The following is a 72,089-nucleotide window of genomic DNA, read 5'->3' as shown; positions in this document are numbered from 1 at the left end:
AACCAGTTGTTAAATATTTTTAAAAATACAAAACAGGTCTATAAAATTAAAAAACATGCTTAGGACTAAAGCATATGCTTCTCTGAGCATTAAATAACAAGAGCTAGCACTGACTCTAATAAATACTATACCTTCAATGTAGTGATGAACCCCAAGCAGTATTTAAAAGTTTGTGAAGCTGTTTGACTTCTTGACTCTACACTGGAACTCCACATTCTGGAACAATGCCGCTATTTTAAACAAATTATCCCACTTTGGCTCAAGAAAAGAAGATCCCTGTGCATGTAGAATCCAGGACTAAGGAAGAGTTCAGCTGTGACAGTGTGGTACAGTGACAAAGGTACCTGCTGATGGTGGCATTAAGAGACCCCTCCTGCAGAATACTGAAGCTGAGTCTCCAAGGTCACGCAACGGGGTAAGGGGCAAAGCAGGTAGAATGGGTAGGCACAACCCCAAAAGCAAAAATAATACCACTTTAGCCCTTGGGACACAACAACTGCTCCAAGTTGCTGGGTAGAAACTGGAGGCTGGAAATGTCATTCTTATGTTCCTAGACCAATGCAATGGGGAAAACAGTGCATCAGCCTGAAAGGTAATGGACCCATCCCCTGAAGGAAACAGGATTCTGTGATGCACACTTGACCAGGTGTGCTTTGTCTTCATGGACGGTTCATCCCCTGGAGACATTCTTAGTGCTCCAGGCTGATTCCCTGGCAAAGCACTTACATTCTATTTCCAAGTTTACTGGACATTGTCCGTGTGACTTCAGAAAAGTCTAAAATGAAAATAGTAGGTTTCATTTATTCAGCATTCATTTTGTGTCTTTCACTTAGCTACATTTTGACATATATTCTTTCATTTAATTTCACAATAATTGAAGATATAATTGTTTTGCAAATGATGAAACAGATTTTAAAAAGGGTAAAATACATGCTCAAAGTCCCAGGGCTAATAATCCATTGATCTGAGCCCAGGTTTGTCCCTTCTGACTCTTGGATATGTCACCCCTGTCCCAAACAATATATTAGTTCAAACACAGGTTCTGTCTGATATAACCAGCCCATAAACAAGAATCTCATAAAATGTATGATGGGGAGGGCAATTTAGGGGGCCTATATAAGGAGTTCTGCAAACACTTGAAGATAATACTCATTAGTGTCATTATGTCACAAACAAGCAGTTAGAGATTTATAATTTTTTTTTCACTTGATTGAAGAAAGCAGTCTCAAGTTTAATCCATGTACCATATAAATTTCTCTTTAGGTCAGTATATCTGCATGAGGGTGGTACAGGCCATCCAAAGCATGTTTTCATAAAATACAAACATAGAATATATTTGTGGGGTTGGAGTTGTATATCCTTCTTCATAAGCAAAATTTAGAATATTTTTTCTCTTTAGTGCTTGAAAGAAGCTTGAAACACAAGTTAATAGGAACGAAAGTATCTCTGTGTCAGGTTATTAAAGGCAATCTTCTCTAATTATCATAATCAGAGGAAAATAATATACTTTGGAGGCCAAAAAAAGGCATATCTTAGATCAAAGTTTTTTCCTAGTGATTGTGTTTGATTATCTTTTTAAAACATGCATCATAGGAGTTTCTAGAATGTAATCATTTGATTTGGGCTTTATTTACTTTGCATGCTACTAATTCTGACTTTGAAAGAGGATGACAATTGGTGTGTCTTCTTACAATGTTTATAATGTTTGGTAATCTAGAGAAGAAAATTGTATATTTTTAAGATTTTTAATGAATTCAATTATTTCTAGAGGTAATTGCTTTAAAAAAAAAATATGTTCACTGAGAGCAGAGCATGCTACTGGCTGGTTCCCCTTATTTCTGATATGTTCCTAGACTATCTGACAGAATAAAATGAAAAGTCCTAGGTGTCTAAGCACACATTGCTTGTATGTATATATTTTGTGGAACAATAAAAGCCCACAAAGACTTTGCACACCATATGTTGGAGATGTGTTGAGTGACAGTTTCGTATAGGTGGTTCAGAGCAGATGCCCGTTAAAACATACTCGCCAGTGATCAGCATAAGCCCAGCCTGTGATCACCTAGTAATTGATGCTACTGCTGCTAACAGAGCACCCACATTTACCTATGTCCACTTCTCATGGAAACCATCTCTCATCTATAAGAGCATGGACCTTGAAAGAAGACAAGATGGAAGAGTTGAGACATGTTTCAGGTCCTGGCTGGGGGTTCAGGAGAAGTGAGGTCTGAAGAATGGTCAATAGGATGGTATAAAAGGTTTTATGTTTGGGGCCGGGGATTGCCTAGAAGACAAACTAATGAACTAATAAGTTCAGCAAGGTTGTTCCACGACCTGCAATGATTTGCTTGATTGTAAGCCAGGAAAACAGGGGGCTGCCCTAACAAAATATCATAGGCCAGGTGGTTAGCAAAAACTGTCCTCTCACCATTCTGGAGGCCAGAGCTCAAGGTAAAGGTGTTTGTAGGTTGGTTTCTGGGTTTCAGATGGCCACCTTCTCCAGGTATACTCACATGGCATGAAGATCCTTCTCTTCCTATTAGGACAGACGTCCTATCAAGTTAGGACCCCACTCTCTTTTAAAATTCCATCTCCAGCCAGGGGTGGTGGCAAATGCCTGTAATCCCAGAGGCTCAGGAGACTGAGGCAGGAGGATCTCAAGTTCAAAGCCAGCCTCAGCAAAAGCCAGGCACTAAGCAACTCAGTGAAACCCTGTCTTTAAATAAAATCCAAAATAGGGCTAGGGATATGCCTCAGGAGTTGAGTGCCCCCGAGTCCAATCCCTGGTATCCAAAACAAACAACAACAACAAAAAAAAAACCCTCATCTCCAAATACAGACACATTGATGCTGGGGCATCAGCATATGATTCTGGAGGGCCACAATTCAGTTCATGACTGGGAGCCAGGAGTTACAGCCACTTACACGCTAAATGCATTGCTCTCCAGCTCTCTTCTTACTCCCCAGGCTTAGGGAGTAGGGAGATGAACTTAAGACACCTTCTATCCCTCCTATCACCTTGAATCTCATAGAAAACCAATCCATAAAACACTGTTCATACTAAATGATAGCTCTTTTTAAATGAGAGAATGATTGGCTCTTTCTACATCTAAATATGTGAAGTAAACACATCTAAATATGTGAAGGGCTCAGACGGAACAGACGAGAGTCTTAGCATCTTGTGCATCTGTGCCCTGAATTGTCACTCAGTCTTCAACCAGCTCATCAGAGTTGGGAAGCAACTTCAGAAAGATGATAAATAATCTCGCCTTTGACACTGAATTTTAGGGAGCAAATCTGTCAAATGCTGCTCTATAGCAGCAAAACCTGTAAAGTGCAGAGGTTGTTCAGATACTGATCTTGTACACAGAGACTACTTAATTATTAATAAAGTAAAATAAAAACAGGAGATCCTAAAGATAAACAACTAGGAAAATCATGCAGTCACAGACCATTGACCTTGGAGGGTCTCAGGACAACCTTCATGAAGCAGGTGCCCTGAGAAAAGAAGTTAGCTTATCCATGGCACCCACTTCATCACTGTGGGCAAGGACCACTGTCCAAGTCATGGACTCCTTCTAGGTCAAGTGGGAAACCAGAGTGAGCTTCAGAACAATCCATGGAATTCCTGCACCTTTCATCTCAGGGAACAGCAGATCAGCAGGGACCAAAAGTGAAGTGATCAAGAAGAGACAGACTTGCAGAGACCAGAGATTAGGGTTAGGACATCCCAGTCTGAAAGAATGGAATGATGAAAAAGCACTTAAATGAACACCTTGAATGGGTCAGAGTGTAAATTTGGTGAGACAGGGAGTTTTAGATTTAAAAACTGGTTGGGAGAATACATTTCAATGCCATAGAAAAAATGTCAACATTCATTATTCCAGACATAATGCAAGCTAAAAATACAGATGTTTTTAAAGCATGTTTGTGTATAATAATGAAAGATTACTCCATAACAGTTTATTATGATGATGTAGTGGATTTGGAGAATGGAGCAGAAAGCAACCATAATGTACAGTGGGTTAGACTGTCTCTTGATTTGTTGCCCCTTTAGGATCACAGCAGAGAACAAGCCAGTTTAATCACAGCGTTGTATCTAATAACACAGTAAGAGGTGGGCAAAGAGTGGCACGTTAAATGCATAATCACCCACGCAGGGCAGATGTAAAGAATGGCTTCCAAATCTGACCCGATGCACATGACAATCCCACAGATGTGGACTTATGACTGATTTGGAATTTATTGAGTACTTCTTCCACAGTATTTTTTTTCCTTCTTCCTCAATTAGCCTCTCTCAGTATCTTCATTCATTTTTGCCTTGGACTTTTCCATCTTCTTTCAAAGATGGTCTAATATTTCCTTTTCCATTTTTATAATATTTTTAATAGAACAAGAACACAGACTTGAAGGCAAGCCATTTGACCCTCTTCTGGGAAAAATATGGACCTATACACACATGTGAAAAATTTGAGGCTGATTTTTTTTTTTTTGTACCTGGGATTGAATGGAGGAGCCCATCCTCACCCCTTTTTATTTTTAATTTTGAGACAGGGTCTTGCTAAATTGCTTAACGCTTTGCTAAGTTGTTGAGGCTGGCTTTGAACTTGGAGTCCTCCTGCCTCAGCCTCCTGAGTCACTGGGATTATAAGTGTGAGCCACTACGCCTGGATGCAGTTAATTTTAAAAGGTTTCAAGTCCATTGAAGTTGGGTCAGTTCTTGAGATTTCCACTTTGAAATAAATTTCCATACCCCACAAAAATCTTGTGAAAATTTTTTTCTAAGTTTTTTTTTTTTTGAGGACTAAGAGTTGGATGCAAGAAACTGATTTCTACCCAGTAATGTACCCTCAGTCCCAACACTGTCTAGGAGGTGGAAGAGCCAGGTCACTGCTAAGAATCATGTCTGTGAGCCACAACAAATATTGAAACATGGACTGTGTTCACTGGAGCATATGGCAAGCTGCTCACAGCCCTCGAGACATATTGGATGACATTGCTGTCCCAGGAAAGCAGGTGTTCTGTTTCTTACCCCAAATCTCATGGCTACAGAAGCAAATCTTCTATTTATGCCTTTACAATATACTTAAGTTGGGAGAAAAAAAAATCACTGGAGAGAAATTGTCATGAAGTAGCTGGGGTTTTGAAAGCTGCTGTCCTGAGAAGTCTTGACCATGAATAATATCCTAATCTAATTTACTTGCCAGGATCCTGATAGAGATTAGGACTCTGTATTTTTAAGACCATAGCTTTATTTAATAATACATTTGTTTTTAATAAAACTCAATAAAATATATCTATCCCAGCATCTCCCTAGGATGTTACTTCATAATTTGCTACATTTAGTTTCTTTGTGTTCTTTTTAGGAACTAGAGGGACAGGGGAAAATCATTTAAAAGCAGAGAGAAAATCAGACATCCAATTACCTCCTTCCTGGAGGATTTGTCTGTCTGTCCCATTCCTCACTCTCTGTGTCCTTGTCCTTGAGCACTGCTCTGGGATTCAGGCCTGACCTTGGTCGTGACACGTGTGGTTGTATCTTCTCAAGGTTTTCACTGTGGTCGGAGATTCCCCATCCTCTATTGCTAATACCCAAAAGAAAATTCCCATTGTCACATCTAACTTGGAACCCAGAAAAAAATGAAGAATTTTTAGAAAAGCAGAAATCTAGGAGTTATTCAGTTTTTAATCATTTTGCTTTGCAAAGTTTTTAGTGGCCATTCTGGGAAGTGGACTCTACCAGGAGACAGGAATTCAAGGGGGGAAAAAAAAAAAAACTTAAGAGAAGGAAATAAGGCATCTTGGGCAAGGAGAGTGTGATTGCCCGGGGATTCAATGATGCCTTGCGATGTTCCTCAACAGATCCTTGCTGAGAGCCATAGCAGAGTCCAAATGACGCATGGCATTTTTGCCAGAACGGAGTGGTTGAGAGGTGACGCCAGCAAGCCATTGAGATGATAATGGTTATGTTAAGCTGTGTATATTAGACCCCTGCTGTCCGCCTTGGCCTGCTACTTTGGAGTTCTTGCAGGGATTCCCGCAGAGTTCCCATTGGTTGGGGAAGTGCCAGAGGAGGTATTTTTGGTTCCTGGAGGAGCCGCGTGGTTGGCATTCGGGAGAGTTCCCGGGGAGCATGTGTGGAGTGTGCTGGTGGAGTTCAGAAATAAAGTTTGTTCCTGCTTCAGTGGCTCGTGATTTGTGCCCAGCCAGACTGCGGCAGATCCTGCATCCTCCTGTCTCTGTGATTGTCTCCAAGTACTGAGGCGATCACTCCAGCTGCTTACTTGGGATCCTTCGAAAAATAAAGCATCATTGCATTTCAGATTTTGTGGCAAATATTTTCAAAACTAATGAATAGGTTCCCCTGTGCTAAAATATCAGATATTTTGTTCACACATAATAGCTGGAAAAGAATGACATGAAGAGCAGTGTGTCCAGGGTGCTTCAAAATCAGAGCAATGGCTACGCCCTGTACAGTCCTGTCTCTGACATTCTCTAACTGCAAGGCTGCCAGGTTCCTTCCAGGGAGCAGTGTAGATTGTGCCTCCTCTGGAAGTGTGTCTGGTGTATTCTGCACTGAATTACACTCATCTGCACAACCAGGCAGTTCCTTCTCATCCTCACCTTCCGCAGGAGTTTGCACTTGAAGCTCTCTATGCATGGGTGCCAGCCTCCTGTCGTTCCTATAGCACTTTACATATCCTCTGAAGTGGCGGCAGAATTTCCAAACTATTATCCCTTTTTGTAAGCACCTTTTCCTCTTCTGTTAGCTCCTGAGATACTTCAGAGCAGGAAATTAGTAGCTAATTCTTAGATCCTAGTACTTAGGCTGTTCCTATTCTATGCCCTAAATAAATATTCCCCGAAAGAATGAATAAATAAATTCAATGTAAATGTTTATTGTGTTTCAAAAATATACTGCCATGGGTGTGTTATTTAAGTTTTAGAGCTGGGAACTTTTATTAAGACAGTTTACATTTTCTTACTTATTGTAAAATGCGATTTAATTCATCAGACTTAAACTTGATATCTGCCCTTAAGGACTCATCACCCCACAAGGTGTCTGTTTGGCTTCCTTGCTTATTTATTTATTTGGATGTCTTTATGAAGCTGTGTTTCCCTTATGGCCCCTGCCCTCCTCCTCCCTCTCCTAGTCTGTGACCACTGACAGGCCCCAGCTGTGACTTGGGAGTCATGTTGGGAAAACTAAACAAACTCACTCACACTGAGCTGTTGACTGCTGGCTTTGACCTTCACAACAGAGTGATGCAAATATTCTCAACATGGTCAAAGGCTTCAGTTGACCATTGCCATTAACAGAAATGTCTGCAGCCTGCAATTCCACCCTCTCTCTGAATTCAGGTTTCAAATGCAATCACTCAGCACAAGCCCTTCAGAAATAAAGTCTCACTTGAAGGGACTATAGAGTAATAACAAAACCAAGATTCCCAAATCACAGCTTCTCCACTCAAACAGCTTCTCCAGTCCAACTTAGCATGGTTGAGCACACCCATGCTTCTTGGATCAGAGGACAACTCATCCTCATTTAGCTTCCCCTGTGCCTAAGTGCAGGGTTGAAACTGAAATTCCATAGCCTAAGGGCCCATCCTAATATCTTCATCTTAATCGCTTCACACACATCGTTCCCTTGATTAGAATTCTTTGAACCGTTTCTTTCATTCTTCATCAAATATATGCCAAAATTGTCTTTTATGTGCTCAGTACTATAAGAAGCAGTCACAATACAAGTTTTAGTCAGCTTTTTTGCTGCTGTGACAAAAAAGACCTGACCAGAACAATTTTAGGAGGGGAAAAGTTAATTAGGGGCTCATGGTTTCAGAGGTCTCAGTCCTTAGAAGTCCAGCTCCATTCCTTGGGGCTTCCGGTAAGGCAGAACATGATGGAAGAGTATGGTGGAGGGAAGCAGCTCACATGATAATCAGAAAGCAGAGAGAGAGCTGCCATTCACCAAAGGCACACCCCCAATGCCCTACCTCCTCCAGCCACACCCTACCTGCCTCCTGCTCCCACTCAGTTAATCCCATCAGGAGATCAATTCTCTGATTAATTCACTGATTCTCATAACCCAATCATTTCACCTCTAAGCCTTCCTCCCTTGTCTCACACATGAGATTTGGGGGGACACCTCACATCTATAACAATAGTTTCCCCCAAATTTCCAGGAAATTTCAATCTAATGAGAGAGAGAGAGCTCACCAGAAACTGGTACCTATGGCAGGCAGTGGCTGAGTGCTGACAAGGACTCTCCTCCCTGGTCAGGATCATCTGTGCTGAACAGAGCCAGCAGAGCCAGCTGCAGCTCAGGCCCTACCATGATCCAGGCCATTCTGCCTCCCATGGAAAGGAGGGTTTTATGCCTTAGCAATCCAGATGGGCCCACTGCACAGCCAACTATCTGGGACCCCTTCCTCCAAAAGATTAAAACTCTAATGATTGATAAGTGATGTCTTATTCACGCTTACACATGCAGCCCCTGAAAGACTCTCTGACATACAGTACGTACTCAGGGGATTTGGGTGGCATGGTGGCGGGAGGTTTTGTTCTATTATGTTTTTGTTTCTCAGATTTGAAAGCAACATTTAGTGATCAGATGGGACAGGACACCAAGCAATGGTCTCATTGGTGGGATGGCAACCTTGAGGCCAGTTGAGAATCTTCGGTGCTAAGCCCCAACAGCTGGGACCCTCCCTCCTGGAGGACTGGGATTTCCAGTTGGCCATTACACAGTGGTAGTACAAGCAAGAGATGAGCTGTAAAAGACACAAGTCCAGACTTTCCATCTGCTAGGAGCAGATCTCAAGGCTCCACAAGAATTAAACAGGGTGCAGAAGAGCCAAAGGGGCTCCAGCCTCCCCCACCCCACCACATCTCCACCTCTGCCCACACCGTCTCTCTGCTGCTTTGTCACAGAGGAGTCCATTCCTGCAGGTGGCTTAGTTTGCTCAAACTGTCCTGGCAAAGCACCACAGTGCAGGGAGCTTAAACAACAGAAACTATCCTGCAGTTGCAGGGGGCTGGAAGTCCCGGAACAGGGTATCAGCAGGACAAGTTTATCCTGAGGCCAACTCTCCTTGGCTTGTAAATGGCCATCATCTCACTGAGACCTCATATGGTCATTATTGTGTATGTTCATGTCCTAGACCCCTCTTCTGATAAGGAGGCCAGACCGGTTGGATTAGAGCCCATCCTAATGTCTTCATCTTAATCACTTCACTTAAAGACCCTGCCTCCAACCCCAGTTGCATTCTGAGCTCCTAGGTATTAGAATTTCAACATATAACTTGTGTGGAGACACAATATAGCTCACAACGTGACCCTTCTGTTCCCCTTTGGTCTGAAATAAATGTTTATGTCCCTCCCTCCTAATTTCACATGTCAAAATCCTGGTGTGATGATGTTTGGAGGTTGGGACCTTCAGGAGACCGTTAGGGTTAGATGAGGTCATGGGGTGAGGCCTTCATGAAGGGATTGGTGTTCTAATGAAGGAGGAAGATCTCTGTGTGCAGCATGTGAGGTCAAGGACACAGCAACAAGGCAGCCCTCTACAAACCAGGAAGCAGCCGTCAGCAGGAACTAAATCTGCTGTAGCCTTGATCTTGGGCTTCCCAGCTTCCAGAGCTGAGAGAAATTAATGTCTGTTGTTTAAGTCACCAGTCTGTGGTGTTTTGTAATTGCAGCCCAAGCTGATTGAGACAATCATTCTTCCTAAGGAATAATTTTCACAGATAAAATGGACACTTATTAAAGCCCAGCCTGGTCCTAAGCATATTTTGTCTGAAAATTTGTTAATCCATTCCCAAATAATAGAGAATAGACTGTACTTTAGATTGTACTTAAATGCCAAAGAATAAACAAAAGGAAATACAGTGTTCAAAAGGAAAGTCAGCATCATACTGATAACTCACATGTGTCCAATAGACTGAATTTCCACATATTCAAATAAATGTTTTACTGTATAAGCTCACAATGGAAACTGTCTTATTCCGGATTATTTCGAGAGAGTTGTACACAGCTGAAGACAATTTTATGAGGACTCTTTAACAACACTGGATTCAGAGTCTGTTTTACAATTAGGCAATTTAACACCTAAGTGCTGAGGCATAGTGTGAACAGCCTCCATCAAAACTACTTGAAAGTGAGCTAATTCTCAAAGCCATTTTACTGCCTATTTTTTTTGCCAGTGACAACAAAGCCCAGATCTTTGTCCCTAGTAACCTTGTTAGTCACGATGACTTAATTCGAAGAAATCCTCAAACAGAAGAATACCTCTTAAATTCATGTTTTAGAAGATCTCAACGAAAATTCCAAACCCCAGTTTCTCTGAGACTTAATGGAGTGTCTTTTCCAGAATTTTCTGAAGTAAGGAAGCGATGAGAGTCTAACCCTCCCTGGCAGGAGGAAAGCACCCTGGCTTTCCCTCTGGGTTAAAACAGAGTTCTGAGAAATTCCCAGGGTTTCCCTAGAGGGCCTAGCAGTCAACTGGACCTCTGCTGCCACCCAGTGTCTCATGGAAGGAAGGTCCCAGAGGTATCTATTGCTGAAGGCAAAGAATTACCAGGCCACTGCTAGTGAAGGAGCTGGGGCATCCCTAGGGTACAGAGGATGAAAGCAATCGACTTCACCTGTGAGTTTCCCTTCTCCCAACTCTTCTCCTCAGTAAAATCCACAGGGAATGGGCAGAAAGAGTATGCATTATCCCTTTGTTCTTCACTGTATGCCCCTTTCCTGCCCATGGACACCTCTGTGTGACCTTCTAGCCTGATAACACATCAAAGGGTGCTCTCATCTGAGGGTCCACAGCTGGTGTCCATATGCAGTTCCCAGCAGAGCTGGGATGATACAAGCACCAGTGGCCTAAGTATTCCTTAGGACAAAAGTGGTCTGACATTGGCTGGGATGTCTTTGGGAGACCACCAGAAATGTCACAGAGAGACCATGCTGAGATTGGAATCCTGTGCTCCCGTTTCACTAAACTGAGAAAAATGGAAGAAGGTGAAACAGAACCAAGAGCAACAGTTACACCTTCTTTAGATGTCACCCACTGGAAATCGAAACTCAGTCTGACCGAAGGGCAAACAATCCCGGAAGAAATTCAAGGTCCATCTCTGAAGGGAATAAAAGGTCAAGGGGAGGAGATCAGAGCTGAGCTCTCCCCCTGCCTTTCCCAGTCAAGGACACTCCAGCAGGCTTTAGACCCAGGACACCGAAGCTGGTTTCTTCCCCAAGGTGGAGGACCCTCACAAAGCCTGGCTGGTGGGATTTTGCACTACCTCCCAGGCCCAGCACAGAATGCCATCCATACACTTAAAAAGTGTGACCTTAAGACATAAAATATCAATACCAGGAAGTCTCACTACCCCCACAATTATGTGTCCACCTTACAATCTGGTTTTGGGTAAATTGGCATCAAAGAAACAATAAACCCATAAATTTACCAAATTGATTTTTGGCTAGCTGGGTACTCTAAAAAACAGTCATTCTGTGAAGCAGGCCAACTGCTAAAAACCTGTTCACATTGGGACTGGGGTGATAGCTCAGCAGTAGAGTGCTTGCCTAGGTCATGTGAAGCCTTGGGTTCGATCCTCAGCACTTCATACAAATGAATAGAATAAAAGTGTTATAAAATTTTTCTTCCTTTGTGTTTTTCTTTTACTTTCTTTTTTTTTTGAGAGTTTTTTTAATATTTATTTTTTAGTTTTTGGCGGACACAACATCTTTGTTTGTATGTGGTGCTGAGGATCGAACCCGGGCCGCACGCATGCCAGGCGAGCGCGCTACCGCTTGAGCCACATCCCCAGCCCAGAATCTTTGTGTTTTTCAAAGGAAAGAAATGACCTAATGGAAGTCAGTCACAATTTGATATCTACAGGGGTTGCAAGACAGACCCCAAAGACACCAAAATCCACAAATGTCAAGTCTCCCATGTAAAATGGCCTAGTATTGGCATATGACCTACACAAATTCTTCTGCATACTTTAGATCGTATCTAAATGACTTATAATACCTAATACAATATAAGTGATATGTAAATAGTTGACATACTGAATTGTTTAAGCACTAGATGAAGGGGGAAAATTTGTAATGTTCAATACAGACTAAATTTAAAAAATAATATTTTTGATCCAAGGTTGATTGAATCCCTGATGCAGACCCAGCTGGCTCACAGGGCTGACTGAGTGCCCAGATCTCCTGGCTCAGCCAGGCACCTCTCAGTAGCTGGTGTTAAATACAGATGTTCTCCTGGAGAGAATCCATGCAACACTAGCCATTAAATATGGCCCTGCATTTCTCTTCCATTTCCTCTGCCCCAGTTAGTAGTAAGTTATTACAGTCACCAGAGGTCTTTAGCCAGGCTCCTTGAACCTAAGAGAATTGTAACAGTTTATTACATGACAGGATCTCAAAGTACAGACTGCAAAACAAGTGGAGTTTGGTCCAGCTAGTCAGAACATGCTACCCAGCCTTCTGTCTGAACACATGGTCAGCCATCTTTGAACATTTTAGCCACAGTTTTATACTAATTTTTTTTTTTGGTACCAGGGATTGAACCCAGGGGTATTTAACCACTGAGCCATACCCCAAGTTCCTTTTTATTTTATTTTCTTATTTTGAGACAGGGTCTCAATAAGTTGCCTAGGGCCTCTCTAAATTGATGAAGCTGGCCTTGAATTTGTAATCCTCCCGCCTCAGCCTCCTGAGCCACTGGGATTACAGGTATGTGCCACAGTGCCCCACTGCAGTCTTATACTTTTTAAACAAACGTTTCCCTAAACCTTCAGTTAAAGTCTCTTTTCAAATGTGTTTACCTGAGTTTCAAATGAGTTACCTGTTGCTTTTTATTGTCAGTATTACTGTTGCCTTTCTTTTTCTTTCTTTCTTTCTTTCTTACTTTCTTTCTTTCTTTTTTTTTTTTTTTTTTTTGGTGTGTGTGTGTATGTGTCACTAATCCTTGAATTAGGCAATGTTTCATTTAGAAAAACAGGAAATGGGTGGAAAGGATGCAATACTGGTCTTCCCAGATGTTATCGTTTAGCTAGATAAACTTAAAGCATTCCATAGATATTTATAGAAAATCTACTACATGCACAGAACTGTACACAATGTTAGACAGGATCTTACTAGAGTAGAAGCTCATTAAATAATTGTCAAATTGGTTTGAGTCTGAGCCCAACAAATGTCCCTACATTTGTATAGGAAAAATGTGGTCACTTTAGATATTAAAAAAACTATAAACTAATGAATAACATAAAGTATAAACTAATAAATTAATTCCTATCTGGAAAAAGCAAATTGAATATTTTTGTTCCTGAATATTCCATGTTCTGAGGTACCTGGAATAAAATTTGGTTTAGAAATAGAGGTCATGTAATAATGAATCTCTGTGGATTTTAGTGGAAAGGGTGGTCTTGTGATAAGGGAGTTGATTTAAAAATAAATATAATTGAGGAGAAATGAGACAATAGTAGTAAGGGGATAATAGAAATGGAAAGAGTTGTTAGAGATTCCATTTTCCATTATAATAATGACAAAAACCTGAAAAATGGAAATTACCAAGCTGCTTTCATTAATAGAAAACACTTTAATATGAAAATATTGACTCTATTGAAATTTAATTACCTAATATTCACTTCTAGTTATAGTCTTTCTCCAAACAAATCTCCCACGATGGGTTTTCTACCTTTGGCTTCTTGTAAAGCCGTTCACAATTTACCAAAATATCCAACACAAAATCCAAGCTCATATTAATGTAAGTGCCTGAGTTGGATTACCCAGGACAGATGGGGAAATGACCAGAGAAATGATCCCACTTTCCTGATCCACAGAACAGAACGGTTTGGGCTGCCAGCCACTTGCACCAGGGAGAAGAACCAGGGCAAGTGGCAGGGTACCACTTCTGTCTGCAGGCGTGTCCAGCTGGTGACGAAAGTCCACTCCCTGTATGATTCCCTGTCAGAACAGTTTCTCCCCAAACTGATTGCAATTTGAGGTACTCTTTCCTAAAAGGAAATATATTTTTAAAAGCCACCAACTTAGGGCTGTCTTAAATATTCAGTCATCCTCTGAAGATCTGAATGAAGGTATCCTAAGAGAAGAACTGGTATACAGGAGTCTTTGCATGGTGAGAACAGAAAGCAGAGGCTGGGTTAGAAGGGGGAAAGTTTGATTATAGGCTGGAGTGTTGTGCTGACATTAAAAATTAGGATTTTGAAGAATATATAAAAGTTCAGAAACACTAGCAGAAAATACAATGCATAAAATACAGATCTGCAAAGATATTATGTATAACCATGTCTTTATAAACATTTGCATAGAATTAGTACATAAGTGTGAACATTAGACATTGGCAGGGGCTGTCTCTGGATGTCAAGAAAATAGAGGGATTGTGGGTACCATAGGCCCTCCACCACAAAAGTACTAGAAATGGGCTCTCATTGCTGTGTCTGGCATCACTGTTCATCTCTTAACCAGTTCCCAAAGAGGAATGAAATGCTCTTATTTGCCAGGTCTAAAGTGGAGATGAGTCACCTGCTCCAAATCCCATGATTGGAAGTGTGTGTGTGAGGGGGGAGGGGAGGCATCACACCCAGAGTGTGGGTGGGTCAGCGCCATCATGGCAAAGTCAACCCCTGTCCCCTCCAGACTCTGCACACCCGGCGTTCCCACCAGCACCATGCCTGGACATCCAGACTGTCAAAGACCAAGCAATAAAGCCCCACACAAGGCCCAGGTCACTGGAGAACTCTCCATGCCTTTCCACTTATCTACAACATCACTGGCTTTGTTTCATTTATCCCTTTTTTTAAAAAAGGCCAGCCTACTAGAATACCGCGGTTGTAAGTTTGAATAATTGTCAGAAAAGCAATTTTAGTAAAATAAATAAGCCACATATAAAGGCCATGTTTACTCAAAAGCAGAATCCTTGCCAAGGAAATTATAAAAGCAGCCATCTAGTGATATATCCTTTTATATTGTTGCTAAGAGTAAGTTAATGGGTTTGGGAATACAATTTTATTTGTGTGAAAATCATTTTATCAGTGAGAGGAAATCAAATAACTTAAGAATTATTTATTTATTAAGAATACATTATTTGCTCCTTTAATAAAAGACAAGACTTACCTGGAAATTCATGGATGGGATAATAATGCAGAAACATTTTCATTTCCTCTCTTAGGCCTGTGTTGGACTCAACCCTGCTCCTGGCTCACTACCTCACCCTGTAATTTCTATATATCAGTGGCAACATTTTATACTACTGGATTTCACTAATTTTAGTATGTGTACTTATTCACATTGCAGTGACCCAATAATACCACTACTAGTCTTCATCCAACCAAGTGAATACATGTTAGTTATGGAATATTAAGTGCAAAAAGCACCTTCCAATAATTTGTTTCCCATATTATATTGTTTAATCAACTAAAGGTTAAATCAACTAAAATAAAAAATATGTATGCTTTAATGTGATGCACACATGTAATAAACATATGTGAAATGTGAAGCAAGAGAAGTTATCTTGGATCAGAGAAGGAGGGGTATGGTTTTGGGGAACAAATATGCCATTGTCCAGATTTCAAAATAAGACAAAATGTATAAATATATAAAATATACTTACCATGTATTAGTTTAGATACAGAAATTTGTATTCCATCATCAAGTGCATTTCCAGCAGAATTTTTGTCATATCTGATGTTTAAACAGCAGCAGGAGAGAACCCGGCCCAGAGGGGCAGGGCAGGAAGATAGGGTTATGGGGCATTTATTCCCTGATAATGCTTACAAGTTTCAAAGAAAAGAATTGGTGTTTATAAGTTGCTGTTGTTTGCTGGTATATCCATTACTGTATAATTAATTCATGGAATAACAGAATTGTTAGAACAGAAAGGGATTTTAGAAGTATGCTTGGAACTCTTTATTTTTTGCAGAAAAGGAAACAGCAAAGAGTAGTGACACACACCTAAAATCAAAGTGACTTGGGAGATTGAGTCAGCAGATCTCAAATTCCAGGCCAGACTCAACAATTTAGCAAGACTTTGTCTCAAAATAAATAATAAAAAGGACTGGGATAATAGCTCAGTTGATAATGCATCCCTGGGTTCAATCTCCAGTACCTAAATAAATAAATAAATAAATAAACAAGCAAGCAAATAAATGGAAAAGGAAAACAAAATGAAAAGGAAATGGAATTCAAGAGAAATTTTGTGAATTTCCAAAGTCACACAGCTTGGTCAGAAGAGCACATAGAGTTGAACTCACAGCTCAATGGGCATTGAAATGAATGCTATTGCAACCTTTCAACAATTATTTAGGACTGGAATTATGTCCATGGCCTTGTTGGTATTGCTTTGTCAACATTCAAATGACATATGCAAAATGCCTGCTAAAATTCTAAGAAGAGTTTATTTCTGAAATCACAGATGAGACAGATGCTATTTGTAATACAAATTTTTTTCTATTATTTTCTGAAACTAAAAGGAATTTATGGCTCATCATCAAACTGTTATGCTTGAATTCGGGACCCCCAAAAGACCACCAGAGACCCAAGATCGATGTAAGCAGCAAAGAGGTATTTATTTCGAGCTAGCTCAGTCCTCCGCGCACACACACAGCAACTGGTGACGCTGAGAGTCCAGGGTTTGCAGCAGTTTTATACATTCTTTGGAGAAGGCAGGGACTTCACATACATCATAGCATCTCTTAGCAAATCATCACACACCGCGGGAAAATCATAAAACAACTCTAAAACATGATTAGCACATTCACTGGCAGGAACGAGTTGGATAGGGGTGATTGGTCAGTACAAAAGGGGTATTCATTTGAACTGATTGGTTTAAGCCAAGAGGGGTGTATGTGCTGAACCACATAGTTTCCCAACATGTTATCAACCACCATAAACTACTGGGAGGGTCATCTGGCATCCCAGGTATTTCCTTGTCTCATGCTGATTGGTGGCTGCTAGGGGGTTGCTATGGATCCCCACCTAGCCTGACTGAGTCAGGGATACCCTGCGCAGCAGATCTCTCCTGTTATTTGTAGATAAACAACTTAGCAGGGTGGGAATGTGCCTAGGAGTGCTCTGTGGGTTTTTCCAAGGACAAAGGTGATGTCCCTTCCTTGGACAGGCTTTGCTCTGAGGTAGAGGCTGGTTTTTCAAGACTAATTTTTCATATTAAATTTTTCATCAAAATATTCCCACATGCAGATGTATTAATGTTAGATTGTTAGATTTTTACATAAGTTCTTATTTATTAACAATAAAATAATATGATAAATATTCATTATTAAACATCAGCAAAAATATCTCTTCAGAAAAAAGATGAATCAGCCTATCAAACTTAGTATTCATAGGAAATAAAATAATATCACCCTGAACATAAGAGACCGTGCAATATGTGATCGATATCAATATAGACCTGTCCTTTACATTTTTAAAAGACATTGAAATGAATATTTTTGCTATAAAAGGAATGTAAGGATTTCATAAGGCAGAAAGCATAGATGACATTCCTTGCCTTTGTCTGGAAAATCCTCAACACCTTTCACTCAAAATGATGATTTAAGCTCTGTGTGCCACCCTCATTCAGCACAGGCCTTGGATAGTTGGTTCCATTTTTCTAAGCAGAATTCAAGGAGTGGAAAGCCATTCAGCCCTATAGCTGATGGACAAGGGGTCCATCAGAAGCTAGTGTGTGAAGGAATGAAGAGAGTGAATCTTAGCAACATTTTTAACAATCACAGGAGGGCCACCACCCTGTGCTTCCACTGTGGCCCTCAGGGTCCATAAAGAGGGACCAAAGGTCTCTGCTATTAATGGAATGCAGGTTCTGTATAGTGCAACACCAGTTTCCTCATTTCCTGTGCTTAGTCTTTGATTTCTATTAGAAATTACTGGAGAGGATTTCTGATTGGCTCAGCTAGTAAATATTGATTAAGATTGTTTGGGCAGAGTCTGTGGCATCAAGTTATATATATATTCTTGCCCTCAGTTATCAGACGTCAGTGACTCAGGTGCACATTTCTAAATCAGTTGGAGTCACTTCCTCTGTCACATTTTGTTGCTGCCTCACATTGGCTGCCCCAGAAGGGACTGACGGATGGGCATATTGCAGGGGAGATGCTGTGGATACCTTAGATGAAATGACTCATTTGTCCAATATATGCAGTACTTTAAGAAAATATATTTTGTAGGCTTTTTGTAAATGTAAAATAAGCTTTGTTAAGTAGCATCCGGGAAAGAGCATTGCTGCTCTGATCTTTTCGCTCTGAGCAATGGTAGAGTAGTTGTATTGTTTAATTAATATCTTTGAAGTTCAAAAGCACTTCTATCATAAGACTTTAAAGTATGTGCAGGAAAGAACTAAGGTAGCCTAAAGAGAGTTCTTGCCTTTGCCCTTACCTCCTGGGAGGCTATCTTCAAGGCTTAAACCCTTGGAAAGTCCTGATAGGAATACCCAGGGGTCATTCAGATTATCTAATGATGTAATTCAGGAAGAGCTTTTGCCGGGGTTTGAATGGCAGTGTCTCCTCCAAAATTCAAAATCATTAATTTTTTATCTATCAGTCTCTTTGTCTGCAGTTGACTAGGATGGTTAGCATGATTTTTAGGGGTGGCTGGAGCAGCTTATGCTGGGGTTCAAAAGCTACTTATCAAAAGCTACTATCAATATTTCTGCTTTCTGGAACTTCACTTGGTCACACTGGAAGTCACCTACAATGATAGCATTTACATCAAGGGAATCTGCAAATGCTACAGAGAGGGGATTCCCCTCCCCACCCCTTTGGAGGGCCCACTGTTAAACATTTACCTACTTAACACATGTTTTTTAAGAACACTATTTCCATATTCGCTGGCTGAATTTTGTCATGAACTCAAAATGTTTAGGTAAAATCGCCTCCTTGACCAGAATGCTTGTCCTTGTCCAAACATTTTCCAAAAGGTCTTAGTGTTTTTATGTTCCAAGTTGCACCTCTGGGATCACACTACGTGGGAAGGGATTAGTAGCCCCTGTCTAACAACTTCCTGAGTGGCAGACACCACGGAGTGGGGGATGGGGCAAGGAACACACTGAAAAAGAGTCCCTCATTGTACAAACAGCATGCCTCTAAATCAGGGCTTCTCAACGTATATGTGTGATGAAGCGACAGCTTGTTTTGTTTGAATTTCCAATCCCGGTGGTCTGATATTTCTAAAAATACAATGAAGATTAATTATTAGGAAAATAAAATAAATATAAAATCACAGGCACACACTTTAAATCTTGGATTTAAATTGATGACATTTTTGTTAAAGTATAATGAAAGTTTCTAAACTTCCTAAATTCAATTCAACTTTCTAAATTCTACCCTTGCTTTCTCCATTTCTAAACTCTTAGCTTTAGTATTTAAAATTTTCCTCAGTTCTCAGGTTTTGAATTTTCCTCATTTTATACCAGAAAACTATTGTGCAGCACAGATCTGCAGTACCTCTGTACAATGACACATGCAGGCTTCTTCAGTGTGAGATTTAATGTGTAACTCTGGCATGAAGGTTTCCCATTTGTATTCCATGTCACTAGACACCAGAGCTACTGAATGGAAATAAATTAAAATATTAAACCTGGTTTTATTTCACATAGTGACTGATCATGGACCAGCCTTCGAATCCTAACAAGGTTTTCCAATTAAGTAAACTTATCTATAAATCCACTGCATACTGATTTGGAAGCTAAATCTCTGACAAGCAATGGATGAACTCTGTTGGAATTACTTTAGAAGAACACTGTCCTTATGTGGCAATTAATCAACTCACCCACTAGATTGTTCAAATCAACTCTTATGACAACCCAGGCAGCACAACCAGACTCAATGATGACAGACATATTTTCTCTGAATATTAGGTTTAATGTTCCTCTTTATAACTTTCTTATAACTCAAATATTCAAAATGCCTCCAAAATACCAGGAGCCATGTTTAAAATAGTTTATGTATAATTTCTGCTAGGAAAGAAAAACCTGAATGAGATCTATCAATTCAATGAATAGATACAAGAACACAAGGGAATAAACAAGTGTACAAAACTGCGCACCGTGATTCATTTGTGAAAATTTGCTGGTGCTCATCACAATGGGCAGCATGTTTATTCCAAAAGGGACTTTTGAGAAATTATTCCTGGAATCTGGATAATATTGATACTGCAGTATCTTACAGGCTCATATGACCATCTTACCTAAAGTGGCAGAAAAGAAGCCAGAAACTTTGGTCACCTTAAAGAAGCTGAAGTGCTAGAGGGAAGGACCAGGGCAGTTAGCTCCAGGCAGCCTGAGGTCATAGTCATCTCAGGGGCTGACTGCACAGCCGCCGACCAGCACCTCCCATGTTATCTGCTCAATTTCAGCAACCCCCTATGAGATGAGCACTGGATTATTAGCCTCCATTTCATATTACAAGCAAGAGTCATTTCACAGGATGTGGATTAAAGGTTGAAAGCTGTATTCTAAAAAGTGTATAAAAGTCTACTATTGGGGTTAATTGAAACTACCACAAAACTATTAATTTCGAATTTAGCATTTCCAAGGGAAAAATATTTTAATCATGTATTAATACTGTGAAGAGAGGACAGATTATAAATTGATATGTGCTGTTCACATGCGTTTTAAGGTGACTTTTTTTTTTCGTTTTTTTAACGAAGAAGTAAACCTGTTAAGTCTCTTGGTCAAAGTAACTCCATTTTGAATATCAAAACCTGCTCACCCAGGCATGACCTTTCCATTAGGCTAGTCCCAGAAGAGTCCATAGCTACCTAAACCACAACAAAGATGTCAAATAACAACTACAGGACCAGATGGGTTATTCTTTAACTATTCCATTGGACATAACTATATAGTTAAGAAGTTTTCACCAGATGCTGCTGTGCCTTCTAGAAGGGCAGCCTGGTAGATATTCTCTATCAATAAACCTTGGCTTGAACTCACAGCTGGATATTTGCACCAGCTACCCTAACAAAACTAAGAAGCCTGTTTGAAGTGGGAAGATTGTTGAAATAATTATTATAATGCTTAAGATCATAATGAGACAGGGGCAAAGAACAGGTAGCTGATTATCAAAGAAAAGGAAATGGGTAGATAGCTCTTCCTCATCAACTGGTTGTTAACACCTCTGGGGGAGGGGATGGATAGGATTTTCCAACACAACCCCCCTGAGCTACTGTTCTCTGCCTTTTGGGCAAGTTCCCAGAGAAGAAAGAGGTGGGGGTCCATAAAAATGCAAGACACCCCCACTCTTGGCACTACACCAGCTCTGGATCCCCAACTCCTCTCCAGAGGAGTCAATGTCTCTCCCTCTTCTTTGTTCTCTCTCTGTTTCCCTTCTCCTCCCCTCTCCCTCTCCCTCTCCAGTTTCTTAAATAAAATTTGCTTTCTGCCCTCACATCAGTGTTTCTCGGGTGTTTAATCTTCAGCTCTGGGGGAATAAAGGACCCGATCTTGATTTTCAAGACTGGTAACAATAATTGGTAATATTAGTTTTAATTCCTATTAGGTAAAGGATACTACACTAAATATTTTATATATTTTCTGAGATAGGTTATATTATCCCTATTTTAGAGATAAATAAAACTTAAAGAATTTAGGCAAAGTGTTTAAGGTTAAATAGCCCAAAAAGTGTTAAAATTGAAATCCAAACTCAAATCTTTCTGACTATAAAATTTCCTTTGATATAACTGCTTTGTCTCACTTTAGAGGAGAATCCTAAGCAATTTGATATAAATTATATTTTATGCTTATTGTATAAAAAGTAAGAGAGCAGATGAAGAAAATTTACAGGAATAAAGGCCAATTGAAAGATTTTAGTCAGGAGGATGCAGGACTTTCCCATAGCTTTTCTGTCTTGAAGGAAGGTAGAGGGGAGAAAAAAAGAAGAAAGAGAAAGGGAAGAAGAAGGATAGAGGAGGAAGAGAAGGAGGAGGAGAGGAAGAAAAATAAAGAAGTGGAGATGTAGAAGAATAATTATCTTTTCCAAGTGTATAAGGTGGGGGGGAGAGGGATTGATCTGAGCTCAAGTTATCTTTTCAGGAATTAACAAGCAGGGTCAACAGAAAAAGACACTAAATGCTTTCTGCACTTCAAAAGGATCTCGGAATGGAAGGCATGAATGTGAATGACAGGTGGCCCTACCTTCCAGGAATTCTCAAACAAATGTATGAATATTTATGAATATGGCTCCTTCCCAAGAAAATGAACAGCAAATCACAGAACCTGTGAACAGCACATCTTAATTTCACCCAAGAAAGGAGCTCTGTAGAGACCTAAGGGCTTTCTGTTTTCATGTTTCTATTAATCTATTGCAAAGCAGTATATAAAAGTCTACAGAAATTCCACTCATGCTTATTTTTGATATTCAAGTAATACATACCCGTGGGGGGGGGGGATAACCATTTCAAAAGACTGAAAGGTGAGAAGTCAATGCCTTCTATCTCCCCTATTTCATTTCTACTCTTTGAAAATAACGATTAGTAGTTTACATGCTCCCAGATATGCTACACTTTTATGATATCTATATCTATATCATACTTTAATTATTTTTTATTTAATAAAGCATTGCACATGTGGTTCTTTACAAATTTAAAGGTAGAATGACCAGATGATCTATCAAATCCACTTCCTAGGTTTATACCCAAAAGCAGGGTCTCAAAGGGATATTTTTATACTCATGTTCATAGGTGTAGTGTTCACAGAAAATCAAAGGTGGAAGTAACCTATGGGATCACCAATGAATGAGTGGATCTGCGAACTGTGATCTCTCCGTATGGTGGGATAGTGTTCAGCCTTTCTAACGAAAGAAGCTCTGGCACAGGCCACACATGCATGGACCTTGGGACATCATGTTGTATAAAATAAGCCAGTCACAAAGAGACAAATGCTGTACAATTCCACTTATATGAGGTACCTAGAGTAGTGATTTGCAGAGACAGAGAGTAGATTGGTGTTTGCCAAGGGCTGGAGGGAGGGAGGAATGGGGTGTTACTATTTAATAAGTATGAAATTTCAGCTTGGGTCAATGGGAAAAGTTCTGAAGAATGGGGACACAACAAAATGCATGGGCTTATATTGCAGAACATAAAAAAAATGGTTAAGACAGTAAAGTTTAAGTAATGTGGCACTTATTATCACAATTAGTTTTTTTTTTTTTAAAGAGAGAGGAGAATTTTTATTTTTTAGTTCTCGGCAGACACAACATCTTTGTTGGTATGTGGTGCTGAGGATCGAACCCGGGCCGCACGCATGCTAGGAGAGCGCGCTACCGCTTGAGCCACATCCCCAGCCCACAATTAGATTTTTTAAAATGTGTACAAGGATGCTATTTTCACTGATTGGGTTTTCCCACAAAATTATAGATTGGCCATTGGTAGGTACTATGGGCACTTGTGTTGTAGGGACAAACGAGGCAAGGCACCAAAGATAGCAGGAAACAGTTTATTTGGCTGCAGCCAGGTTCAGAGGGTACAGCCTTTGCTGTAATCAATCAATCCCCTGAACCCCAAGTTCAGGGAGTTTCAGAGTTTTATACTCAGCATGTAAGGGGAGGGGCTCAGAAGTTCACAGTCTACAGAAGTTCACATAAAAGCAGCTTTTTCTTTCACTGTTCTGGGCATGTTAACTCTTCAAGGACAACACCTGAGAAGTGGGGAGCTTCTTTCTATCCTCCCCCTGCCAGCTGTTACCATGGACCCATTTATAACTTATCTTAAAAATGTAGACATCTCTGTGAAGTCCCAGCTCAAGGCCAGAGGCCTTGTTTGCACATTTCTTCAAAGTACTATACTGGATATGTTTGTGAAAAACTAGTAAGGGGGTGTCCAGCACCTGGAGTGCTGGTATCTTCTCAGCTAGTGGCCAAGTAAACAGGGTGACATGAAAATAGGAAGTTTATCTACCTTGGACTCTTTTTCTGACAGTCCTCAAATCAGCCATGGTGAAGAGGGCTTTTCTGTGGAGAAAAGGGGTGCCACTTCAATTCCCCCCTTTAATGATGCTTCCCATAATTTAATCCTTTAAATTTAAGAGCATCATTACCATTATCTTGGCTTAAAGCCTTATATAATGCCAAAACCTTAGTTGATGTCATCCTTTCAACAGCAGCTTCTACAGTAGACCCAATAGTTTTAATGCACAGTGGAGCCAAACATGGGAGCAATGAACAGGTTAACAGCAGAATACCCATTAACACCAGTTAAGCTTTTAAATCTACCAAGAGTTGAAAACCATCTCCCAAAAGCATGATTGGGACCCAAACTTTAATGCCCTTTTAGGTATGAACTAACACATGCTAGTTCTCTTGTGTTTTTGCCTATACTCTTAACTGCTTGTCTATTGTCATCCATTCGGATGTAACAATCTGAGCTGTTGAACTCTCCACATATTTCTTTTACCTCAACGAGTAGATAATTTAATGCCAAGTGGTTTTGATAGTTAGCCACTCACATCTGGTCTGTTTTGTGGCTAGGAGGTCAAAGGCTGTGGCAATCTGATTAATAATAATTATTAGTACAGCTTGTAAGTGAATAATTCTGTTTAACATGTAAATAATAGTTCTATAATTTCAACTGCCATTTTGTGCCCAGGTAGCAGGAGCATAAGTGGCAATAATCCTCTGGGGTGGCCAGTTACCTTCACCCCAAGATTGGTGACCTCCTAAATCAAGTTTCTTTCCAATGGACCTCTGTTTCCTTTCCAAACAGTCATCCATCTGTAGCATTTCTCTGATAGGACAGGTCCTAAATATATGTTTCATCACCTCTTAGTTATAGTGGATTGTCTTGACACTGGTTCACATGATCTCCGTGGTTGGAATAGGAGTAGGGCAGAATCCCTTAAGGTTATCAAAGGAAACCAAACTAAATAATAGACTAAAGATTTTGATTAGCATAGGTTAAACAGCATGAATTAACAGAGCCAAACTAATAACACCACACAAATCCTAGAAAGCTTATATAAGCAAGATAAAAAGTATAAGTGATATTTTGTTACCCAGAGTCCAGTCAGTAGGAGTTACTGTTATCAAACCAGTAGAAAAAACCAAACAGAGAACTATGTATATATCTAGAAGCAAGAAGTGGCAATGCATTACAGTATAGGAATTATCTTAGAGGTTGAAAGAGTCCATTAATCTTCGTGAGAGGTTTATCTTTCACTGTGTATCCATCAGCCAGTCCCTCCTGTGTGGCTGAAACAGGGTAGTAGTTTCCTCAAGCTTCGGCCGTGCGTAGACCAGTCAGCTACCTGTGTGACTGGAGCAGGGCTGTTGTCCTTCCGATCCTCAAGCTTCTCCGATGCTCCTTTTTCTTCAGGATGGTCAGCTTCAAGGGCGTAGCAGCATCTGGCGAGCACTCCCTGTCGGCAGCTGCAGGCGTGAGTTTGGTGTAGTGAATCCAGGGACCTATTTCTGCAAACTTTACTGCAGTTGGGATGGATAAAATAACATTGAAAGGGCCTCTCCAAAGAAGTTTAGGGGCTGAATATTTCATTCTTTGACCCAGACTCAATCTCCAGGCTTGAAGGAGTGTGCACCTGGGTCAAATTCACTGACAATCTTTCTCTAACCCATTGGTTGAGAACCTGTAAAGTTTTCCCTAAAACCTGAAGCTGTCAACTCAGGGTTAATTTTCCTATCTCTCTTAAGTCTCCCTGTAGTCCCCTAAAAGGGGGGGGGGGCTCCTATATATTATCTCAAAAGAAAAGAATCCAGTCCTCCTAGTGGGAGTGGATCTAATCCACAACAGTGTGATAGGGAGAAGTTCATCACAATGTAAATCTCCTGACACAGCTTACCCAATTGAGCCTTAAAGTCCTGTTCATCCTTTGAACTTTACCAGAACTCTGCAGCCTATAGGCAGTTCATAACTTTCATCTGATATTTAAACTCTTGGTTAGTAATCATATCACTTCTGCCCCAAAGCTGGCCCATTGTCTAAGCCAATAATTATTGGGACACCTTAGCCTTTTCAGTGTGGGAGGGAAAGGCTTCCACCTAGTCAGAGTATGAACTCACAGAAAACAAAAGTTATTTATAGCCCCGTGAGCATGGTAGTTCAGTGAAGTTTACTTCCAAGTCTTCAAAAGGTGCTCTTCCTATAGTTTGGATTCCTGGTGAAAGCTTTGGCCCCTGACAAGAATTGTTGTGAGCACAAACCTCATATTGTTTGCAGATCATCCAGATGATGCTTGTGAGCTGGGGGTCAGAACTGTCTCAAGTGCTGTATGTCCAACATGTTTTCCTGCGAAACTGTATTGATAAAGGCTGGGCTAGAATTTCTGGGATGGCTATTCCGGTCATCAGAAAATCTCCACCATTCACTTGGGAGAAAAAAATTTTTTTTTCAGTCTTAAATCACTTACTTTCATGTTGGGAGTATGTTAGCTCCCATTCTGTTAGCTAGTCGGCCAGGCAGAAGGGCAGCATTTAAACCTGGGACTGAATTTTCTTCCCGTTTCCTGCAGACAGCTAACCTGGCCTTTCTGTCAGCTCTCCAGTTGCCCTGAAAAACCACAGTGTTTCCTTTTTGATGACCTTGGCGATATATAATCACAACTTTCCTGGGAGCCCACAGTGCATTTAAAAGTTCAAGAATTTCTTGCCCATACCTCATGCCTTTTTTTTTTTCTCCTGAGTTAATGAGCCCCTTTTCCTTACATAAGGCCCTATGAACATGAAGGTAGCGAACGCATATTTTGAGTTTGTAAATATCCATATAGACTCCTGCTGTCAACTGAGGTGCTTGAATCAAAGCAATAAGTTTTACTTTTGTGCTGAAGTTCCCTGAGGCAGACATTCTGCCTCGACAGTAGAGTCCAGAGTGACAATTGCATATCCAGCAAAACATACCTCATCTTTTATAAAACTGCTTCCATCTGTGAAGTACTCTGCATCAGCATTCTCGAGAGGCTGGTCTGTTAGGTCTGGTCTGCTGGAGAACACTTCATCCATGACCTCAACACATTTGTGCTCAGGTTTTCCAGGTCCAATGGGCAGCAAAGTTGCTGGGTTTAGAGTTCTGACAACCTCAATGCGGATACGTGGGTTTTCACGTAACATGCCCTGATATTTGACCATTCTTTTATTAGTCAACCAATAGTGTCCTTTTTAATCTTAACAATGTCAAAACTGAATGAGGAACTCTTGACAACCAGTTCTTGTCCCATGGCCAGTTTATTAGCTTCCAACACCAGAAGAGTTGTGGCTGCAAGGGCCCATAAACAAGGTGGCCAGCCCTGGGCTACAGAGTCCAGCTGTTTGGATAAATAGGCCACTGGACGGTGCCATGTCCCCAGCATTTGAGTCAAATCCCCCCAGTTACTCCAGACTGATCATGGACATACAGAAAGAAAGGCTTTGTGAGGTCAGGGAGCCATAATCCAGGTGCACTGGTGAGTGCTTGTTTAATGTCCTCAAAGGCCTTTTGCTTAGTTGACCCCCATATAAGAGGATCCCATTTTTCCTCCTTTGTGGCTTCATAGAGGGCTTTTGTCATAACTGAAATTTGGGGATCCATATATGTCTGAACCCAGTAGCCCCCAAGAATTCTCTAGTCAGATGGCAGGTTGAAGGGACTGGAATTGAGCAGATCTCCTGTTTCTTTTCAGGTCCAGTTGCTATTGTCTGTTCTGTTGCCGAGTCAGATGGTAACCAAAGAATTTGACCTTTTTCTTGATAGATATGGGCTTTTAAGTCAGAGTCCAGTGCTGTCCCAAGGATGGTGTACTCAAGCCCCTGGGAGGAACTGTCATTTAGAGAAGGGAGGCATACATAGATCGTCTGGAGCTTTAAGATGCAGGAATTTTTTTTTTTTGTTATCTCCCAGTGCAGGATGTTGGCTGCTAGGATTCTCCAACTCTTGAATCTAATGTAAATCTTAGCAGAGTCTGATGACCTGGGACATCATTTGTGTAAAAGGCACCTATGTCAATTTCTCCGTGGGCCATCTGCCAAGGTTGGAGGGCAGCAGTGCAGTTCCATGCAGTTCCAAGTGTGGCAGCCACATTGTGCCCAACTAGGTGTTTCTCCTTGTCTGTGTGGTTTTTCTCCTCTTGTCAGGTGGGAGCCTGCTCTGATTGTATATAGCGGCTGCCCCACCTGTGTTCTTGTTCAGTATGCCTGGGTACATGGGGCTCTGTGGCCCTTTCTGCTGGTGGCTCACAGCGTGTGGCTTGGAGCCAGGGTGGCATGTCCTTTTGGAGTAAGCACCCTATGGCCCACTACTGGCTGTTAACATGAACATATTCCTGGTTCATTTGGGGGCTTGCAGCAGCTGAGCCCTCCTGAGGTGCTGGGTCCCGTGCATCTGATGCAGTTGTGTGTGTGTCTATTGGACCCCTGTCATATTCATCAATCATTGACTTCTGAGCAACCGGGAAGAAACTGAAAGGAGTGGCTGGGGCCAAAACACTCATTCCTTCTCTTTTCAAGGCTTAGCATTTGAGCATGGCAGTGAGTGCTTACCCACCGGGGACACTGGAGGCGTCCCCTTTTGTCTGGCCACACTTTTTTTTTTCTTTTTTTCTTTCTTATAAACATTTGGACCATTGTCTTTGTACTAGTGAGACCCCCCCCCCTTCCTTGAGTGAACTCCGGGTTTGTAAGGAGATCCATCCTCCTCTTTATCTTTCTGGTGTACCTGTCTTTGAGTCTCTGGCACACTTTTCAGTAAAGCCCTCTAGGATTGTAATTTTTGTCAAATGGCTCTCTGAGCCTGTCCCACAAAGGCTGCATTGATCACCTGTTGCTTGTGCCTATGCATTTCTTCATGACAAACTTGCACTTCGGCTGCAATGTTTGTATGGTGCTCCCCCGCCCCCTTACCCCCAGCACCTTTGGGCAGGGAGAGGGGCAGCAGCGGCGGTGGCCTGGACATTTAGCTCTGAGTCAATTTGGCACATCTCTTTTGATTATTGCTGCCAGTTTCATAGGGCAGAGAGGCCTTAGGCAGATGTGGGGCTGAGAGAAATATTCAGGGCTATCTAGGGTGCAAGAGGGAGATGCTGGAGCAGCAGGAGGCTTATCTCTGCTCTGTTTGTCTGCAGATGCTCGGCTTAGGCTAGGGCTCAGGGCTGGCTCCAATTCCTTCTAACTCTTGGGCACAGACAGTGTGTTTTATTCTCTCTTTCTCTCTTTCTCTCTCTCTCTCTCTCTCTCTCTCTCTCTCTCTCTCTCTTTTAGACTTTCTATGAGGGCTTCTTGACATCTCTTTATTTTAGACCTTCTTCTTTGTTGGGGCTCCATCCTAGGTCTGGATAATGGGCTGCATCAGATCAGTTGTGGCCCAGGTTTTCTCTGTGTAGGAGGGAGTATGATTTTCCAGCTCATGAGCACAAAGGTGGAGAAAGGCTGGCACACAAAACTGCTTTCTCTCCCTTAGGTGTTTCCCTCTGGTCAACGTGGGCAGGTCCTTCAGTCCCTTGCAGGGGTATCCAGAGAGTTCTCATCTGGGTTGTGGCTCTGATCTTGGGACAAATCTCCCACCTTAATCTTGGGAGGTGAAAGAGTCTTTGGTCCTAGGAAATCTTTGGCTCTGAGGACATCACAGAGGAAGGAATAGCCAGTATTAGGGGGCCATCATTTGTTGCCTCTGAGGACAAGGGGGCTAGGGGACAGTCTGTTGTCCCAGTGGTCTTGGCAAAGTTGGTCTTGGGTCCTCTTCTGGCTCACGGGGAAAACTGTTCCCTTTCCTGTCTTTCCTAGTCAGGTTTTCTGTTTAGCTGCTTTCCACTGGGTCTTAGAGACCACTATGCTCCTGGCTAACATCAGCTTGGATTGTCCATCTAGACAGGCTCTCAACCAAGGGGGCTGTTTCTGTACTATCTCTTGCCAGCAATCAGTATAAGAGAGTTGGTTCAGGGGTTCCAACAACAATCAAAAGGACCTCAGCAATGACTCTCTCATCTAAAGATCCTTCTGGTGGCCAGCCCACATCTTGGGTGGGCCAGTCTAATTCACGGAGTATGCAACCTTTGTGGAGTGAGTCTCACCCCACAGTTACCAGGGAAACCTTCCTAAAGGTTTCTAACACACATTTCAGAAGGCTCAGTTTCCTTAGGTGCCTCCCATGTTCTACCCTGCATCGGTATCGCACACTAAGGACAAGACTCGCACACTTAGAACAAAACACACTTAGGACAAGACTCGCTTTGTCCATCTCCGACCACTCCCCTCACAGGGACCTAGGGCCCTCTTAGCCTTGAGGGTCATATCAACCCCTGACCTGGAGCTTTCACCAGATGTTGGTTGGTGAAATTCCGTCATAGACTGTATGAGGTGCCACAGAACCGCGGATCAGGACTCTGCACTCACTTCGGCCCTTGGGTTGGGTCAGAACACTTCCCTTTGTCCGTCTCATTCACACACTTTCCCACAGACATGGCCAGGACAGAATTTCTATACCATCCAAATTCCAACAATTCCAAACCAAACAGAAAAGGGAGTCATGGTTTTCCCTCTGCTCGCTGACCCCAAACAGAGGCTACTAGGGCAACTCCCCGGGTCCATTTCAGCTCCAACCACTTTGGAGGTACTCAGGACCCAACAGAGGGTGATCAAGCCTCTCTTCCACCCGCTTAGGCCTCGAAGGGGAAGTCAGGTGGGCTACAAAACCAAATGGACCCGGGTCCTACCTGCTCAGATGGGCAGTGCTCCAAAACCCTAATTCTGGTTCCTGCTGCCTGTGGGTTCTGTTGTGCTCTGGGGTGGCAGCCCCAGGGCGCTGGGTGAGTCGATCCTCCTTCAGGCCAAGAGTGGTCTGGGCACTCCAAGGGGACCACTGTCCCCCATCGCCCCAGGGAAGCCGGTCCCCAGAGACAAGAGAGGCAGAATAGCCTTCTTTACCTCCTCTGTCCCATCTGGGTCGCCAAAAATGTTGTAGGGGCAAACGAGGCAAGGCACCAAAGATAGCAGGAAACAGTTTTATTTGGCTGCAGCCAGGTTCAGAGGGTACAGCCTTTGCTGTAATCAATCAATCTCCTGAACCCCGAGTTCAGGGAGTTTCAGAGTTTTATACTCAGCATGTAAGGGGAGGGGCTCAGAAGTTCACAGTCTGCAGAAGTTCACATAAAAGCAGTTTTTCATTTCACTGTTCTGGGCACGTTAACTCTTCAAGGACAGCATCTGAGAAGGGAGGAGCTTCTTTCTATCCTCCCCCTGCCAGTTGTTACCATGGAGCCCATTTGTAACTTATCTTAAAAATGTAGACATCTCTGTGAAGTCCCAGCTCAAGGCCAGAGGCCTTGTTTGACATTTCTTCAAAGTACTATATTGGATATGTTTGTGAAAAATTAGTAAGGGGGTGTCCAGCACCTGGAGGGCTGGTATCTTCTCAGCTAGTGGCCAAGTAAACAGGGTGACACGAAAATAGGAAGTTTATCTACCTTGGACTCTTTTTCTGACAGTCCTCAAATCATCCATGGTGAAGAGGGCTTTTCTGTGGAGAAAGGGGGTGCCACTTCACTTGGAGTGGCCACATTGTGAGAGAGTATTGAATGAGTTTTCCTAGTTCTTCTTAAAAGCTGTTCAAAGAAGGGAAGGACAAGGTAAGAAGAGGTTGACTACTATATCAGAGAACATGTCCCATGTCTGGTGGTCCTAGGGGAGATTTTAGAGATGTCCTACTCTCTCTTTCATGTATGATATTAGCACAGCCCCAAGCCAGTGTGTCCCCCAGCCAGCAAAGTCTGAGATGGTTAGAAAGTCCTTCCCAGTCCTTGGGTATGAGTGGATTGTGGAGGAGGGAAGGCTATGAATTTAAGTCATAACCTGGAGTAAGAAGGATTGGAATGCACTATTGTAAAACCTAAAAAAGACTGGAAAGCATGACTTCTCTGAAAAATGAGGTTCAGAGATGGGGCAGTTGGAAGACACTTTATGTTTGAGCTTCACTGAGCTCAGGCTGCTCAGTCCACCAGGCACAGAGTTTAGGATGGTGTGCTCTTCCGATAAAACTCTCCTTAGATGAGTATTCAATAATCCGTCAATTGACATTTATGTGTGTCTGTAGTTACAACTAGGCTATACATAAAATTTTTGCAGTCTTTTGTGAATGTATGGGTATTGAAAACAGTGAGAGGCAAGATGTCTGTTATCAGGAACATGTATTATTTTAATTTCTGATTAATACAGTCATTTAGCATTCCAAAATATTTGTAGTAATTAATATTTCCACCAAATGTATAAAGGAGGAGCTTCTCGTGACATTAATAATTTCAAACATTTAAATCTTATCCAATTGGATTAGCTAAGAATGGTGTCACTCGTCATTACGAGATTAAATTCCCTTTGAATTTGGATTTCATATTTGCATTTAGGCCTTCCCGCTTTTGTATCTTCACTCAGGTCTCTCTAAGGACCCTGAAATTGGAAGTAGGACCACTCTTCTCCTTCTTATTCAGACTACCTATAGAGAGAAAATAAAGCCGCATCCCTGCCCACTGGGACCCATTCTTTTTTTTTTTTTTTTTTTTTTAAGAGAGAGAGAGAATTTTTTTTTTAATATTTATTTTTAGTTTTCGGTGGACACAACATCTTTGTTTGTATGTGGTGCTGAGGATCGAATCCGGGCTGCACGAATGCCAGGAGAGCTCACTACCGCTTGAGCCACATCCCCAGCCCAAGGGACCCATTCTTTGGCACAAATTTGTTTGACTCCTAACCTAAAAGACATTTACTCTTTCCCTCAAAGGGCATTTCAATGTTATCAATAATGCAGTAATTTTAATGATTAGTGAGTTGAGAGGAATGTTGAAGTAAATCTTCCTTAATGATGATGTTGTCTGAATCAAAACAGAATCAATTGAGAAATTTTTAAAAAAGAAAGAAAAAAAAAGGTTTTTCTCTTACTGAACTTTATGTTCTATAAACATGTTTTCGCCTCTGGCTTGTTTCCACTAAAAAGACGTTTCACTAATGAATATTTATCTCACTGCCACAAACAATAATGCATAAAATGATGTATAAATGCTATCATGGGTATTGTTTCCCTTCCTCCATCCTCTGGTACATATTCATTCATTCTTTCTAGAACAGACAGGTATTTGATGAAAGCTCCAAAAAGTGATGTCTAAAAATTAAATTACAAGATTCGTTTCCTTCTTTCTAGGAATAGCATATCAAAATCTTTCCTTCATACATATTTCATGCAAAGATAGAATATTGTAGAAGGTTTTGCTGAAAATACCAAGAATTTGCAATAGACTCTTCACATTGAATCTGTAAAATAATGATTCTGAACACTAAATAAAATTGAAGGAAGAAGCTTGGGGAAAAAATGCAAAAAAAAAAAAATGAATTAGTATCAATCAACTATCATGCTTTCGAAATGTAAATCTGACCAATGTAGTCTGAAATAACAACAGATTATTACCCACAGATGGATAATCAAATGATAGGTTCATAATTGAACAAATTATTGGGAGGTGGTGGAAACTGCAGGTGGGGTCTGGTTGGAAGAAGTAGGTCAGTGAGGCCACGCTCTGGAACAGGAATTTCTTGTCCCTGGCCCCTTCATTCTTGCTTTCTGCTTCCTGGTTGCCATGAGATGAGCAGCTTTGCCCTGTACACCTCTGCTTCCGTAATATTCTGCCTCACCACAAACCATAGCAATAGGTATCTGTGGACTGAAATCTCTGTAACTGCCAGCCAAAATATATCTTTTCTTCTTTTTAGTATTTTTTTCCCTAGGTATTCTGTTACACAGCCCTTTTGCCTATCTCTGTGCCAAATGCTACCCTGTCTTATTTACTATAGCTCTGTGTATTAGTCTGTTTTCTGTTGCTCTAACAAAATACTTGAGGCTTGGCTAAGCACTTTAAAGAGACACTGGTGTAGCTCACATTTTTGAAGTCCAAGATTGAGCAGTCTCGTCTATTCTTCCCATTGGTGAGAATCTCCCTGGCTACATCACAACATGGAGAGGGCAGAAAGGAAAACTGACATATACAGAAGGGGTCATAGGGTTAGACAGGAAACCAGAGAGTGGGAAGGGCCAGTCTTACTTTTTAATAGCAATTCTGCTCTCCCAAGAACTCACTCCATGACATCAGCATGAATCCTTTCCAAGGGCAGGGACCTCAATGACCTAATTTGCCTCCCAGAGGCCTCATCTCTTTAGATTCCACCACCTCTCAACATCCCCACACTAAGGACCAAGCTTCCAGCAGGAGTGCCAGTGGAGCGGGGGATGCACTCAAAACCAAAGCACCTCAGAAGATTTAATAAATCTGTAAGAAGCAGCCCTTAAAAAGAAGGGCTTATTATAACAGCTGGCAAAATAAATCTTCCACATTTTTCTTCTTCAAAGCTGACACCTGGTTTTCTTTTTTTTTTTAAGTTGTAGATGAACACAATACCTTTATTTTATTTACTTATTTTTATGTGGTGCTGAGGATCCAACCCAGTGCCCCATGCATGCTAGCAAGGCAAGTGCTCTGCCACTGAGCTACAACCCCAGCCCCTGACATCTGTTTTTAAATCTTTTCTCCTTCATATTATATTTTAGGATCATTTTGTGTCACTATTCTATTGGAATTTTTACTGCAATTGCATTGTGTATTTGGAGAGAATTGAGAACTTTATCAAACTGGGTTTCCCATCTGTGAACATGGAATGTTTTGCCATTCATTTAGGTTTTCATTAATACCTTTCACCAAATTATTATATAGTAGGGTCATGGGTTAAAATCTCATTTGGATTCTTTCCAATCAAAACAGAGGATGTTTTCGAATTCAAGCAAGAACTTCACCTTGCATCTGGTATCTATCTAGCTGCTGATGATTTTTGCTTACTATTTTGTAATATGTCTGTGAAAATTATATACGCACACATATTTATCACTGATTTAGTATCTGCATAGTATTGAGTTACATGACTGTGTTACATTTTATTCAGGAAAACTCATGATAGACTTTTCTGTTGTTCTGTGTTTCTTGTAGGTCAAAAAAAGGAAATGCTGCCAGGAACATTTTTTTTTTTAAGAGAGAGAGAAAGAGAGAGAATTTTTTTAATATTTATTTTTCAGTTTTCGGTGGACACAACACCTTTATTTTATTTGTATGTGGTGCTGAGGATCGAACCCAGCGCCCCGTGTATGCCAGGTGAGCGGGTTACTGCTTGAGCCACATCCTCAGCCCCGGGAACATCTTTATTTATCCATCAAGTGCCCTTGTGAGACTCCAGCTGGAGGATGAATTTCATGAGGTGAAATTTCCAGTGACAACATACACATTTAAATTCATACAAATATACTAAAATGCTTTATAAAAGACAAGAAATGTATAGCTCTGAATATACTCAGAATATGAAAATACCTGATGCCCATACCTCCACAAACCTCACTACCCTTAAGTTTTATCAAACTGTTACATCTGCTAGATAAAAGAATAAATATCACATGGTTACTGTACTTTCTGTTTATAAATAATCCTGGCATTTTTTCATATCAATTTGTAAAGTTTTTAAAATTATGAAGGGCATTAGCCAAGAGGAAATTCAAAATTAGTATTTTCAACATTAAATTTAAATTAATTCAGGGGAATTAATTAATCAAAGGAAGATATGAGGGACCATAATTTGAATCAGAAAGAAAATTAAAATCAGCCAAATTAATTTTATTTTCTTAGTGGATCATTTTAAACAGGCAGAAAATAAAACTGAAGGCTAAAGCCAATTCTATCATCAATGCTTCAGTAAGACCTAGGATAAAATATCTATAGAATTTTAGAGTGGAGCTGGCTTCATTGGCGTTTGCCTATAATCTCAGCAACTTGGGCAGCTAAGACAGGAAAATAGCAAATTTGAAGCTACTCTCAGCCATTTAGTGAGACTCTTAGCAACTTAGTGAGACCCTGTCTCAAAACAAAAAATTTAAAAAGTTGAGGATATTTGAGCTTAGTAGTAAAGCATCCTGGGTTAGATTCTTAGTATTAAAAAAAAAAAAGAATTTTATAGTTAAAAATAGAATTCAAGAAAATCTGGTCTCCTTTCCTTTTACAGTGAGCCCATTTTTTACAAGTTCAACAGAAAGAAGAAATATTTTATTTAAACTTACCGGTAACAAAGTTTACCAGTAACAAAGTTGGCAAATAGTGACATTTGATAATATCTGTTGAATGATAAAAAGATGAATGGATGAATGAAGGCTAGGACTGGTGTGTAGGTTTTTCTGGCAGTATGGAGCTTTCTCCTTATATCATATTGTCTGTACTAAGTTTGTGGGTATTCTATACATTTCAATAAATTTGAAGGCACTGAGCTTATTCTTTATTTTGTATTTGCAACAATCATCACTTTGGGTTTGTGATTCAGAAATTAAGTATTTCCTAAAGCTTACCTTATATCAATGACATGCAATACTGAAAAATACCAGACTTGGTTATATCACTTCATATTATTTTTCAGAGATTAAAAACCTCTTGACTTCTCTGTACTAGTTTGCTAGGGCTGTTCTAACAAAGTACCATAAACTGCTTGACTTACAACAGGAGCCCATTATTTCATGGTTCTGGAAGCTAGAAGTGCAAGATCAAGATGCTGGCAGAATTGGTTCCTTCTGAGGCTGTGATGCAAAATCTGTTTCAGACCCTTCTCCTGGTTTTTAATGGTTTGCTGTCAGTCCTTGGCATTCCTTGTCTTGCAGAAATATCATCCTGATTTTTGTTTTTATATTCACATTGTGTTTTCCTTGTGTATGTCTGTCTCTGCATCCAAATTTCTCCATTTTCTAAGAACACCAATTATACTGGAGTGACCCCCAAAGACCTCGCTTTAGCTTGATGACCTCTATACAAGCCCTATCTCCAAATGCAGTCACATTTTGAGGTATTGGCATGTTTGGAGAGACACAATTATACATATCTAACACCCAATATTCACTTTATTACCCTTCTAAGATTTTGACAGGGCACAGTCTATTCTATTGAAAAAGCTTACTCAATAATCTTATAAAGCAATGATTTTCACTATACCATAGGATCTGTTTTTGTAACATAGAAAATTGCATACACATAATTTTTACTTCTACATTGTAATTATATTAATATTTATTTAGATAACATTTAAGTCTTAAAATTAGGTCAGGTACTACTCAAGATAACTATTTATAAATTCTTGTTGTGTACATGTATCTAGGTTATCCATCAGTGAGGTTGTGTCCTATGGGAACATACTAGCAGGTGGTAATTAACTGGATTTATATAGCATCTATTCTAGAGAGTGAGAAAAATACTATAACCTCCCCCAGTGCCTCAGTTTTCTATACACTCACAATAGGGTTAATAATACCCAACTATCTCCCCCAAGATTACAGAGATGTTATGATGACTCAAGTACTCTCTAGAGCAGATCCTGTTTGTAGGCCTTCGTTCTGGTTCATTCGAGTTCATCAGTAAGAAAGTACTTGGTTAACTGCAAGAGTCCCCTGCACTATAGGGATGTTCTGGTAGACATTTTGTGGCTTTTCCTCACTGTATTACCCTCTACATTACCGCCAAAAGGAAGGTAGAGGAAGATTTGGAGTCTGCATTAGTGGGCTCAGGGAGAGGAGGAGAAGAATGCAGGGAAGAGACAAAGTCTCTTGAGACCCTGGGGTCAGTCTAGTCTGCAGATGTTTTCCAAGTTCCAGTTAAGCACGTCCCAGGTATCGTTAATTCCAAATGTCCCTGCCAACCCACAGCGGCAGGGCTCACCCTGCTCTGTTTCCAAAAGGGGCCCGTGGGTACTTCGGTAATCTTAGAACACAGAGGTGCAATCTTCCTACACACGAAATGCAGATTAGGAGGTGGGAAGCCGTGGGCCAGAGAGCGCGCGGGAGCTCCGAGCGTCCAGCAGAGTGATGGGGAAATCCTGTCTAACACTGTGGCGTCCTGGCCCTGGGAACCGGTCAGAACAGCCCGTGGGCCACCACTGCAAGCCACGCATTCCCGCAGGTTAAGGACCTGCCCAGGGCCCGGCGGAGCATCCTTTACTCTCACCCTACCCCTGCTAGCGGGCGAGCGAGCACGCAGAAAGCAGGCTCACCAGCCTCAGCCATGTCGGGTGGGACCCAACCATGACTCCCAGCCCGAAGGCCGCCAGGCCACCAGGCCGCGGAGCCCCTCACCCGCTGGCTCCGAGTCCCTCACCACACCTCGCTGCCCTGAGCCCAGCTTCGTCGGAGCCCCGCCCAGCAGCATTTGCTATAGCCACGCCCTCAACCACGCCCCCACTCGGGAGGGGCGACGGTTCAGCCCCCTCTAGGACCCGCCCCGCGCCCCGCCCTTAAGGCTGGTCCCGCAGCAGGGGACCCGCCCTTTTCCTCCTTAGCCTATTGGAGAGTACGTTGCCGTACGCGCCGACCAATGAGAGTTGCAGCAGTCACGCCCCGCCGCGCCGTGCGTCGGGTTAAGAGCAGTGTATCCGCTGTCCCGCCGCTAGTCACACGCCATGTGGCGCTGCGGCGGTCGGCGGGTGCGAGAAGCGCTGCAGCGGCTGAGGGGCTGGTGAGACCCCTGGAGTGGTGGGGACGCTGGGACCGGGGAGGAAACTCGCAGGGCAGTGGGGACACTGGGACCAGTGAAAGGGGCGGTGGCGCGTGCGCGGGAGGCATCAGAGTCTCTGCCATCCGAGAGCTTGGGGTGACAGCTCCTGGTTCTGCAGGCTCCTGCACCTGCAGCCTCTTGTTTGGGCTCCTGCATCGACACTTCTTGTCTAGAGTTCCTGAACTCTGAAACGCCTCCTGTAGGGTCCCAAACCCAGATACCCCAAGTCCAGAGCGAGTGCCCCAAGGGACTGCCAAGAAATCTTTTTAGCTTCTGGGAATGACAGAGCGTTTCCTCCCAGGAGTTTTGGTCCCAGCTACCAGGACTGGGGTAATGCATCCGGGAAGTCTATGGTCTAAGGGGGAACCAGGCCCTGGGAATCATCTGACCCACCTTACCTTCCCTGACCTCAGGTGATCCCAGAGTGGGTGGCCCTGTGTGTGAGTTGTCAGGACTTTTTGAAGTGGAGTTGGTCATTGATGTAGATCTTAACATGTGTAAAAAAAGTAACTGGCAGTTTATGGTTCTCATTAATAGATTCACTCCCATTTAATTTTTGTTATGAGGCAGAGTACTTTAAAGGCCTATACTTTAAGCTGCTATATAAAATTGTGGCCTGGAATTGAACTTTTTTTTTTAATGACTCGATTTACAGAAAAATAAAGATGATTTAAAAAGTGTTTAACTTTCACACTAATCCATAAAATCTAATTTAATTTATAGTGCAGTCTAGGTATTTTGGCCCAGGTAGGGAAACATGGGGGTATCAATGGTTGGGAGGCCTCTATGGACTGTTTAAATTTGACAACAGGAACTTGATTCTTGTAGGTGGTAGATTACAATGTATGTAGTAGGTTACCAGAAAGTATAAAGGGGGAACAGCCTTCGTTTGGCCTCTCCGTGTTTTCATACAAATTGTGCTTTTGATCAGAAATAATTTATTAAAATTCTTCTCTAACTCATAATCTGGAATTTACTAAATTAATAAGGAAATGTGAGTTCATTTTATTGTATCTCCCTAATATTGCCAATGACTAGTTGGCAATTTCCTTTTCTGTGTATATAACCTTTAAAACAAATATCTCTGAGTATGGTGTTAATGTAGACTATCTTATAAAACATGTAATACTATTTGAGAGAATAATTATTAAAAAAAAGTTGTGTCATCTTTACTAGGTTTGATTTTTACCCTGATTATAACCCTCTACTTCCTTTCCATGTAATAATTCTCCTGAATTATAATTATTTCCTTGCTTCTTCTTTATATTTTTCCCAGATGAATACATTTCTACAATAGTGTTACCTGTTTGAATAATAACTGCATAGAATAGTACTGGTTTTTTTAATCTTGTATTTTTTTGTTTAACATTATGTGACCCACATCTTTTTAAACGTTGTTGCAGTCCTTTTATTTTTATTGCTATATTTTATTGAATGAATAATCCACAGCTTTTATCCATTCTCTGTTGATGGATGTCTGAGTTGGTTGAGATTGGGATTGTTAGGATTAGTGCCACCATTCTGTGTGTGTGTGTGCTGTGTTTAAGCACAAGTTTTCAAGGCTATAGAAAGAGGTGAAGGACTTGTTGAACTCCAACTTTTCTAAATACAGTGACACCACAAGGTTTCCAAAATCATTCCAGTTTACACCCCTAGTCTCAGTGTATAGGGTTCATGGTAATATTAAGCTTTTAAGTTTTCACCAACTTGGTAAACATGTAATGGGATTTTATTGTAGTTTGAGTTATTACTTTACTGTGAAGGCCTCTGAGAATTCTGTCATGGAAAGAAGCCATTTCAACACAAGAATTGTTTGTATTCAGTTAAGGAAAATTTGTATATTGTAGTTATTTGTTAACATGTAAAAATAAAGTTTTCAACATTTCATTGATAATTGATATTATAAAGTTTATCTGAATTGAGATATAAGGTTACAATGTAAAGAACTGTACTAGAAATTAATTTACTGACATGTTCGAGATTTTGGAGATGTGAAATGTAATTTTTCTTTAGTAATCATCTTTATCACATAGCAGTATGTTCAACATGTTGCTGAATTATGTTAACCAAACACTTTTCCTAAGTTGTTTTCCTGACTTTGATGATGTTTCAATGCAGCAGTACACAGCACAGAGTATGGAGGGGGATGAGTAACCCAGCTTGTGAGAGAGCTCTGCAGTATAAGGTGGGAGAAAAGATCCACGGCTTCACCGTAAACCAGGTACAGTCCCGTGTTCATTTGCTCTTTCTAAAGTGAGGCAGATCATGTACACAACTTCTGCTGGCATTTGAGATTCTTCAGAGCCAAGACTGCAGATCTTATTCTTATGTTCCCAGACCCTGAAGACCAACTGTGCAAATGAAATGGTCCCAGTCCTTTACTTGTGTCCCTTCAAGCCTGACACCTTTTCAGATTTTAGAAAGTGACATTCTTAGTAGTTTCTTAATCAAACACTAATGTTCCTGTAGCCAAATCTGGTGCTTCACTTGGAGTGTGATCAATAAAAACTCAGTTTCCTATATCTGTCCAGTCAAGCATCAAATAGATTCCTCTAAATTTGCATTTAAACTTGTTTTCTGAGCCATCTGGGTCTCAAAATTTTAGAGAAGAGATTGTAGATCAGGGGCTGGGGATGTGGCTCAAGCGGTAGCGCGCCCGTCTGGCATGCGTGTGGCCCGGTTTCGATCCTCAGCACCACATACCAACAAAGATGTTGTGTCTGCCGAGAACTAAGAAATAAAATATTAAAATTCTCTCTCTCTCTCTCTCTCTCTCTCTCTCTCTCTCTCCCTCTCCTCACTCTCTCTTAAAAAAAAAAAAGAGATTGTAGATCAGTATTTACTCAATGTATCTTAAAATAGATTTTGTTGATTTTTGGTTTTTGTTTGTTTAAACCTTTTGTATTGATTTTTTTTTATTTAATGTAAGTTGAAAAGTATATATTTAAATATTTGGTGGTTGGCTTTGTTCTGCGTTATAAAATAAAAAGAAAAACAGCTTGTAAGACAAGGCATGGCTTGATGAGCAGTGTGCAGAGGTGCCATGAGCCAGGGGAGAAGGAAAGTTGATGGCAGGAGAGGGAAAAGCTTGTGATGAGGGTGATATTTAAGAAAGAAAGCCTCTAACTCTGGGCAGGCCAGTGACACAGGGGAGTTTCAGGCAAGTCTAGGAATGAAAAGTCATGAAAACAGAGTCAGTGTATTAAGTTCCTTGAAGGCCATAGAAAGAAGTTTGGATTTATAGTACAAGTTACCATTAAAAAAGATCTTATTCAGAATGGTAGAGTCCTTTATTTTTTAATTAAAAAAAAAACACTTACTTTACGATAAACCACAATTCCTATTTGAGTAATAGTTACCCTGAAAGCTGTTATTAACTTAACTCACCATGTCTACTAATTTTGAGTATATTAATCACCTATGTTAAAGTATAGTAAACTTGAGAACATAAGTAGTAACTTATCATCTGTAAATTATGCAGGAATCAGCAGACTAGTTTATGTGTGTCGTGATGTGACAGGGCTCCTCATCAGATTCCATTTCTGATTGCAGTTCTGTCAGTAACGTCCTTTTTAATAATGGACAGGTAACTTTGTTGGGCACTGAAAAAAGGGGATGGTAAATGGTGTGGCTATCACAACAATACAGTGTTTGATTAAAGGAAAGAGGGCTGCCATAGTTGAAAGACAGGATACTTTCTTTAAGATCAAGAACTCTGGACACGTATGTGGAGGCTTACCTAAAATAAGAGATGATTGCCAGCTCTTTTGCTATCCCCCTTCCCTGTGGAGTGAGGTTTCATTCATTTTTATTGAGGGCATTTGTACCCTCCTGGTCCTTATCAGAAGGTCCTGGTTAAAGGTCCTGCTTATGTGCATGATCATCCTCCCAGGAGGGATCAGCAGCTGGTAATAACCCCTGCTTACCTCAGAGAACCCATCCTAAACTAGATCAACCAAAGTTTATTTCTAGGAGAATCCTTCCACTTTCACATGCTAAGGGCCATTTCTACATTTACCTTCCATGTAGGACAGTGTTTAGCATTAAATGGAACATATGTGCAAAAGCCAGAGACGTACAGCAAACATGGGAAGATTGAGCCACTGGTATTTAGATGTGATGTAGAATAATGGGGAAGAGCAGAGACACCAAGGAATCCTGGCTATGTGGCCTGAGCTGCTTTTTCATCACTCTGAGCTGTGGGTTTTTCATCTACAAAAGGGGATGAGAAAATCTCCCTCATAGGTTACATATGACATTTTAGAAAATGCTTAAGCAAATGCTTAACTTAAAAAGGTAAGTGCTTAAGGAAAACAGAAACAGAAACATCAGCCTTTCTTCAGGTCTTAATTTTCTTGTTTGCAGGATCAGGGATTTGGACAAGATGGCCTGTGCCTTCCATCTTTCAAGTGCTGGTTTCCTGGCACTGTCTAATTTAAAACAGAGCAGCCTGTTTGGTCCATGTGTTGAAGATAACCATTTCTCCCATGTTTTCCACTCATGTTGCCTCTTCTTACCTCAGGTAACATCTATTCCTGAACTCTTTCTAACTGCAGTGAAGCTCAGCCATGACAACACAGGAGCCAGATATTTGCACCTGGCAAGAGAAGACACAAATAATGTGTTCAGGTGTGTGATGCACTGTACCAATGTATTCTTTCTCTTTAAAGCATCTACTGTACATTAAGTAATTTAAAATTATATCACATGGATATTTTACTTTTATTGACAGAAAGACCTGAAAACATAAGGAAAAGATTTCATGAATTTCTATCCTTATCTCAGAAATACATTAAAATTTTACAGTCTAACTCAGTGATTTCAACATTATCAGAAATGATAATGCTGAAAGACTGATATTAGAATGATTCTTTTTAATAATTGCAGGTGATCCCATGTTTAGGATTTCTATTGGACAGTATTAAGCTTAACCTTTCCCGATTTGTTTTTTCTTTTTTTTCTTAGTGTGCAATTTCGTACTACCCCAATGGATAGTACTGGTGTTCCACATGTTCTCGAGCATACAGTCCTGTGTGGCTCTCAGAAATATCCATGTAGAGATCCTTTTTTCAAAATGTTGAACAGGTCATTATCCACTTTCATGAACGCCTTCACAGGTAAGACTAATCCTGAACCATAATCACTATTGGGTTTGCCAGATGCAAACTCTGACATTCAGTTAGTGTCTAGGAGTAAAGAGAGTTGTTGGCCATTAGTAAATATTTTAGAATAAATCACTGATCTCTAATCTAGTGGAAAGATGTTAGAAATTTATTTCTTTAGGGTAGACACATTATAGTTAGATCATAAAACTGGAGTTTTAGAAGAAAGATACCTGAGCATTTTCTGAAAAAGTTCAGAGTAGTTTTTTTCAGGGAATATGGCTATATTAGGTGCCTGTAGCGTTATGGTTAGTGTCAGTGTTGTTTGAGTTTACTCAAGAATGTGAATAGGTTGATGTGCTCCAAGTATTCTAGGAAGGAGTGAGATTAAAGTGTAAATTAAAGCAATGCCTATGCAGAATTAAGGCTGCCTTTCCAGGAATATGAAAATCTCTCTAAAGGAACTTGAACTACATAAAAATCCACTGAAAATTAGTACTCATGTCTATTAAGGGAAAACCTTGAATCGGGTGGGTTTCAGCAAGTTGGGGTGACAGCCAAGGATGGAAGTGAAGCGTGGATCCAGAGCTTGGGTTTTCTGGCTTCTGTTCCTCTGACAGTTCACACTCACTGTATGGTGAGGTGAGGCTTGAAAACAACTTCTGCAGAAATTTCTTGTATTTTAAAATCTTATTTTTCATTACCAAATCTTATTGTTATGTTGGGCACATGTATGAATATGTAACAATAAATCCCATCAATATGTATGGCTATGATGCACCAATAAAAATGAGGAAATTAAAAAGGAAATTAACATGAAAGAAAAAAGTTACAAAAAAAATCTTACTTTTTATTTGTACCCAGCTAGTGATTTTACGCAGTATCCGTTTTCCACCCAAAATCACAAGGATTTTCAGAATCTCCTCTCAGTATATTTGGATGCAACCTTTTTTCCATGCTTGCGGGAACTGGATTTCTGGTATGAACTGATTAACTGATGGTTAACTTAGATTTTAGTATTAGAATCACTATTTTATTTATTTATTTATTTATTTATTTATTTATTTATTTATTTATTTATTTATTTATGACTTAGGCAGGAAGGATGGCGACTAGAACATGAGGATCCAAGTGATCCCCAGACGCCTTTGATCTTCAAAGGAGTTGTCTTTAATGAAATGAAGGGAGCATTTGTAAGTATTTTTTCTTTTATCGAGTTAAAAATCATCTTACCTGTATAACATTTTGAAATATAGAAATGCTTGAAGGTAGTTAACATTTAGTTGTCTCACATTCTCATCTTAAATAATAACATTGTATTAGCTGGGTCAGCGCTGTGGCCAGAAATGACCCTTAGACGAAGGGCCAGAGATCATCGTGTGTCCTATTGGCTGAGAAGATACACCCTGTCTGTTCTAGTCTTGAAGAGCATGGTGTGGCTTGTGTGCTCCATGTCACTTCTTGGTTCTTGTGGCCTCTTTGATCTGGCAAATGTATCCTTTCATGCCCCACTTGGTGTCATGTCTTCCAAGACACCTTCTTGTCCTCATGTCCTTATGGCTAGTGGACGGAAGGATCCTACACAGCCGTTCTCTTGACATTACTGGTTCAGTCTTTCCCTCAGAGCATATTGAAAAGCCAGTTGCTCTTCTCTTCCCAGAGAGCCAGTTGTTGGATCCAGTGCACAGATTGTAGTAAATTAAATGTAACATTAAATCATAACTGCACAGATGTCATTGATTACCTTTAAAACAGTTTTATTTGCCATGTAATATAGGGATATGGTCCAGAGTATGATTAATTTGCTGCATTGTAACATAATAGTGTGTTTTATAGTCATATATCACTTAGTGCTGAAAAAAGTATTAGTAAGTGATTTTGTTGTTTTGTGAATGTCGGAGTATGTGCCCACAAACCCAGGTGGCACAGCATACTACTCATCTAGGCCATATTGAAATATTATGGGACACCATTGCACTTGTGATTCATCATTAACAGAAATGTGGTTATGCAGTACATGACTGTATTTTGCATATGAATTATTATTTTTTTTTAATTTCAAGACAGATAATGAGAGGATATTCTCCCAGCACCTTCAGAACAAAATTCTTCCTGACCACACTTACTCAGTCATCTCCGGAGGTGATCCACTGTGCATCCCAGAACTCACGTGGGAACAGCTTAAACAGTTTCATGCTACTCACTACCACCCAAGTAATGCCAGGTAATATTTTGTTTTATTTTTTATTCATTTTTCATAGTTTTGTTTATTTTATTTATTTTTTAAACCAACAGAAGCCTCATGATTTCAACGTATTTCTTTATTTATTTTGGAGGGCTCTGTTTCAAGCAGATGACTATTTTTAAGCCCTTGCTATATCTGAATATCATTTTCAAATCACAAACTTGTTTTTAGCACTCTTTAACATGGTGTTTTAAAGGATTAATGGTAAATTAAGAATTGATTTGTTTGTCTTCCACTAAATGACATGGCTTCCCTCACATTTAGCAAAGAAATGTTCGCTTAAGAACTGGGTAAGGCTTGGGAAGGTGATTTGTTTAAGTTTCCTGCCTAACTTATTTTGATGTTCATTCTGAACATCTGTGGTGATAATGGTCCTTGCTTGGCACAACATGGTTATTCCAAGCAGCCTATGAAGTCACCTTGATGGAGAGTTTCAGTGCGCCTCCTTTGCCTCTGTAACAGCTTCAATACTTGTAAAATGGGAATGCTTGTGATGGCATCCACTTTGTAAGGCTAATTTTCACAGTACCTCAAAAGCTGAAGCTTTCCCTTAGCACATTAAAGGGGCAGATGTAGTAATTGTTGCTGGTTTAATGTATCATTAACAATTCTATTTACAAATAAATATTAGCGTAAAATCATACTTACAAGGTTCTGTAAAAAAATAAAATAAAATTTTAGTTATGAAAAGTTTTAAGCATATATAAAAGTAGAATCCCCATACACTTATTATACAGATAATTTTTAAGTTTTTTAAATTAAATTATAGACATCACAATTGTCCACCTCTAAATAGTTTGTGACCCAAAAACACAAGAATGTTTTCTTGCATAACGTTTTTATACTTAACAAAACAAAGCATCGTTTCTTTAAGCCATGTATTTCTTATTCCATATTCAAACTCTCCATATCCCCCAAAATGTGTTTTCAGTCCAAATGAGGCCCACACGTGGCATTTTGTTATTCAGCATGTCCTGGGTACCTTCTCAAGGAGGACAATGGGAGATCAGGCCTGGCTTCCTCTAGACTTTTTCTACTTTCTGAGTTGTTCCACTGCTTCTTCGTGGTGTTTGTTGATTTTTTAAGAACTGAAACTTGGATTTCAGGACTTGGTTAGAGGCAGGTGAAACCTTTTTACAGGGAGTTTTTCAGGCTGATGCTCATGTCGCCTGCTGCATTCCTGTCAGACACTCTGATGCCTGTTGATGCTCCACAGGCCTGCTGAAATCAGCCTGTAGAAGGGTGATAACCAGCCTGTATGCAGTGAGAGTTTGTTTCTCTCCACATAATCACAGGCCATCTGGCAGGTGGAGGTTCTGATACTCCAGAAAATTGCCGCAGTTCCTTTTCACCTTGATAACTATTGCATGAATCAACTACTTTATTTAATAGAGTTTGCTGAGTCTTTCCATTTTGTAATTACTTCTACGTCTGAACTTACACAAAGAAGAGCTCTTCCTTATCAGTTGGGACTCTTGCATTACCCCGAAATATGGTCTGCTGGGTTGAGAGAACTGCTTTTTTTTCCAACTTTAGTGGGACAGATGGTTGCAGAAGCTATCTCTAATTATATTGAAAGAAGCTTATTTCCTCTCTTTCCTGCCCTTCAGCCATCTTTGTTTTGCTCTGTTTTTTAAATAACACTATGATCTTATGAAAGTATTTAAGTATATATATGTTTTTTTTTTTTTTTTGAGATTGTGTCATCAGATGAAACCTATATATTTTCATGTTCAGAATGTCCCAGCTGTGAGCCTTGGTAGTTTCTTTCTGACACTTTCTTAGCTTTCATTGAGCATCACCATGCACATCCAGGTGCTTGTGCTCTGAATCTTCCGATCGTCCTTTGTCCACTGGATTCTATGACTGAATGGCAAAAGGTGTTGAGAGATCAGTGTCTCTAGGGATGTCGATTGCTAGTGGATTATCTAAGTCCTTGTCTGTACAATTTATTTCTAAACCCTTGAGCATAAAAGTTTTTAAGGAATCTTTAGGCTAATCCCCAAATCTTAACCGTAGCTCAGACAGCTTTTCGATCAACTCTGGCATTATTAGCCTTCTCTGGTTTATATCTATAATCTGAAATTTGCAGCCTAAAATTGAATTTTATGAAATTATTTGTTTTTTATCAATATTAAATCAATTATTGTAGTACTGTAGCTAGGGTGGTAAAATATTTAACAAATAACTCATTTGGTTTTTGTAACTTCTTTGCTGCATTTGCATTTAATTAAGCCCTTTTTTATGGTTTTTATTTTGTTTGAGCCACCTATCAAAAAGGCAAAAGAGTCTATCAGTGTTTGCATTTAAACTAAGCAAAACAATATACGTTGGTTTGCAAAGTTTACTTAAACATGGAGAGGGTTGTTAGCTGCTGTAATACTGTGTATTCTCTGTTTCATGCAAAAAAAAATCACTGCTGATTTTTTAAATTCTAATTAGTTATACATGATAGCAGAATGTATTTCGATTCATTGTACACAAATGGAGCACAAATTTTCATTTCTCTGGTCATACACAATGAGTCACACCATATGTGCAGTCATACATTTATGTGGGGTAATGATGTTCATCTCATTGCCACCATCTTTCCTGCCCCCATGCCCCTTCTTTCCCTACCCTTCCCTTCACCCAAAGTTCCTCCATACTCCCCCTACCCACCATGGATCAGCATCCACTTATCAGAGAGAACATTCAATCTTGGGTTTTTGGGGATTGGCTTACTTCACTTAGCATGATATTCTCTAGCTCCATTTATCTGCAAATGCCATAATTTTATTCTCTTTTATTGCTGAATAATATTCCATTGTGTATATATACCACAGTTTTCATTATCCATTCATCTATTGAAGGGCAGGTTGGTTCCACAGTTTAGCTATTGTGAATTGAGATGCTGTGAACATTGATGTGGCTGTTTCACTATAGTATGCTGATTTTAAGTCCTTTGGGTGTAGACCAAAGAGTGGGATAGCTGGGTCAAATTATGGTTTTATTCCAAGTTTCCTAAGGAATCTCCATACTGCTTTCCAGAGTGGTTGCACTAATTTGCAGTGCCACCAGCAATGTATGAGTGTATCTTTTTCCCCACATCCTCACCAATACTTATTATTGCTTGTATTCTTGATAATTGCCATTCTAACTGAAATGAGATGAAATCTTAAGAGTAGTGTTGATTTGCATTTCTCTAATTACTAGAGAAGTTGAACATTTTTTCATATATTTGGTGATTGATAATATATCTTCTTCTGAGAACTGTCTGTTCAATTCCTTAGCCCATTTTTTATTTTTTGGGTGTTAAGTTTTTTGAGTTCTTTATATATCTGGGATGTGCATCTGTCTGATGTGCATGTAGTAAAGATGTTCTCCCACTCTTTGGGCTCTCTCTTCACATTATTGATTATTTTCTTTGCTGAGAAGAAGCTTTTTAGTTTGAATTCATCCCATTTGTTGATTCTTGATATTATTTCTTATACTTTAGGAGTGTGTTAAGGAAGTCAGGACCTATTCCTACATGATGAAGATTTGGACCTACTTTTTCTTCTAATAGGTGCAGGGTCTGTGTTCTAATTCCTAGGACCTTGGTCCACTCTTGAGTTTTGTGCATGGTAAGATAGAGGTTTAATTTCATTTTTGCTACATATAGATTTCCAGTTTTCCCAGCACCATTTATTGAAGAGGCCATTTTTTTTGCCAATGTATGTTTTTGGCGCCTTTGTCTAGTATGAGATAACTGTATTTATGTGATTTGTCTCCATGTCTTCTATTCTGTACATCATTGTTGATTTCTAATCATTTAAACTAAAACAGACCAACATATTCCCTCAAAATTTTAGGTTCTTCACTTATGGTAATTTTCAATTAGAACAGCATCTGAGACAAATTCATGAAGAAGCACTGAGTAAATTTCAGAAAATTGAACCAAATACTGCAGTTCCAGCTCAGAAGCACTGGGATAAGCCAGTAAGTGCCCCATGCAGTTTTTGTTACTGTTTTATCTTACCTATTAATTTTTTACATTGAAATGAGGATGAACTATGTACTAATAGTTATATTCTAAAATGCAGTAGTCATTACAATATGCATAAGAGCTTTTTAAGACTAGGAAATTGTTATTTGTTTAGAAAGAAACTAGTGAAAAGCTTACCTTAGAGCATTTTATATATCCACACAAAATCTGTTTAAGTTACCCCCATTCAGATTCTCTTCCCACTAACCCAATACATCACATCATTTTGCAGAGGGAATTCCAGATAACATGTGGCCCACATTCGCTTGCTGCAAACACCTCTAAACAAACAATGGTCAGCGTTAGCTTCCTCTTGCCAGAGTAAGTATAGATTGCTAAAGATTTTACTAGCTGAAAATAGGAAAATACCTAGCTGAGAACATTAGGAGGAGAATTTGAAAATCAATTATAAATCAAGCTGGGATTCAAGAGTCAAGCAGGTTTTAAGAATGAGAACAAAATGTCAAGAACATTTTTAATAACATTGAAAGTGGTTATGTGGTTTAATTTCATGGGAAAACCGTTTTGTTAGCTGTCCAGCAGAAAAGTGATGTACTTCCTTCTATTTTAAAGCTCTAATCCTCCAGAGGAAAAACTGCCTTAGAATTTCTAACAATTGTTTATATTTGTATGGTCAAAGGTCCCTTTGATTGTGAGAATACTATGATAACTTGCCATGGAAAAATATACCACATACAAAACCTTGTAATTCTAAAGACTGGAGACCAGGCGAGAACTTGTGCCTCGAGTATTGAGGACAGGGAGGACACCGGCTCAGTCTCACCTGTCCCTCCAAGTAGTATAGCAGCTGCACAGTGGGGACTCTTTGTGCCTTCTCATCAGTCATTTATTGTGTTGCTGTGATGTTGTACCTGAAATTGAAATAATGTATATGAAAGTACTTGGCAAACTGTCATGTGATGAGCATTCAATACATATTTAGAGTATGGGGTTTGGAGTTAAAAAAAAAAAGCAGCCTGATATATTAAAAAATTTTTCCCTTTTGTTCATATAATGATTAAAAAATGTGAAACACAAGAATTTCTAGAATAACTTCAGTTTGTTTGGACATAAAAGTGTTATTTTAGTAGTGTTTTTAAATGACTTAAGAAACGTTCATAATTGCTAAAGATTTTCCCTTTTGCCTACCCCCATCCTTTTTTTCCCACAAAGTATTACTGACACATTTGAAGCCTTCACATTAAGTCTTCTGTCTTCACTCTTGGTTGCTGGGCCCAATTCCCCCTTTTACAAAGCTTTAATTGAATCTGGACTTGGCACAGACTTTTCTCCTGATGTTGGGTAAGTTTTATTATTGGCAATTTTGCACTGCCCCACCCTGAAACACTTAACACTGTCAGGGACATTTTTGGTTGTTGTAACAGGAGGAAATGCTGTTTGTGTTTAGTGGGTAGAGGCCAAGGAGCTACTCGGGGTCCCGCCATGCTCAGGACATCCTCCCTTCCTAATAGGGACCTCTGGATTAGGTTATGGATCCAGAGACCTTTGGCCAAAGTGGAAAAAAATAGCATTTTCAAATTCTCAGAATATCATATTGATGCCTGTTTTAAAAGTCATATCATGAAGAAGTCTTGGAAATCTTAAAAAGTTTTTCTAAAACTCAGCAGTTCTCCATTTCTGGATTTTGCCAGAAATTCTATCCTGATTTTTATAAATATTTGAAAAGACCTAAATGTACTTTTGGCCAATTGTCATCTGAGAAGTGAATATCTGAGACCTTGGCTTTCATGAGCTTTCTTTAATAGAACCTGAGTTGAAAGTTGTTAGTTCTCATTTTTAAAGCGTGTCTCATTTTTAAAGCGTGTTGCGAGGTAATGATGAGAGCAAGTGGGTTCTAACACACTTCCTGTTTCTGTTTTCTAGATATAACGGAAACACAAGGGAGGCGTATTTCAGCGTAGGCCTCCAAGGGATTGCAGAGAAAGATATTCAGAAGGTCAGAGACCTTGTGGATAGCACGTTTGACGAAGTAGTTGAGTAAGTGTGTGGTCTTTCGTAATGATTTGCTTTCATCTTTCATTCAAGAAGAGTTCTCTTCCTTACTGTAAGGACTGTGGCTTCTCCATATTTTAGCCTTCTCTATATGGAACAAAACATGTATTAGTAGTTGATGCTACCCTGTAATGCTTGAACTTTTTATTTCTGTTCACCATCTCTTTTCTTTAGGAAAGGATTTGAAGATGATCAAATTGAAGCTTTACTTCATAAAATTGAAATTCAAATGAAGCATCAGTCAACCAGTTTTGGACGTGCCCTGATATCGGTATGATTTCTCAACCATCTGGGTTTTGGCTTTGGTTTGGTTTGGTTTTGCTTTTTTATTTATATGATTAGTGGTTCTTGATGGCCCTGAAAACAGATTCATACTGATAATGCTTTTCATTTGAACCTTGAAAGTTAGCTATTTTGCAATCAGATATAAATTTAATTTAGTTTTATAGTACATTTTTATCTTTTTACTAACTTACTTAATTGGCTTCTTGATATTGTATGTTTTAATGTGGAATAAATTTACATATAACTTTAAATGTGTATTATATCTAGCAAACTCTTGGTAACAATTATATTTTTTAAAAGTAATTTAAACCTGTGCTTTTAATTTTATTAGAACAAAACAAGTTTAAAATGAGTTTTTTTCCTTTTCGATGAACTAAAGACTTAATTTTTTTTGTTATAAACAATCATCCATATTATTTTTAAATATAGAAACTAGGATTTTAATAAAATGTCATGCCTTTCACATTTACCCAGTAGTACCATGTTTATAGGGCAGTACAATGTTTGTGGTATGCTATGTATAATTTAAAGTTCTTCATTCTAGTATGTAGCTTCCTGCTGGAATCATGACGGGGACCCTGTGGAACTCTTGCAGTTGGGAAATCAGTTGACTAAATTTAGGCAGTGCCTTAAGGAAAATCCTAAATTTTTGCAAGAAAAAGTGAAACAATATTTTATGGTAAGAAAATTGGAGAATTTATTTAACTTTTAAGTTGGATTTCAAAGTATTAGAAGGAACATTAGGAACATAATGTATATATTTATGTAAGTCAATTTCTAATAATGAGTAGGTGTCTTAATGTCTTAATTTCTCGTTAAAAATGTAAATGCTTACACTAACATTGTTTTCCAGGTTTTAATGCAAGTTGATCTTTTTCCTACTAATATCTGTGTCCATTTTTATATATGTATGTATTAACAAAATGTGTACATTTTCCTGTTTTGTTAATGGAAGAGTAAAACAAACTATAAGAACAGTTGAGTACACTGAATACTCTATTTTTATGACTGAGTTCTTTTGATGTTTGCTTACATTTCTGGATTTCTAGGCATTTATACTTAGCTTTATTACTTGTTCTACGTACTCATTAAACTTTTTAAAAGATATGACTGGTGGGTCAGACTGTTGCCTGTTTTGGAGGGTAACTTTTAATATGTGCCATTGTTTCAGACATAGAACATGATTTGATAATTTGACCTGCAATTTCTCTTTGTTATAGGTTTTCATTATACTCTAATTCTCTTACTTTTCTTAATAGTATTACAAATGAACATTTTGTACTTATTTTTTAGATTATTAAAATAATTGGAGAAACTCAGTTACCCAACATTTTTTATATTAGATTAATATCTAATGTCCTAATAATTTGCAAAGTATTGAATCAAAACTTGTTCTAGCCTTTCAGAAGTTAATAGGATAATCAATATTAAACAGAAATTGTTAGAATTCTATTATTTTTTAAATTTAAACTGACATCCAAGATTTATAATACTAAAGAGTGCAAACAATTTTTTTTTTTTTTTTATGGTGCTCAAGATTGAACCCAGAGCCTTGTGCATGCCAGGCAAGCACTCTACCAATTGAACTATATCCCCAGCCCCAAACAGTTTCTTTTTACAACCAAAATGTAAAGGAAATGTTGAATATTTTTACAGTTGTGGATAAGACAAAATGACTATAATAATAATTATAAAGAGTAACAGCTTATGTTATTATATAATTACTACTTGACAGGTCTGGTTTTAAGAATTTTATTTGTAAAGGAATATTTTATTGTTCATACTTTGATTTATAAAGCAACACTTGAGTTAAATTTTATTATCATTGTTTTAAAAAATGGGTGAATTGCAGAACCAAGGACATGGTTTAGTAGGTCAGGCTTTAAAAAAGTTCCATTTTAACTTTTTTGCTATTGTGGTTGTTGCAGAATAATCAGCATAAACTGACTTTATCAATGAAGCCAGATGACAAGTATTATGAGAAACAAACACAAATAGAAACAGAAAAACTGAAGCAAAAAGTCGATTCTCTGTCCCCGGAAGACAAACAACAGATCTATGAAAAAGGTCAGATATTTTGTTGCTTGGTAATTCCCTTTCCTTCATGCAGATCTAGTGAACTGTTTATTAGCTAGATGGCAAGTATTATTTCAACCAACAAATAATCACTGGGCACCTACAGAATTCCTACTGATGAACTGGGCTCAACTTTGAGATTCAACCCTACATGAAAACTCATGTGATTCACCAGGAAAAGCAGGAATAATTGAAAGTAGCTTTATGAAATTTATTTATTTTACAGATTTTATAAGTACTTTCTGTTTACCAGAATCTGTAAAATGTCAACAAATTTTTTCTTATTGTCACATTATTTAATTAATTGCCAAATGAACAATATAGATGGTATAAGCTGTAATGTGTTCAGAGAGGCAGGTCGCTGTGTGGGCACAGAGGACTGTGCTAGCCATGTGGCACCATGAGGGTGTGTGTAGGTTAGACTTGGTCAAGACACAGAAGAGGCTGTACTTTTCACTGGCTTTCTAATTCTTTTGATTTAATAAAGACACACAAGGACATTCATCAGCTTCTATTCAAGGCCCTCCTCCATTTGGTTTCCAATGGCCTCCCCTTCCTCTCTGTATGCTCAACACTCTCCTCCACCCTACCTGCTTGCTTATTAGGAAAATTCAAATTACAATCCCCAAATTCTGTCATTATACACCTGGTACAGTAGGTAAAAATTTTGAATGCTGCAATTATCAAGTGTAATCAGCATGTGAAATAAGTGAAACTCTTGCACATTTCTGTTGGCAAAGCAAAATGGTACAGCCATTTAAGAAAACAGTTTTATAATTTTTTACAGTGCTTTACAGTGCTGAAGTTCAGCAGTCTTAGTGCTAGGAATTAACTACAAAGGGCTGAAGACATTTCAAAACTTGAAACATCACAAATTTCCATCAACATATATGTTCATATTAAAAAAATATGACTCACTCATAATTTTGTTCTTTTTTATGGCTAACTCAACATGGATGAATCTCATAAGCATTACACTAAGTGAATGAAGTAAATCAGGCACAAGAGAATATATATTGCAAGCTGGGCGTGGTAGCATGTACCTGTAATCCTAGCAGCTCGGGAGGCTGAGGCAGGAGGATTGTGAGTTCAAAGCCAGCCTCAGCAAAAGCAAGGTGCTAAGCAACTCAGTGAGACCCTGTCTCTAAATAAAATACAAAATAGGGCTGGGGATGTGGCTTAGTGGTCAGATGCCCCTGAGTTCGATTCTTGTACAACCCCACCCCCGTACATGCAAAAAAAAAAAAAAGAATACACGTTTCAGAGTCCATTTGTATGATGCCCTTAGAAAGGCAAAGCTATAGAGATGGGGCAGATTAATAATTGTTTAGTAAAGCCTATTAAAATTTTTACAACATACACACACATTCCCCCACACACATTAAAGAAAGCAGCTTTGGCTGGGATTATGGGAGCAATTATTTGGCTCATTAGGAGGTATAAGTGTCTCTGGAAAATAATCCCATTTTGATTATGGTAAGATTGCATTTATATAATCTATTAAGGAAAACTTAATGGCAACTCGTAACCTTTCTTCTTGACACTTGAGTTCTTGTTAAGACACATCTATTTTAAGCAGTTTGATGATGCTGATTGACAGGTTCTGAGCTTTCACTTTTAATTAAAGCCATAGTAAGTCCATAAGGTAAGTCCATGCTTAAGCAACAGAATATATGTTTCCTAAATTGCTAACATATTTATGGACTAGCCTTTAAAGTCTGCTTTGTTTGAAGAAAGTTTAGTATACTACAGTCTATCTAGTACATTGTAAATTATGCTAATATTACTAAAGTATGTTTTTACCTTACCAATTCACTGCCAAGTTCCTTTTAATAGGACATAGTGCTGCTAGTAGTGCATTTAATCGTTATTTCAGGTCAGTAAGTCTTAAAGTATGGACTTCAGTTCTGTGAATTAAAGATTAATCCATAAATTAACATTAATAGAAAAAAGGTGAATGAGAAATAAGTTTATTAAAAACTTTAATCTTGAAAAATTTTAGTGTCTCTGTGTAATGTATTAAGTACTATGCCACAGAGCTTTGATTGGCTGGGAAAAAAGAAAATACTGAATGTTTTTGACACTGAGTACACTCAAAGAAGGAGCAATTGGGTTGTCAGAGTAGTTGCAGAATGTTCTAGAGGAGGTGGGTCTTAGACTATTAGTGAGACTTGGTAAGGAAAGAGGTAACAGAAGGCTTTTTCATATCATAAACACAGAGTTAAAAATGGAGTAGCATAAGATTGGGGAAACTCAACTTGGTCAGGCAAGGGAAGGTCTTAAGGACTGAACTCACAGGGAACCTGGGCTCCTGATACCTCAAGGAGCAGAGATTGTCTGTTCCAGGCCACAGGCCTGAGGAACGGGGAGTGGAGTGTACATTCAACTTTTACTTTATTTTGGGCTCAGCGAAGCCTGTAGAGTAATTAGTGCATGAGACGGCTCACCTGCTCCCAAGTGCCATGCCTGAATGGCCTGTCAGGTAATCCCATGCTCTCACAGAGGACAAGGGCAGCTGGGTTGTTCCTTTTAAGGTCAGCTCAGCAGTCAGCAGGAGTGTTCTATATTGTGATGTCGAGTTAAACTACTAGCTCACCACAGCTATCCCCTACAAACCGTGTTTGTGAACAAATTCATTTGTGTACGTGTATGACAGAAAAAAATTCTGGATTTTGTAGATTTTTTCTTCTCTTGGATGCTGTGGTTCTGTGGAGTAATTCCTCAGGGAGAGAATTCCCTCTGATTAGATGCATGGATCATCAGGCTTAGGGAGCGTATTTTTAAATACTGCTGTCATTTGTGAAATTTATGTGATTATATAAACGTTTTACTAATAGAAGTGAAAATTTAAAAAGAGAACACAAATATTAAAGTTACTACTTTCAGTTCAGCAAAAAGTGGTTATAAAATAAGTTCATTCTATCCAGTATAAAATTTTTAGTTTCAGAGAGGAAACTAAACTTATTGAGCAAAAAAAAAAAAAAACACTTCCCAATTAAATTTTGTTTTCAAAATAGTTGAGGAATGAGATTTAGAACAAACACCACTTACAAAACAGATATAATGCCTGTGAAATGTTCGCTTGGAAATGGCAGATACCTTCCACACCATAGTTGTTCACATACTCAGCACTTGGCCTGGGGTTGCTAATTTTGAATGTCAGATAATGAAAAGTAGAGAGGAGATCAGTTGGGTAAAATCTGTTAATTATAGTCCTGAGGGTTTCATTTTCCCTTTTCTTTTTCTTTTTAGGTTTAGAATTACGGAGTCAACAAAGTAAACCTCAAGATGCCTCCTGTCTCCCAGCACTGAAAGTCTCAGACATTGAGCCCTCCATGCCTTTCACCAGCCTGGACGTGGCCTTGACAGGTCTCGCTCAACACTCATGTCACTCATGTTCGGGGTGTATGAGTTTCTTGATTAAATTAAACATCAGTTTCCATAAGAGAAGCAGGGTCACATTTTAGATGTTTTCCAGAAAACATGTGACTGTCTTGCTCTTCAAAAGTCTTGTAAATTGTTCTTTATCTTCAGTGGCAGTGGATTTGTTTACTCAGTAGGAATCTGTGTTTCTTTTTTTTTTTTTTTCCTATGAGTAGGTTAGAAGTGGTTCTGTAATTTGCTGCTTCTGGAAACAGATAAGGCTTTGGGTTATGCTGTGGGTATTAAGTGGTTTTTAAAGGATGTAGGCACCCTTTTGAGTCCTTGGCCAAGCTCTCTTCAGCTGAACTGTCAGTGTAGGAGAGGGATAAAGAAATGCCGCAGGAAGTGTAGGATCGACTAGAAGGAGAGTTGAAGGCTGCTGGTAGCCTCATGTCTCATCCAAGTGTTTTGCTCTGTGGTCTGTCACTGCTTTTGAGTTCTCAGAGTTACTGAATCTTACTTTGGCTTCTGGTTGGTAGTTTATGAGACACGTGTCTCTGGAATAACATTACCCTGGAAGGTGTGGACGTCGAACTTAGCAGTGGGCATGGTTGGAGCTTACTGATCGGATGTCAGTATTATGCATTAACTTGTACCTCTGGGGTTAAGAGTTTAGACTACCTGCACATGTTTTCTTGAAACAACTCAAACTTGCCTCTTAATTTTTTAACAGTATTTGTCGTGTTTACCATGTCTGATTTATTTGTACGTGTGCTTATGCATGTGCATGTTGGCATAAGTTCCTTTATTCTGGGGAGTGGGGCTCTTGTCCTACTGATGCTTTAATTCCCATGGTCTTTATTTACCAGTGAACCTCATTAGGTATTCATTAAAAGAACTAGCAAAGACCAGTCAGTCATAGTGAAGGCTTTAGTCCCTCTTCTGGTTTCAGGAGTTGTGCTAGGTAGGAATACACAAAATGGAATCCACAGCACCTAACCACCAGACTTGGAGGTGCTCCCAGAATGTACTGGGGGATACATGGGGGTACGCAGAAAGAGTCACAGCTAAAGAGCCAGTACAACCTTTGTGGGAAGATGAGCAGCATCTAAAGTCGGTGAAACAGTCAGGTCAGATGTTGCTGGAATGACTTAGTCAAGTCACTATGAATGAAGGGTGGGTTTTAGTAAAGGTGAGTAATGGGCGCTGGAATGCTAGCATAGTTACATAATCAGATGAGCACAGCTGTTCTTCCATTCTGATTCTTCAAAAATTAGTGTCTGCTTTAGTATCAAAAGATCTTTTCTGTTTTGTTTTTGTTTTTGTTTTTTATCATAATGCAAGTACAAAAGGGAACTTCATATAAACTGGAATGAGTGAATAGTATTTTTTTTTTGTTATTAAGTTTTAGACCTCCATTCTTGAAAAGCATAGCATTATTTCTCAAATATTAAATATGATTAAAATTTTAATGGTTAAAAACGATTACTCACTTTGTTTTTCTAGCTGGAGAGATCCCCGTGCAGTACTGTGCGCAGCCCACCAATGGCCTGGTGTACTTCAGAGCCTTCTCTAGTTTGAACACACTTCCCGAGGAGCTGAGGCCTTATGTGCCCCTCTTTTGCAGCGTCCTTACCAAGTGAGTCTCAGACTTGCAACAGGCACACATTTATGTAACTCACACATCTTTGTGTGTTTTATAAATGTGTATGTTCTGTGTGTTTATATTGTCTTAATAGTAACTACCTTTCAGTGACTCATTTTTCAAAGCTTACAATGTTATGGCATACTTTCGAATTTGTTTTCTTGTGGAAATTACATTTTCTTAGTATAATATATAGCATTAAAAGTTTATGAATCTAGGAGAATTAGGTAATACTTGCAAATGGATCATATCAATGCTATTTATCTATTAAGAGTTTAAAAAGGAACAGTTGTGTTTAGTCAGGAAATATAAGCAGTACAGTGCAGGACCTAAGCCTAGGTTTGACTTGCAAGAGCATGGTGTGCCTCCTGCTCCTGTGGTTGCTTCTCTGCTGAGCTAACTTTGCAGGTCACTTCATTGTCCTTTGTAAGCAGGTGTCTGAATAGACTGAGAAACACTCAGGAGCACACATGCACTGCTTGCTCGTTTTCTCTGTGCATGTCAGAGGTTGAGGGTGGCAGGATATGCAGTAGACAGAGCTGTAGCCTTCCTTTGCTATTCCAGGAAGACAGAAAGAACCTAATCATTGAAGCGGACTGTACTTTGTGGAGGTACAAATGCTTGCATGTACGGAACACTGTGTGGCTGTGGGCACTACACCCTGACTGTGCGTCAGGTGAAAAAGGGCCTCCACCTTTTGAAAGTGTCTGCCTTCCTAAGAGCTCCCACTGCTTGTCTTGTAACATTTTAAAATAATACCTCAGAGTTGTCCTCTTGGCTCAGATTATTTCTTGCCTTAGGAGCATTGGTGAGAATGATTCTTTTAGAAGCATCAATGCAAAGAGTAATACTGTTTTTCTTTAAAAGTAAAAAGGCTTATTTTGGGGATATCTCCCCTCAAGACCACCTATATTTGAACAAATGAAATGTTTCAGAATGTTTTAGAAGCAAATAGAGAGTACTCATCAACTATTTCCAAGCTTAGGCCTGGAAGAGCACATGCAATTCAGACTTTTATCTTCAGTGGTAGCCACTGGCTGCCAGAGTGTCTAGCGGCCTGGATCCTGGAAACCTGAATAAGAGGAACTGGTTTCCACTCTAGAGAGAAGGCACATGAGCAGTCTAGAGAGTGCTAATGCCACAGTGCATTTGGGCTCTATAACCTCGGACATATAATAAAAGGTTTGGAAAGCCATGTTGTGAGTTAGTACAAGAAACTTGTAATTCAAGATGCACAATTTTAAAAGTGGTGCAGTGCAGTTGCCTTGGTAATGGAGGAAATACTGCTTTGCCATGACAGGTTGGGCTGTGGCACTCTCAACTACAGAGAACTGGCTCAGCAATTGGAGCTGAAGACGGGAGACATGACTGTGTCTCCCCACGTGCTCCCTGACGAGTCTGACCCGGACACATACGAGCAGGTAGCATTCCACTTCGGGATCATAGCTGTCCTCAAAGGTTTGATTCTAAAGTGTATTTTTTTTCCTTTTAAATTACCTTATAAGTTCTTACTTGTTTTTTTTTTTTTCTTTCATGATATAGGGTGTGCTATTTTCCTCTTTCTGCCTGAATCGAAATCTTCCAGACATGATGCACCTGTGGAGTGAAATATTTAACAAGTAACTTTATTTGCAAAAGATCTTAATGCTTGAGATGTATCAGAAAGTAACACTGAAATGTTCTAAGAGTAGACTTCACTCAGCATGTCCTTGTTGGGTTTCCTAGCCTGGTTTTACTTGTCATTCCTATGGACCAGAAAAATGCCTGAAGGTGTTGAAATAGCCTGAAAACTTATACATAATAAAGGTTTTCATGATATTGAAGGGGGCACGGATGGATCTTCAGGAATTTATTTTGGTTTTCTTTCTCCATAGTCCATCCTTTGAAGAAGACGAACACTTCAAAGTGTTAGTTAAGATGACAGCTCAGGAGCTCTCCAATGGGATCCCAGACTCGGGGCATTTCTATGCAACCCTCAGAGCTAGCAGGACCCTCACGCCTGCAGGGGACTTACAAGAGACCTTCAGTGGCATGAATCAGGTGGGACTTGGGAAGGGGTGCTTGTCATTCTGGCTTAGTCACATCTTCTTCCAGAGTTGCTGATGCTTTCTGGTAATAAGTTACTTATGTCAGAGCACTAACTTTATAATTAACAGTTCTCATGGGGAATAATTGTTTAACTCATTTTCCTCCTTGTGCAACCTCTACTCCAACACCACCCCACCTCGGCTGGCGATTACCACACACAAGCATAACATTGGCACATGTCTCCTGTAGGCTTCTGATATTGAGGGTTTTGCTTTTCAGACTGGGGCTCTGTCTGTGGTCTTGATCATTCTTGTGTATGATCCCTTTGGTTCAGGTGAGGTTGATGAAGAGAATTGCTGAAATGACAGACATCAAACCAATCCTGAGAAAGTTCCCACGGATCAAGAAACATGTTTTAAACTGTGATAATATGAGGTAGGTTCCTGAATTGTTTCTAAAGAAAGATCTTATTCATTCTATTTTATTGAGTGTGGTTTTTAGATTTTTTCACTTGAAATTATATAAATTTATCTTCAAGGAAGAAAGACTATTTGGTATAGGTATAAGTTATAGAATTGATTCTAGACTTAACATTCTAGTGAGCTAAAATCATTTGCTATGGAAATGAAAAGAATTATGTTTTAAGTTCAATAAAAATTGTGGGAGATGGAGAAGAAAGCAAACTAATTTAATTCTAGAACTGCCAAGTAGATTTAAGGCAAAGATTTAAAGTTATATTGTTTCCAAAAGCAATGTTCCTTAAATAAGGAGATTGTGAAGCTGAATAAAGGTTAATTTGCTCAAGACCAGAATAAAAATGCAGTTTCTTATAAAAACAAAATTATAAGATGGCCAGCTTACTCATGCACATAAAGTTGGCCTTATGCCTTCAGGTTTGAGCATAATTAAATTTTTAAATCCTTAGCAATTTATTTGCAGCATCTTATTACAGTGACCCTGACTTTGTACTCACTGGTCCCTGGTGTGAAAATGTTCAAGTGCCTGGTTTCACAGACCTGCCACCTTTCCGCAGTGGTTCCTGACAATCAGTGAGCAGATTCTGAGGTCATGCTGTGGGTGGCAGGAGGTGAGGCCTGGCAGTCAGGTGTCCGACAGGGCTGTTGCAGGTTCTGGCCCAGTGCTCAGGTATACACCATGGCCATCCTGGGTGGCTTAACTACTTGGGTCTTCTGCCTCCTCCTCCATAAAACCCTACTTTGCAGGTTTATCATAAGGAACAAAAGAACTAATATACTCAATTCAATTAGTTAAGTGCCTAAACGTTGTATTAATTTAATTTTACCAGCCATTTAGTTAAAATGGAAAATGTATTCTACCAACACACTGTAGAGTTCAAATAAATTTTATATGTTAGTATTTTTGATTTTTTAGAATTTTGAAAGTTGTATAAAAATATGTTTTGGAAGCATGGTGATTTTTAGTATCTTATAATTTTTTACTCTAGCAACCAATTTGTATTTTCAAATTGATCTGTCTTCTGGATGAGAATTTTTAAAGTTTTGAGTTTTCTGATTACATAAGTCTGAAGACAGTACTGGCAGATCTTAATGTTCTTTGTATTCTCTTTGCTCTTAAGAGCACAGAATTTAGAGTCAACAACTTTTTCTTTACATCTTAATGAAATTTTGGAGATATAACACATTAAAATAAATATGTGAAAGTCTGATAATTTGAAAGCACAGTAGAGAAGTAAGCAAGCTGTATTATTTTCACATTTGGATAGTATTTCTTTTTAACATTTAGAATATCGTCTTATACAGAAACATTGTTATTCACTTCATATTTGTGTAATTTATACAAAATGTGAAGAATTAGTAAAAGTGTTTTATCTTTTATAATAATGGTTTACATAATTTTTTAATCAGATGTTCAGTGAATGCTACTCCTCAACAGATGTCTCAGGCAGAAAAAGAGGTAGAAAAGTTCATCAGAAGTCTTGGTCGAAGCAAAAAGGAACGGAAGCCTGTCCGCCCACATGTGGTTGAGGTAACACCCTGGTCATAAAGCTGGTGGTCACTGGGCATCTGGCAGGCACCAGGAGTCAGTCTCAGCTTTTATATATATATTAATCATTTAACTCTAAAACCATTTGATGTGAGGAAACTGAAGAGGTATCCATAGCTTTTCTCGCACTGACCAAGTTAAAGGAATTCATGCCCTGTCATTTGCCCTCCATCCTGTGTTCACCTGCTGTTCCTGTGTCTTGCAGCAAACAGTCCCCTGACAAGGAAAGGCAGAATCTGGTTTGGAATATGGCCATAAAAATAGCTGAAAACAATTATCTGATGAAGTCTTTCTTTCATTGTTAGGCTTTGGAAGAAAAAGACTGTTAAAAAATTCTTTTGCTGTGACTCAATAGTTCATGGATTTTTATCTAAAGCAATATCAATCATTAATAACCTGATCAATCTGATCAGTTGACAAAGGTGGTTTTAGTCTGATTCACCATGATCAGTGAGAGGCCTTATTTCACACTGGAGGGTGTTGAGAATTGGAGGATTTTGCAGGAATGATTTCTTCTTTGTTGATGTTCACGTCCCTTCTTCCATTTGTGCCCTGGTTCCCTGGCTGCCCCTTGTCTCACTAGCTTCTCTACCTCACCTATGGGAGACTATGTGGGGGCAGCTTCCTGTTGCTTTGTGACTCTGCCCACAGCCTATTCGCATTATACACCCTCTTGTTCTGGATGCAGTTTTATGACTAGAAAATGCAAAAAGAAGAAAAGAAAGCTTAAAATATTTTTCATTGTGATGTACAACAAGGACTTTTTTTCATTGACTATCTGAAAAAATTCTATAAGTTCATTTCTTTTAAATGTCTAAATATTTGTATGTGAGAGTTCAAAATAGATCTCTCCTGATACTTATCAGCTCTGTGAGTTTTACACATCTCTACCATATCTCTTTTGTGTGAGTTTTGGGTTTTTCTCATTTCTACTGGAAATGTTTTACTTTCAGAAACCTGCACACAGTGGGTCTGGTGAAAGAGCACATGGAAATGGTTCCCAGATCATAAGAAAGCTGATCACAGTAAGTGGCCACAGGCCCTTGACTCCAGAGTGAACCCTACTGGTAGCTTTGCATGGGTGTCCTTTTACCCTCAGAATGGGAGTGCTCCTCTGGGCCTCATCTGCATCCTGCTGGGCTGGGCTATGTCCTTAGAATTGTTAGTTGTATTTGGTCATTACTACTCTGAGCCTTGTCCCTTAGAAACTACCCAGTGAGGGCCCTGTTCCTGGATAGGGGTGTGGCTAGGAGGACACAGGCTCCTCCCTTTCCTCACAGCTTCCTGTAGCTCATGGTGCTTCATCAGCAGTGTGCCCTTAGTTAGGAAGTCCGATTGATCCTTCCTACCCATTCAGCTTTTGCGATGAAGCCATTGGGCTTTGTTCATCACAGGATGGCAGTTTAACATGCTCCCAAAGAATCAGCTATAATAGAAATGATGTGCAATGGGGTGTTTATAGTTTAGTGGTGACATTGTATTTTAAAGCATCACAGCAAGTGTGGAATATTTCATGTTAGTTTTAAAGTCATAGGTTGTGTGGAGTGAAGTAATTGTGGTGCCTTGCTCTTAAGTAGGAGCACACCATGAGTGACTCCCTCAGGGAAGTTATAGTACCTGTGGGCTGTGTTAGCTGCTGCAGCCTGGCATGACCCAGCTCCTTTGTCCCTCAGGATCCCACTTTCAAACCCTGCCAGATAAAGACACATTTCCAGCTGCCGTTCCCAGTCTATTATGTGGGCGAGTGTATCAGGACTGTCCCCTATGTGCATCCAGATCACGCCAGGTAGGTGGACCTTGAGTTCTGTGCTTTAAGAATACCACTTGTTGAGCATGTCTTAAAAGAAAGACCTATCTTGTCAAGTACAGTTTTCATACTGACTTTGAGCACTGCCACGTGAGGGGATCTGTCTGCTGGCTATGCCCAGTTGGCAAGAACTCCTGTGGAGAAAATGCAAAGTGTGCACCTTGAGGGGTCTGTACACAGCCCAACAATATGCCTATGTTAAATTTAAAAAATCATTATATTTACTTATGAAAATGTATTATAATTAGGCATAATAGTGCAACTGATTATGCTGTATTCCTATATGCCCATGATATGATTTGCTCAGTCTCATTCCACAGTATCTCTGCTTTCCCTCTGCTCCTTCCTCCTCCTCATCCTCTTGCTCTACTCTGCTGGTCTCCCTTCTATTATATATATTTTTTGTAATTAGTGCAGTATGGTGTATATAAAAGTGGGATTCATTATATTCATACAAAAAAATTGCATAATTTGATTTCTTTCCTCAGTGTTTTCCCTATCCCTTCCTCCCTCCGTTTCCATCTCATTCCTCTGCTCTCTTGTCTCCCTTCTGTTTCTGTCATATCCCATTTTTATGCCTTTTTTCTTTTCTTCTCCTTAGTTTCCAAGTCCAAGAGAGAACATTCTTTAACTCTGGCTTATTTCAGTTAGCCTAATGTTCTCTAGTTCATCCATTTACCAGCAAATGACATAACTTTATTCTTTGTGGTGGCTGTGTAGTTCCATTGTATATACGTGTATGTATACATTATTTTCTTTATCCATTCATCAGTTGACAGATACCTAGACTGGTTCTATAACTTGGCTATTGTAATTGTGCTACTGTAAACATTGGTAAACATGTATTACTACAGGATGCTGATTTTAGTTCTTTAGGATAAATACAAGGAATGGGATAGCTGGGCCATATACTAGCTCTATTCCTAGTGTTTTGAGCAATCTCCATACTGCTTTCCGGAGTAGTGGTAGTCATCTGCAGTCCTACCAGTAATATGCAAATGCATCTTTTCCCCACATTCTCATCAGGATTTGTTATTTATATTCTTCATGGCTGCCATGCTAACTGGAGTGAGATGAACAGCTCAGTGTAGTTTTGATTTCCATTTTCCTGGTTGCTAGAGATGTTAAGCATTTTTGCATGTATCTGTTACCCATTCGTATTTCTTCTTCTGAGAAATGCCTGTTTACATCATTTGTCCATTTGCTGATTGGGTTATTTTCTTTTTGATGTTAGTTTTTTGAGTTCATCGTATATTCTGGATATTAATCCCCTTTTGGAATAGCAGTAAAAATTTTCTCCCATTCTGTGGGCTCTCTCTATATGCCCTTGTTTCCTTTGCTGTGCAGGAGTCTTTTAAATTGGATGCCATCCCACATATTGATTCTTGGTTTTATTTCTTGAGCTCTAGGAGCTGACATTTAGTGCTGCTACGATGGAGTGGTGAGCCTATGTTCTCTTTTAGCAGTCACACTGCTTTTGGTCTAATTCCCGGGTCTTTGATACACTTTGAGTTGACTTTTATGCAGAATAAGATAGAGATCTAGTCTCATTCTTTATATCCCTTCAATATTCCTGTAAAAATGCTAACATTTACAGATCTAAATGAACTCCTTTCAAAATGCCCAACTTAGTCTCCTTATCTATAGGTAAAAATTGCATAAGTGAAGGCTTGAAGCTTTAGGGTAAATGTGGCAGATGGAACCTGTGTGTTTATATTTGAACCCTCTAGTAACTGCAGAGTGTCAGCAGAGTCTTAAAAAGCATAAAGCCACAAGGTAGAAGGCATGGAGATGGGGTGGCAGACAGCATGCAGGGGCTTCAGGAAAACTTAGAAAGCAGGAATGCGGATGAGCAGGGACCATATGACTCAGGGAAGCTGCAGAGGGCAAGGGCAAGGAGAAAGCCAATTGCCCAGCAAAGCAGAGAGGGCAGGAAACCCGCACCCCCACAAGGAGGCTTCGGGGTGATAGAAGCAGGGGTGCATATTTCCAGGTCCCTCTGGGTAGTTAGATTCCCCACTCTGCCTGCCCAAGTGGAAAGCTTAGGCCAGCTCTGGGACAAGTAACCAGGTGGACAAGAGGGATTGTGTTCCGTGGAGGTGTCAGTGACAGGTGCATGGGAGCCCAGCAGATGAATGAGTGTCTCTGGAGGCTGAGAAAGAACAGGGAATGGGTTCAAAGTAAAAATGCCTTGTGTATTTCAACTGTGTTTTCAGTGTTTACATGTTAGTAGAAAATGAATATTTGTATATGATATATGTTTCTACTATTCAGCAGGAAAATGTAAATTTAAAACACTTAAAAGTTGTAAGAAGCTAATTTTTATATTTTATAATTTTCAACAAGTGAACATGTATTTTTACCTAATAGTAAATAATTGAATATCTCAGGAAAAGATAATAGAGATGGATAAAGACTGCAGTCCTGATGCCAGGGTGGAAGCTCTGTTCTCCAGGGCCTGTCTGTCCTACCTATGCTGTTGCTCAGTCAGGGGATGAGCTGGCACTGGCGCTGAGTGGTGCCACCCCTCGCATACCAGATCTCCTCTTGACTCAGGAGATACTAGGTGACGTCTCCACCACAGTCTTTCAGGAATGGGGTCATGTCCACTCCTTCATTTTCTATCTGGCTTGTTTCAGCCTCTGTGTTCTAGAAGACCACAGTCAGTGGTAGTAGAGATCTGGGACCTAGTGTCACCACAGTATAAGTAACAGGCCTGGGCTGTTGCCACGGACTTCCCAGTTGTGGCTCCTTTCCACAACATCATTGTTCCGTTTGATCTTTTGCCATGTTAATATGCTGTCTAAAATCTTTTCCTCTCTCAGGGGGCCAACTGTTATCATTCACAGTGGAAGCCATCAGAAAGTTAGTCTTTAATAAAAATGTGCTCTACTGGAATATGCGTGTTTTTTTAATAGAAATATAAATCTATATAAATCTATTCAGTTTTCCATATAGTGATGTGAGACATTTAATTAAATGATCATTTGTACATTTGCCTTTACAATAATTACTTATTATTATTCCGTTGCTCCACCCATCAATTTTGAAAGCTTTGGCTGCAAAATAATGACCTTTTTTGCTTTTTATAAATTTTAGTTCTCCAATTGGTATGGAGAACTAAGGTGTTCCCACATATTTTAAGTAAATTACATTCTTTCCTTTTATTTTTTATGCTGTGAGTATATAATTTTCCTTTTTTAAATGTGGATATATTTGAATGATTTGGGACTTGTGTTTAATATTTTAATATATGATGATGGTAGTTTTTGTGAAAAAATCCTCTCCTTATCACTTTCTCATCACTTTGTTAACTTATTTTTTTGGCCATTGTCTTATGATTTTTCTTTAGCTTTTATATATTTTAGTTTTTTCAAAAAATAAATAAAATTGGTAAAAAAAATGAATAGCTTCTTCTTACTGTATGAGACTTTTAAAATGCCACATATGTATATAATAAGTTAAGCTATGTAGAAGTCTTTTGAAGAAAAGTCTATTCCATCTCTACAATCTCTCTGGTCCAAACTCTGACCCAAGGGAACTATTCGAAATTGTTCTTCCTCACATTCTTACATTTTTTTCATTACATAAAAGAAAAAAAAAAAAGTGGGACCGTAATGTGGACCTGTCATTGGTTTTTGGTTCCAGAAGTCCCTGCAGATACCATACATGGATGCTCACATTCAATGCATGAAGTAGTGTAGTATTTTGCTTACAACTCTTCCTGTATACTTTAAATCATGGCTCAATTACTTAGAATACTTAATACAATGTGAATGTTGTTTAGATAGCTGCTCCACTGTAGTGTTTGGGGAATAATGACTAGAAAAAATGTGAACTGCATGTTTGTTGCAGATACTTTTTTTGTTGCTGTTAATTATTTCTGATCTGTGGAGCTGGGGTTGTGGCTCAGTTGTAGAGTTCTTGCCTTCCACGTGTGAGGCACTGGATTCGATCTTCAGCACCACATCAAAATAAATAAGTAAATAAAATCAAGATATTGTGTACATCCACAAAAAAAATATTTGATCTGTGCTTGATTAAACCTATCAGTGAATGCTACAGAGAGCCAACTGTATGTTACTTAGTTTTCTTTTCACTTAATTATACTCTAGACATCTCTTCAGATTATATTTCATGTAGTACTTCCTTTAAGCCATGTTGTTTTTAACTTGCATTGTTTAATACATTAATTCCAGCCTGAGGATCCTTGCACGTGTGATGACGGCTAAATTCTTGCATACAGAAATTCGAGAAAAAGGGGGTGCTTATGGTGGAGGTGCCAAACTCAACTATAATGGAATTTTCACTTTTTACTCTTACAGGTGAGTTGTTGTCTTTTCACCACATCTCATGTATGAACACACATACTTCATTTCACTTCTAGTACTTGGCTGTATTAATTACCAGTGTAATTATATATCGTCTTATATATAGGAGTGACTGTCACCTAACCACACCCAACAGTACCCTTGGTGTTGCAAGGACCAGGGATAGGATCCTCGTTTGCTAATTGTCACATTAGCGACCTGAGAGCCTTCTGAGCCCCTGTCAATGGTAGAGGCCTAAAGGAGATCTGTTTGAGGTTTTCAGAGACCTAAGACTGTTACCCTTTTTGTGGTGTAATTCTAAACTTCTGGAGGCCCTGCTGCCTGAAGAAGGCATGTGCCAGAATACCCTGAGAGTGAGTCATCTGGTGTCATTCTGATACAGTTCTCCTGATACAGTCGTCACCCACTGCTGCTGTTCCCACGCTATACCTAGATGAGGGGTGAAAACAGCCCACAGGCCTTCCCCTCATGTTCCCCAGAAGTTGCCTTCAGAACCATGATGGTGGGCAGAAAGGACTGGAAGTCTTTCCACTCAGATACAAGGAAATATCTTGATAATTGTCCAACCTTTGGGCAAATTCTAGGCAGTATTCTGAGTTTATCTTGTGGAAGTATTTTTGTTTAACCTTGAACTTTTCCACCAGTCTCCCGTGATGTCATTGTGATTCTGACTTCCCTTCTTCCATGTGACTTCCTCTCCTGATAGAATCACAAAAGAGCATTTTAAAATAATTTGTCAATAAAATTAGGCAGGTAGACTATGTCACCAAATATAAGGAGTTTGTCATGAGGTTGTTGTGGTCAGATTTAACCTTCTGCAGAATATAATTGCTCTGTTAGTGTGGTGTTTGGAATATGACATATTAAAAGTAGAACTGTTAACAAATAGAAAATGTCGATGAACTCTTAGTCAACATGTGTTTTTCATTACTTTTTCCATTGGTAAAATCCTTCAGTATTAACTGTGGTTTTCCAGGGATCCAAATTCAATAGAAACACTTCAATCTTTTGAGAAGGCTATCGACTGGGCTAAATCTGGAAAATTCACAGAGCAGGACATTGATGAAGCCAAACTCTCTGTTTTCTCTGCTGTAGATGCTCCTGTTGCTCCTTCAGACAAAGGTAATTTGAGTAAATAATGAAATCCTTGATGTGTGTTATTGCCAACTAAAACTCAAGTTTTCTGAGTACTTCCTTCTTGGCATGTGGGGACCACAGGCAGCAACTCCGTCTTGTTTTTTCCCATCTCTGTCCTTTTTCCTTTGTGATATGGTTTTCATATTTAACAACCTAAACAGTGACCTCGAAGTCATGCTTCCTGACAGCAAGTCAAGAACATGTTAATGATTTACTTCAAATGAATGGAAACGTACAGTGAGGTCGAATTGCTGACCCAGTAAAACACCTTGCATTAGAGTTGAATATTTTTGACTTGGCATGAGAACAGCGACTTCATCATGTAGCGCAATTTTGTTCACAGTTTTACCAGTCATAGGTGATCCTTACTCTTTATCCACACTCCAAAAGTGGGATTCTGTAGGAGAGGTGAGCATGGCTCTGTGGTAGGTGGAGGTCAAGGTTTGACCTTTCTGGGCCATACAGATACCTGTTTGAAATACATCAATAAAGTAACCTCAGTGTCCCTGCCCAGTTGTGAACACAGAGGCCCCCACCTGAGCCATACCCAGCTAGCTCCTCCATCTATACCTGTGGTTTTCCTTTCAGGAATGGACCACTTCTTGTTGGGTCTTTCAGATGAGATGAAACAGACACACAGGGAGCAGCTCTTTGCCGTCAGCCATGATAAGCTGGTTGCCGTGAGCAATGAGTGAGTATGCGCGCTGTGGTATGATGTGTCCAGTTAGTGAAATTCAGAAATGTGAAGACTTTCTGTTGACTTGGAGAATGTGTGTAATGTAGAAAATAGTCCAGATTTACTGTTTTCCTTTCAGATACCTTGGCATTGGGAAGAGCACACATGGATTGGCTATACTTGGACCAGAGATTGCAAAAATTGCTAAGGACCCCTCATGGATAATAAGATAACTGGTCTCAAGTATTTTTGACTGGACTCTGGAACTCATTTGAACCTACATGTGTATAGGCTCTTAAAACTGAAGCCTCTGAGCCAGATTTAACTTGGAAGACCAGAAATGTTACTGCTTTTTCCAAAAATCAAGTTGTTTTTAAAATTTGGCGAAAAGTACTGACTGGCAAGTTGAAGTATGAGGGAAGTAGGTCATCATGAAGAAATTGAAGTGATTATACAAATGAGAATTTTTAAACTTATTAATCCTAAAACATTTATTTTAAAAATAAAAGGCAACTTTGACCTACCTGTTTGTCATTATTTTAAATGACACTTTGCTAAAATTGAACACTGTAAACCTTCATTAAAAATTGATGAATAAGTGACAAGGGTATTCCAGCATCTGTCTGCTTGGTGCGATCACACCATGGACCAGCAGACGCCCCACACATGTGAGTCAAACAGCGCAGCCCTAGAGGAGTCCAGCTCAAGAACAAGGCATGTTCTATTAAGAAGTGTTAAACTGACTTTTTTCCTACTGTCTTTACTGGGACAGAACACTTCTCAGGACCAGCTCGCCTCTATTGTT

The 72,089-nt window shown here is 39.6% G+C and overlaps 1 protein-coding gene and 1 long non-coding RNA gene across 3 annotated transcripts; one reads left to right on the top strand and one right to left on the bottom strand.

The window, feature by feature from the left end:
• Window positions 1-23,453: 23,453 nt before the first annotated feature.
• Window positions 23,454-31,113, bottom strand: LOC144367319 (uncharacterized). The gene is made up of 2 exons (XR_013426656.1): window positions 30,659-31,113; window positions 23,454-25,448 (listed from the first exon to the last, which is right to left on the bottom strand). It is a non-coding gene; the product is annotated as an uncharacterized LOC144367319 (long non-coding RNA).
• Window positions 31,114-38,356: 7,243 nt separating this feature from the next.
• On the top strand, window positions 38,357-71,807 carry Pitrm1 (pitrilysin metallopeptidase 1). Of its 2 annotated transcripts, none has more exons than XM_005320331.5 (27): window positions 38,357-38,506; window positions 40,664-40,766; window positions 43,068-43,174; window positions 43,511-43,662; window positions 44,512-44,626; window positions 44,744-44,840; window positions 45,711-45,871; window positions 49,726-49,852; window positions 50,131-50,219; window positions 51,072-51,200; window positions 51,783-51,896; window positions 52,086-52,182; window positions 52,741-52,875; window positions 54,125-54,263; window positions 57,525-57,641; window positions 59,142-59,274; window positions 60,581-60,701; window positions 60,823-60,899; window positions 61,155-61,320; window positions 61,643-61,743; window positions 63,195-63,315; window positions 64,287-64,358; window positions 65,007-65,119; window positions 69,340-69,465; window positions 70,448-70,593; window positions 71,197-71,299; window positions 71,424-71,807. In XM_005320331.5, exons 1-27 carry the CDS (start codon window positions 38,451-38,453, stop codon window positions 71,515-71,517), a joined length of 3,111 nt encoding a protein of 1,036 aa, XP_005320388.2. In that variant the 5' UTR covers window positions 38,357-38,450; the 3' UTR covers window positions 71,518-71,807. The 2 variants fall into 2 exon arrangements, with proteins under 2 accessions (XP_005320388.2, XP_040133174.2); XM_040277240.2 differs by having other exon boundaries at window positions 38,392-38,506; window positions 40,667-40,766.
• The last annotated feature ends 282 nt before the right edge of the window (window positions 71,808-72,089 follow it).

This window comes from Ictidomys tridecemlineatus, chromosome 10 (assembly GCF_052094955.1).
Source record: "Ictidomys tridecemlineatus isolate mIctTri1 chromosome 10, mIctTri1.hap1, whole genome shotgun sequence".
NCBI classification, from domain to species: Eukaryota; Metazoa; Chordata; class Mammalia; order Rodentia; family Sciuridae; genus Ictidomys; species Ictidomys tridecemlineatus.
This window is presented reverse-complemented; position numbering and strand designations above follow the sequence as displayed.

Excerpts from the sequence above, each read along its gene's own strand:
- Pitrm1 (XM_005320331.5), top strand. The coding sequence starts at position 38,451 with ATGTGGCGCTGCGGCGGTCGGCGGGTGCGAGAAGCGCTGCAGCGGCTG. Across the intron at positions 38,507-40,663 it reads CTGCAGCGGCTGAGGGGCTG|CAGTACACAGCACAGAGTAT; the intron begins GTGAGACCCCTG and ends GTTTCAATGCAG. Across the intron at positions 70,594-71,196 it reads TGTTGCTCCTTCAGACAAAG|GAATGGACCACTTCTTGTTG; the intron begins GTAATTTGAGTA and ends TTTTCCTTTCAG.